The sequence below is a fragment of the Grampus griseus genome (assembly GCF_964374135.1).
Source record: "Grampus griseus genome assembly, chromosome: 2".
Classification (NCBI taxonomy): Eukaryota; Metazoa; Chordata; class Mammalia; order Artiodactyla; family Delphinidae; genus Grampus; species Grampus griseus.
In genome coordinates this window covers 93625344-93688226 of record NC_139018.1, presented here as the reverse complement: position 1 = coordinate 93688226, position 62883 = coordinate 93625344, and the positions used below count along the sequence as shown (strand labels likewise).

The window sequence follows — 62883 nt, the reverse complement described above, 5'->3', positions numbered from 1 at the left end:
TCCAGACGTGCAGGCTCAGTAATTGTGGTTCACGGGCCCAGTTGCTCCACAGCATGTGGGATCTTCCCAGACCAGGGCTCGAACCAGTGTCCCCTGCACTGGCAGGCAGATTCTCAACCACTGCGCCACCAGGGAAGCCCTAGAGGACATTATATTAAGTGAAATAAGTCAAACTCAGAAAGACAAATGCTGCATGATTTCACTTATATGTGAATCCAATTAGTCAAACTCATAGAAGCAGAAAATAGAATGGTGGTTGCCAGGGACTGGGGGAAGGGGGAAATGGGGTGAAGTTGGTCAAAGGGTACAAAGTTTCAATTATGCAGGATGAATAAATTCTTGAGATTTAACATACAGCATGGTAATGACAGTTAACAACACTGTATTGAATACTTGAAATTTGCTAAAAGGGTAGATCTTAAATGAAGTTTTTTCATCACACACACACACACAAATGGTAACTATGTGGAAGTGATAGATATATTAATTAGCTTGTTGTAGTGATCATTTCACAATGTATATGTATCAAACCACTAAGTTGTACACCTTAAACATATACAATGCTTGTATGTCAATTACACCTCAAAAGAGCTGTTTAAGAAAAAATAAGATTGGGCTTCCTGGTAACACAGTGGTTAAGAATCCGCCTGCCAAGGCAGGGGATACGGGTTCGAGCCCTGGCCCGGGAAGATCCCACGTGCCCCGGAGTAACTAAGCCCGTGCGCCACAACTACTGAGCCTGCGCTCTAGAGCCCGCGAGCCACAACTACTGAAGCCAATGTGCCACAACTACTGAAGCCTGTGCGCCTAGAGCCCATGCTCCGCAACAAGAGAAGCCACCTCAGTGAGAAGCCTGTGCACCTCAATGAAGAGTAGCCCACGCTCACCACAACTAGAGAAAGCCCACACGCAGCAACGAAGACCCAATGCAGCCAAAAATAAAATAAAATAATAAAAAAGATTGTCTCCTATAAGTTGCGCTCAGAGATAGATTGCAACACATGTATCCAACCCCAACAACACAAAACGCTAAATGAAAACTCGTGGGATACTTTTTCCCACTCTTAGAGAAGAAGGAAGGAATGAGATCTGGCCTATAGCCTCCTCTATTGGAAACGCCTAGAAAGTCTGAGTTTCCTAGTAATAATGAGTTGATTTCTCTCTACCAGTAATTCCCAGCTCTGGCTGCACAGTAGAATCACCTAGGGAGCTTTTAAAATATCGACGACTGGCCCTACCCCAGACCAAATAAATCAGAATTTCTTGGGGATGAGGTTTGGGCATAGAATCTTTTTTGGTATCGTTTATTAGTGTGTGTGTGTGTGTGTGTGTGTGTGTGTGTGTGTATGTGTGTGTGTGTTTACAGCTTTATTGGGGTATATATGGCTACAGTAAACTGTACATATTGAAAGTGTGACAAGTTTTGATGTAAATATACATTTGTGAATCCGTCACCACAATCAAGATAACAAATATTTCTATCATCTTCCAAAATTTCTTTATGTACTCTCATATCCCATCCCTCCATCCATACCCTCCCCAGGGAACGATGAATCTGCTTTTGGTGACTATTTGTAAGATTATATTTTTCAAATATTTTCTTCATTTTTTCAATTGCGTTTTTTGTCTTCTAATTATTGAGATATGAGAGTTTCTTATATATCCTGGATACAAGTCTTTGTTGGATATGTTTTGCAAATATTTGCTCCCAGTCTGTGGCTAGCCTTTACTTCTCTTAACATTATCTTTCAAAGAAAAGAAAATTTTCATTTTGATGAAGTCCAGTTTATCAATTTTTATTCTTTTATAGTTTCTGGTTTTTGTGATTTATTTAAGAAATCTTTGCCTAACAAAAGGTAGCAGAGAAAAAGGAGAAAAAGATTTTCTCCTATGTTTTCTCTTTGAAATTTTTTGGTTTTAGCCTTTGCATTTAGGTCTGTGATCTATTTCAAGTTAAATTTAGAATATGTTATGAGGTGAGAACTGAGTTTCATTTTGGGGGAAGTTTTGTTTTGGGAGGCATGACCAAATAACCCAGTTATTTATTGAAAAGATTATCCTTACCCCATTGAATTGCCTTAGCATCTTTATCAATAATCAATTGGCTATATATGTGTAGGTCTAATTACAGACTCTCCATGCTCTTTCATTGATCTATATGTATATATGTGTGTGTGTATGTGTGTGTGTGTGTATATATATATATATATATATATATATACACACACACACACACATATATATATATCCACTACCCCACTCGATTACTGTCGAGCTTTAAAAAGTCTTGAAATCATGTATTTAAGTCCTCCATTTGGTTCTTTTTTTTTCCTCAAAATTATTTTGGCTACTCTAGCTCTTCTATATTTCCATATAAATTTGTAATTGGCATCCTAGTTTCAAAAACAACAACAAAAATCTGGCTGTGATTTTGATTGGAATTGCATTATTTCTAAAGATCAATTTAGAAAGAACTGACTTTTTTAAAAATAAATTTATTTATTTATTTTTGGCTGTGTTGGGTCTTCATTGCTGCGCACGGGCTTTCTCTAGTTGCGGCAAGTGGGGTCTACTCTTTGTTGTGTTACCCGGGCTTCTCATTGCAGTGGCTTCTCTTGTTGTGGAACACAGGCTCTAGGCGCGCGGGCTTCAGTAGTTGTGGCTCGCAGGTTTAGTTACTCCACAGCATGTGGTATCCTCCAGGACCAGAGCTCGAACCCGTGTCCCCTGCATTGGCAGGCAGATTCTCAACCACTGCGCCACCAGGGAAGTCCCAGAACTGACATCCTAACAGTATTTTGACTTTCCCAATCCATGAGCATAGTGTATCTCCCTATTTATTTAGGTCCCCCTTTAACACTTCACAGTAATTTTTTTAACATCTTTATTGGAGTATAATTGCTTTACAATGGTGTGTTAGTTTCTGCTTTATAACAAAGTGAATCAGCTATACATATACATATATCCCCATATCTCCTCTCTCGTGTTTCCCTCCCACCCTCCCTATCCCACCCCTCTAGGTGGTCACAAAGCACCAAGCTGATCTCCCTGTACTATGCGGCTGCTTCCCACTAGCTATCTATTTTACATTTGGAAGTATATATAAGTCCATGTCGCTCTCTCACTTCGTCCCAGCTTACCCTTCTCCCTCCCCATGTCCTCAAGTCCATTCTCTACATCTGTGTCTTTATTCCCGTCCTGCCCCTAGGTTCTTCATAACCTTTTTTTTTTTTTTTTTTAGATTCCATATATATGTGTTAGCATACGGTATTTGTCTTTCGCTTTCTGACTTACTTCACTCTGTATGACAGACTCTAGGTCCATCCACCTCACTACAAATAACTCAATTTCATTTCTTTTTATGGCTGAGTAAGATTCCCTTGTATATATGTGCCACATCTTCTTTATCCATTCATCTGTTGATGGATACTTAGGTTGCTTCCATGTCCTAGCTATTGTAAACAGAGCTGCAATGAACATAGGAAAAAATCTGTAAAAATACAAACACATGGAGGCTAAACAATACACTACTTAATAATCAAGAGATCACAGTAATGTTTTGTAGGTTTTGATGTTTCAGTCTTGCACATCTTTGCCAAATTTATCCCTAAGTATTTGATATTATTTGATGTTATAGTAAATGGTATTTTCAATTTCCAAATGTTTGTTTCTAGTGTAGAGAAATACAGTTGATTCTTTTATTATTGACCTTGTAGTAGTGTGGAGATGGTGAGGTACATTGATTAATTTACAAATGTTGAATAACCTTGCATGTTTTGGATGAATCTTAATTAGAACTGATATATCATTTTTTTATTTCGCTAGATTCAAAATATGAATTGGGAAGTATTACCCCCTCTTCAAGTTTTTGAAAATGTTTGTGTAGAATTGATATTATTTATTCCTCAAATGTTTGGTAAAATTCACTCTTGAAGCCACGTGAGCCTAGAGTTTTCTCTGTGGGAAGGTTTTTGATGACAAATTAATTTTTTTTTTTGCTGCACCATGCAGCTTATGGGAGTTTAGTTCCCTGACCAGGGATAGAACCCAGGCCCTCAGCAGTGAAAGCATGGAGTCCTAACCACTGGAACGCCAGGTAATTCCCCAAGTTCAAATTTTTAAATAGATAATCTATCACTAATATCTATTTCTTTTTAAGTAGTTTGTCTTTCAAGGACTTTCTCCATTTCACTTAGGTTGTCAAATTTATTGGCATAAAGTTGTTCATAATACTTACATGTTATCCTTTTAATGTCTTTAGGATGTTTAGTAATATTTTTTTTATTGTTCCTGATATTAGTAATTTGGATCTTCTCTTTTTCCTCTAATCAGTTTGACTAGAGTTTTCCCAACACTTATCAATTTTCTCAAAAAGCCAGTCTTCGGCTTCACCAATTCTCCTATTGTTTTTGTTTGTTTGTTTTCTATTTTGTTGATTTCTTCTCAGATATTTTAATTTCCTTTCTTCTGCTCACCTTTGGATTTAATTTGCTCTTCTTTTCTAGTTTCTTAGGATAGAAGCTTAGGTCATTGATTTTATTTATAAATAAATTTATTTATTTTTTAAACTTATTTATTTTTGGTTGTGTTGGGTCTTCATTGCTGCACGCAGGCTTTCTCTAGTTGTGGCGAGTGGGGGCTACTCTTTGTCATGGCGCGCGGGCTTCTCACTGCGGTGGCTTCTCTTGCTGCAGAGCACGGGCTCTAGGTGCGCGGGCTTCAGTAGTTGTGGCACATGGGCTCAGTAGTTGTGGCTCGCGGGCCCTAGAGCACAGGCTCAGTAGTTGTGGCACACGGGCTTAGTTGCTCTGCAGCATGTGGGATCTTCCCCAACCAGGGCTCAAACCCACGTCCCCTGAATTGGCAGATGAGTTCTTAACCACTGCGCCACCAGGGAAGTCCCAGTCATTGATTTTAAATGTTTATACCTTTCTATTGTAAGTGCTACAAATTTCTTTTAAGCACCCCACAACTTTTGACATGTCATGTTTGCATTTTCCTTCAATTCAAAATATTTTCTTAATTCCTGTGACTTCTTTGGTTCATGGGTAATTTAGAAAAGTGTGTTGGGTTTCTAATTATTTGAAGATCTTCAAGGTATCCTTCTGTTATTAATTGCTAATTGAATTATGTTGTGGGCAAAGAACATACTTGGTATGATTTGGAAACTTTAAATTTATTGAGACGTGTTTTATGGCCAAATGGTTTATTTTGGTCAAGGTCCCATGTACACTTGAAAATCATATGTATCATGCATAAGTTGGGTGGAGTGTTCTATAAATGCCAATTAGGTCAAATTGGTTGATAATGTTGATCAAGTCTTCTGTATTTACTGATTTTCTGCCTACTCATTCTTTCAATTATTGAAAGAGAAGAGTTGAAATCTTTAACTGTAATTGTGGATTTGTCTGTTTTTCCTTTCAGTTTGATTAGTGTTGGAGCAAATGGTTTGCTTTTTATTTTAACTTTGCATCTGATTCTAATATGCAGGCAGAATTAAGGAATGTTGCTCTGAAACCAATAGTTCTCAAACTTTAGCACGCATCAGAATTGCTTAGGGGGCTTATTAAAACACAAATTGCTTTTGTTTCTGATTCTATAGTCAGAAGAACCAGAGTTTCTGATTCTATAGGTCTGGAGGAATTTGCACTGCTCACAGTTCCCAGGTGGTGTCAATACTGCTGGTCCACGAGGCCACATTTTAAAAATCACTGATTAAGCCACTTTCTCAACCTCGGTTGCATATTATAATCACCTGAGGAGCCTTAAAAATTATGATACACAGGCTACATCCAGACCAATTAAATTTAGGATCTGCATGGGGAAAGGGGAGTAGTGGGACCCAGGCATCAGTATCCTTTAAGCTCTCCTATGTGACTCTAATAAATAATCAAGACTAAGAATCACTGCTCTATACTAAAGTAATGATCTAGATTGCGCAAGAAAGTCTTTGGGGCTCATTACTAACACTTCATCAATGTCCTCTGAGTAAAAAACACTGTGGAAGTACAGCAAACAACAGGTTTACTTACTGTTAGTGTACTAAGGTAGGAGACTGAGTTTTAGCTCCTCCTCTGCTGCTGTCATCTAACACATTTGTAAAATGAAGCCAATAGTTCTTGACCATTTCTTAGACTATAGAAAGGTTCTGACAACCAATAACATTCTATCTTTCATCATTGGGGAAAAAATTCCATTAACTAAATATATTTAGAAATTAAAACAATCTTTAATGATAGTTATTTTCCATAATTGGGTTTTTATACATAGCTTATTTAGAGAAGAAAAATATCGACTAAAAATTATGCAGGTAAATTTTATCCTACCTAATACTTCCAGGGAAATTCTTGTGTAATAGAGGTATACTCCAAATATCCTTTAACAGCCATTCCAACAGTAAAGTCATGAAATAAGAATCTTTTCAATATTCCATTAACCCTCCCATTTTCCTTCATCATGCACAGGGACTTTGACCAAGAAGAAAAAATTCTGGCAGAAGAATTATGACAAACAGTGCTGACACTGGACTACAGCAATAACACAGTCTTCTGTTTTTCCTCTCCTCTCCCTCTTTTTCTTTTTTAAAAAATTTTCAGAGTAATTATACCCAAATTACAAGTCATGTAATTTTTACAATACTCATCTGAGACAGGCAGAACAGGTATTACTCTCCATATTTTTCAGCTGAGAAAACTAAAGCAGGCAAAGAGAGACTGCACAAGGAACTAGCCTATAACACAGGTTCTTTGACTGCAGGTACAAAATTTTCTCCGACTGAGGGGAAGAAAAAATGGGCATAACTCTAGACAGGAAAACCAGAGATCTTCAGCTTCAGGAGCCACCTTGGAGATTCACTAGGCGAAGGACCATTATGGACAGAGGGAATATTTAGAGATGAAGTCATCTAATCACAGTCATTTTACAAAAGGGAAATCTGGCTTGCCCTAGGCAGCTAGAAAGTGTGAAAGGTCTCGGATTGACAGGCAGGAGACCTGAGTTCTGGTCTCATTGTGCCACTAAGTTTCAGACCAACCCACTTAGCCATCAACCTACAGACATTTGCAATTGGATGTCCCACAAACATTTCAAACTCAAGTCCAAAATTCTTTCCTCTTCCTCACCCATCCCCCACCTCCTCCATCTCCTGGGATGATCATCTCAATAAAGGGCCCAGGGCAGGATCCTGGGAATCATCCCTCTCCTTCATCTCTCATGTACCCTCAGTTATACCAAATTCTGCTATGAATTTTCAGATCCACCACCTCCTCCTCCTTTCCATTTCTTCTGCCACTGTCTCAGTTCAGGCCCTCACTATCCCTGCCTGGGTTAGGTTACTACTGTTGTCCAATAGGTCTCCTGGCTTCTACTCTTGCCCTGTTTCAATCCATCTGCCACCCCTCCTGCCATCACAGAGGGCTTTCTAAAACAAAAATTGTCTGTCACTGTGCTTTCCATCACCAACTAGACGAAGCCTAAAGTTCCAAGCAGGATACCCCTATCTATTTGTGATTTGGCCTCTGCCTTCTTCTCTCACTTCATCTATCATCACTCATAACTTCAGCCAAGCCCAAGTTTTGCAGTTCCTCCAATGTCACCTTTGGCTTTGACACTAATGGTTCATTCTTCCTGGAAGTCTCCCCCTTCTCCTACCCATTGCCTGGCTAAAATTAACTCAGCCTTCTAGACTCAGCTTAGGTTGAAATTTTTCCTGGCACCCCTTTAAAATGTCCCTTTGATACTCCCATAGCATCTTGTGCAAACAAAAGGGTCACTACTCACCCTGAACTGTTTGCTCACACATCTATGTCCTTCACTAAACCATGAGCTGTGGGATGGCAGGGACAGCATTCTATTCAGTGTTTGGTATTGAATATTCATCCAACAAATATTTGAGGACCAAATTTAAGCCAAATGTTGTAATGGATACAGCAGTGACCAAAGCAAAGATACACCTTTCTATCAAGTGGGAATCTACATCATAAATAAACGATGAGATAAATAAGTAAGAGTGAAAAGTGCTGTGCAGAGAATTAAATCATGTGATATGAAAGTGACTGGGTGGCTACTTTAGATTGGGTATGTCAATAAGTTCCCTCGGGACTTCCCTGGTGGCGCAGTGGTTGAGAATCCGCCTGCAAATGCAGGGGCCACGGGTTCAAGCCCTGGTCTGGGAAGATCCCACATGCTGTGGGGCAACTAAGCTTGTGTGCCACAACTACTGGGCCTGCGCTCTAGAGCCCGTGAGCCACAACTACTGAGTCTATGTGCCACAACTACTGAAGCTCGCGCACCTAGAGCCCGAGTTCTGCAACAAGAGAAGCCACCGCAATGAGAAGCCCACGCACCACAACAAAGAGTAACCCCTGCTCACTGCAACTAGAGAAAGCCCACACGCAGCAACGAAGACCCAATGCAGCCCAAAATTAATTAATTAATTAACTTAAAAAGTAAATAAATAAGTTCCCTCTGAGGAAGTGACATTTAAGCTGATAAGTGAATGCCAGCGTGCCAGGTATTCAGAGAGAGGAGCGTTCCAGCTGGGAGGACTACCAGTACAAAGGCCGGAAGAACCGAAGGCGGCCCATGTGGCTTGAAACGAGCGTGGGAAAACAGTGAAGATGGGGTCAGAGAAGCAGGCACGGACCATGTTATATAAACTTTGTCCTCCAGAGTAGAGTGTTCCGTTTTTTTAAAAAAAATAAATTTATTTATTTATGGCTGTGTTGGGTTTTTGTTGCAGTGGCAGGCTTCTCATTGCGGTGGCTTCTCTTGTTGCAGAGCACGGGCTCTAGGCGCCTGGGCTTCAGTAGCTCCATGGCTTGTGGGATCTTCTGGGACCAGGGCTCAAACGCCTGTCCCCTGCATTGGCAGGTGGATTCTTAACCACTGGGACACCAGGGAAGTCCCAGAGTAGAGCTTTGATTTTATTCTAAGTGTGGTTGGGAGTGACATGATCTGATTTACATTTTCAAAAAGATCTCTCCAGGACAGCTGTGTGGATAATGGGCTGTGGGGAGTGGAAACGGAAACCAGTTTGGAGGAGAGAAGCAACGGTGGTCTGGGGGTGGTCACTGCGGTTTAGGAGAAGGTGGGCGTTTTGGGGACATACATGTGAGAGAGCCTAGGACGGCTGATGAGCAGGTGAATTAAGACTCAGAGCATGTAGGTTTTTGGCTCGAGCACCTGGGTAGTTGGTGGGGAACTGAACAGGCGCTCCGCCGCTTCTAGGAAGAAGGAGGGCTTGAAAAAGTCCCTTCGCCTGCCCGGACCGGGGAACAGTTCAGGTCACGCAGCTGTAAAGAGACACGCCCAGACCCGCTGCCGGTGCTCGCCAGCGCCGGGAGCCTGAGAGAGCCCGGCGGGCGGCGCGCGCTGACCCAGCCTCCACTTGCCCCGTGGGGGTTTCCGCGGCCTCCGGGCGGGGCCGGAAGAGGAAGTCGGCGCTGCAGTGGCGGCTCCAGCAGCCGCGGCGGCCCCAACCCAACCCCGCTGCCCGCCCCTGTCCGGCCCAGCCACCGAAGCAGCGCCGCGAGGGGACCCCGGAACCCGCCCCGCCTCGCGCCGCCGGGCGCTCACCAGGCAGTCTGATGGGGCTGCAGCAACCGCTGACCCCCGCCGCCGCCGCCGCCGCCCTGCTGTGGGGCTTCCTGCTCCCTCTGGTAAGGGGGACGGGCGGGCGCTCGGGCCTCCCCGGGGCGGGGCCGGGCCCCCCACCTTCCGCCGCCGCTGCTGCCGCCGCCTCACCCCCACTGGCTCCCTGCCGGCCTGCCCTCTCCCGCGCCTACGCGGCCTGCTCTGGGTTTTTGCTTTCATACCCATCCCTGTCCCACTACTCCCTTTTGGTCCAGCCCCCATTCCCGTCCTTTGAAGTCCCGGTACCTACCCCCGAGAAAGCTACCTGCCGAGCCCCTAATACGACTCGGACTTTGGTGCTTCTCCTCTGTAGTTTCACTGTTCCAGGCGTTTTGAATTGACCTCTGAATTTTATTGTCCAGTCTTTCTTACCGCTGCTTAACCCGCACTACCCCCAACCCCGAAAGAAGGAAAAAACGTATACGCGATCCCTGGATGTTTAGCGGTTCAAGGACTGCGCTTTAGTTTAATTGCTCTCATACAGATTTTTTTCTTTCTCTAGTTTCTGTTTCGCCTTAGGGCTCATTTGATTCCATTTTGGGGCTTTCTGGTAACAGTAATAATTTAAAATAATTTCTTAAAGAACACACCAAAGTGTAATTCTTTTAGTGGGTTTTAGTGGGTTTCAATTCTCTGCCTAGTTTAAAGGGGAGGAGAGCCGGTTAAGTAACAGTAACAAATATGTGTACACAAGTTTGTTTTCGTAATTAGAGAAAAGTAATAATGTCTTAAAATTCAACACCAAGCAGAAGGTTCAGTGAATGGGTGATAAGGACGCCAGTGTTCAGTTTTTGTTTCTTGTAAATTTCACTTAGGGAGTTTCAGGTTGGAAACTTTTATGAGCTTTATACAGAATTGGTATGGTGTATGCCTGTCTAGTTCTTTCCATTAGAATGTGTAACTTCTCTGAAAGAGTATATTTTGCTTACTCTCCAGTTTAAATGATTACTACCAGTGAATATATTCAATATGAAAGTGTTTTTAACATTTATTGAGAAACCAAACTCAAAGCCTGAAGTGGTTAAGTGCCTTCCTTGTATTCATAACTTTGCTAGGCAGCATTAGGAAGAATGTATGTAAAAATTGCTTGAGGTGGGTCGGGGGGAGGAGTAGGATATAAAGAGAATAGCAAAGTGGCAGTGTTGGTCTGAATCTTTGAGGTGTTGTTTACCTTGTAATCAGACGTGTCCAGAAGATAATTCAGGTAGTATGTAAATACACATAAAACTATAACCTAGGTATGAAATTTTTTGAGTGTTTTTGCACTCATTTTCATTTGAACTTCTTAAGCTAATTGTAAGAATATATACATGTGTGTATAAATTCCCACCTGTCCTTTCTCAACACAAATTAATAATTAACCTAATAATACATCAATTGCTCAAAAACTCTTATTGAAATTCTTAATAAAAGCTCTGAAGCCTCTCACTAGAAAAATGGAAGCAAAATTTTCATGTAATTTCAAGTGCTTCACAAGTCTAAAGTTTGTCCGTGTTCTAAATTGTAGCTAGTCTGTCTCTCCCATATTCTAGATTTTATTCTTTTTATATTGCACATATATATTTTGTCATATTTCACCATGTTAATCTTGAGTTCTATATTCCCCGGTTGCGGGGTTGTTGTGAGGACTCAGTAGCATTCTTTCACTCCACAAATATTTAGTGTGGTATCTCTTATATGCCAGGAGCTGTGCTGGTAACTGTGAATACACTGACAAGATGTTTCGAAATTGGGAAGATCTTTTTCAGTGCTAACTAGTATTATTGATTTTCTATTTCTTAGTGATTCCATAGTGGATTTTTTTCTTCTACACTCTTTCTTCCTTTAAATTCATGAAAGGATCTCTTTCTCATTCCTTTCCTTTTCTGAGGAACTCAAATAAATCTGGTATCCTTTTTCTCAGCAGGAGCTCTCTCTTTCCTTCTGTTTACTAGATACCTAGTTCCTTTCCTCCACTATTTTAAGTTTTTTGTTATTTTAACCATTTTCTCCCTGAAGCCCTTGTTTACTCCTCTTCCCTACTCTTACAGCCCTAGGTGGCCTCTCTGAGTTCATTTGAATGAATGATGCCAGCTTAATCATTTCATTTCTTCTTTCTGGTCTCTGGAAGCTGGCCCTACTGAGCCTCTTTCCCCTTGGTCATGTTAGAAAAGGGTCATCATGGGCTTCCCTGGTGGCGCAGTGGTTAAGAATCCACCTGCCAATTTAGGGGACAAGGATTCGAGCCCTGGCCTGGGAAGATCCCACATGCCGCGGAGCAACTAAGCCTGTGCACCACAACTACTGAGCCTGCACTCTAGAGCCCGTGAGCCACAACTACTGAGCCCGCGTGCTGCAACTACTGAAGCCTGCGCACCTAGAGCCCATGCTCCACAACAAGAGAAACCACTGCAATGAGAAGCCCTCACACCTCATCGAAGAGTAGTCCCCCCTCACCGCAACTACAGAAAGCCCATGTGCATCAACGAAGACCCAACGCAGCCAAAAATTAAAAGAAAAAATAAGGGTCATCATCCTCATGTAGAAGCAGCATTTAATCTCCAGAAAGAGTCACATCCTTGTAGAAGAGGCAGAGTATTTAGCATTGGAAAGCCCCTTCAACATCATGTAGCCTACCCTACTCTGTTTGTCCTCATCACATCAGAGTGACCTTACCGTGTATCTTGAACACAAACTACAGCACATCTGGCTGTTTTAATAACTTCTAAACCCATTAAACATTTAAGTCTAGACATGAAAAGAGTGCCTGGCGGGTAATTAATTCTCTCTTGGCTTTGACATATTTCCATATCACACTTGTCCTTCCCTAGTCCAACTCCCACCGCTAGCCCCAACTGTTAGACCTTTATTTTAGTGTTATTCGGACCCAGTCACAGGGTTCTGTTTCAAAGACAATGAGTGAAATTTAGCCTGGATCTGTTTTCTAAAATTGCTTCAGAGTTCTCTGAAGAATCCTGAGTCTTTCTCATAATGTTTTTATAAAAGTTGTATTCATGTTTTCATTACTTCAAAGAATTTGAAGTGTCATATAGCCACATCTTGAGCTTATGAAAATGAAGTGGTAATCAGAATCCCCAACAGGAAAATCTCTTACTGAAATCTGCATTCCTTTGGTATACTACACCAACTCAAAGAGTCTTCTTTAATTCCTTCTCTTCTGTCCTCCTGCCTCAACCTCCTGCAGAAACTAGTAGTGTTCTGCTACCCAACCTATCAGAGACATGCTGAGCTACTGTACTATGGACTGAATCATGTCCTCCCAAAATCCATATCTTGAAGCACTAACCCCCAGTATTGATGGTATTTGGAGATGGGGCCTTTGGGAGATATTGATAATTAGGTTTAGATGAGGTCAGAGAGTAGGTCCCTTGTGATGGGATTGGTGCCCTTATGAGAAAAGACACCAGAGAGCTTGCTCTCCCTGCCCCCTCCCCCTCTCCCTATCGTATTTTTTTATGGCAGCCCAAGCTGACTAAGATTTTGGTACCAGGAGTGGGGTTCTGTGGTAACAAATACCTAAACATGTGGAAGCAACTTTGTAACTGGGTAATGGGTAGAGGCTAGAAATATGAACATTAAAGGTGATTCTGGTGAGAACGCAGATGGAAATGAGGAACAGTTTATTGGAAACTAGAGGAAAGGCAATTCTTGTCATAAAATGGTAAAGAACTTGGCTGAACTATGTTCTAGTGTTGTGTGGAAGGAAGAATTGTAAGCAGTGAAATATATTTAGCTGAGGAGATTTCTAAGCAAAGCATTGGAGGAGCAGCTTGGTTCTTTCTAACTGCTTTTAGTGAAATGCAAAGGGGACAGAGGAATTGAAGAAGGAATTGTTAAGCAAAAAGGAACCAGAATTTGAAGATTTGGAAAATTCTCAGCCTATCCATGTTGCAAAAAAAAAAAAAAAGAGAGAAAGTTTGTTCTGGAAAGAACACTAAGAGTGTGGCTGAACAATCACTTGATAAGTAGCTTATGGGATTCTATGAGCAAAAACACTGCCACTTTTAACTCCGGGGGAAGGAGACAGGATGAAATGAAGAAAGGCTGTTGGACCTTTTGGATCTGACAGGATGGGATGATAGAGCTATTAGGCTGTGAACGTGCATTATTCTTCAAGAAGAGGGAGAAATGACCCCCAAAGGTGATTCAGAGATCATCAGGGCCACAACTTCAGTTTCAACAAGCCTTTTGGCCTCTACCAGGAGCCTTGGGGGTGGTATCCCACAGAACCAAAGGCTACCCCACAGAGCCATGGGGGTGACACTTCCTCCCCAGTGGGCCTGGAAAGTGGGACATAGAGCCAAAAAGGATACTTCTTGAGCCTTAAGATCTATGTCTTACTAGGTTTTGGACTTCCTTGGGTCCCCTCATCCCTTTCTTCCTTCTGATTTCTTCTTTTGGAATGGGAATGTCTATCCTATACCTGTCCCACCATTATATTTTGGAAGCACATAACTTGTCTGGTTTTACAGGTTCACAGCTGGAGAGGAATCTTACCTCATGAAGAATCTTGCATCTCACCCATATCAGATTTAGACGACATTTAGATGAGCTTTTGGACTTTTTAGAGTTGATGCTGGAATGAATTAAGACTTTTAGGGCTGTGGGATGGAATGAATATAAATATTTTGCATGTGAGAAGGATATGAATTTTGGGAGCCAGGGGAGAAATGCTGTGAACTGAATTGTGTGCCTCTGAATTCTCATGTTGAAGCCCTAACTCCCAGTGTGATGGTATTTGGAGATTGACTGGGCCTTTGAGGATAATTAGGTTTAGATGAGGTTATCAGGGTGGGGCCCTTACAATGGGATTATTGCCTTGCTCTCTCTCCCTCTGCCCCCCACAACCATGTGAGGACACAGTGAAAAGGTGGCTCTCTACAAGCCAGGAAGAGAGCCCTTACCAGAACTGGACCATGCTGGCACCTTGAAACTTCTAGGCTCCAGGCTGTGAAAAATAAATTTCTGTTGTTTAAACCACCTAGTCTGTGGTACATGTCTAAGCCCAAGCTTAGACATGCTGGTTATGTCACATTCCTCCTTTAACTGTCAGATTCTTCACAATCAGAGCTGTCTCTGTGGATTCTGCATCCCATTGTCCAATTTTTAAGGCACTAATTGCTGTTTTATCTCCTTCTCAAAATACAACACCTAAACATACATCTCCTTAGAATCTCAAAATGATCCTGAGAGAAGTTTCAGGAAGATTACAATTTGTCCTAGACCAGATAGAAAGTCATGAAAAAGAGGACTAGAACCCAGAGTTTCTAAGACATTTGTTTATACATTTCCACTAAGTGGTTTTTTTTTTTGGATCAAAAATAGATCACAAGACTGATTGGAAAAATTTGTGAATTTATTTTCATGAAAAAAGGTTTAAAGATAGAAGTCATGTTTATTATATATTTAATAATTTGTCTTTGTTAAAAATTTACCTGAAATTGGTTCTTTTTACAGAAATCTAGACCATAAAGTCTCCAGGTATGGATTCTTACCCCAAGATACTAAATTTTTTTTCAAAAATTTCATTGCCTTTAGGCCAGAATTTGCCAAATGTTACCATGTCCTATGGTCTTAAATCAACTCTTATTTACCTGCCTGGCCTTTTACGCATTTGAGTTTATGAATTCTAGTGTAAATCGTAAATTCTATAATAGTTAAGTAGTAAGATTACTTAAGGAAACCCAGGGAGAGGGCTGGATCTAGGTAACGTAGAATATAGGCCCCATGAAGGAGAAGCTACCTGACTCATTCTCTGCTGTCTCCCTTAGCACCTCATAGTTTGCAGAGTACTGAATGAAGAATGGTTACCTTGTCTCTTCCCTCCACCCTAGTACATCTTAGCCTGTTACATGCCCCAGATTCTCCAAGTGTAAGGAATGATCCTGGGGATCTACTTTCCCCATGTCCCACAGACTCCTCTGATTCTCTATAAATCCCTGTTTGGTGCCCTAGCTCCCACTGAGCCACTAATTAAGTAATCAAGATTTCACTTCATCTCTGAGGGTCTGAGTCTAGTCAGTTTCAGTGCATGGTTTCCATAAACCTTGAATATTGGAAGTAGGAGTAGAAAGAACATAGATTGTCTTGATTGTCTAACTTATTAGTGAGGAAAGAGGCATAGAAAATATAATAGTGAATAGTGAATCTGGAAGTTATTTAGACCTGGCTTTGGAACATGTGTCATTCAGACATATAACCCCAATTCTGCCTTTCTTGTAGAGGCTGCTTTCAACTCTTAATGTATTGCTATTGACTTAAAACTCAATCTGTGTAAGGAGAAAGATGTTTGTAAAGAAAAGGATACCTCCTACATTGCTATGATATAAGGGTAATGGGTAGATGACTATTACTCTTTGGTGTCTAGCACTCAGTGATTACATTTTAACTTTTTACCTTCTGGTTTAGAAATAATTTTTTTTAAATTGCTAGTTCTCATTTTAAATAAATTCTGTTTATTAGCAAAACTTGCCCCAAACCCCCAGCCCTCATATTCGGTATCTAAAGATAGAGGAGTAGTTTAATTTGTAGATTTTATGAAGAAAGATTGTAAGGGGGGTTCATTGGAGAGAGAGTTCATCATATTCACACATTGTCCCTTGAAACCAAAGGATTAAGTATATCTAATGGATAACAATATGAATAATGTGAACCATGTTTAATTGACAGACTGTGGAGGTGGGTGGGGAAGCTGGGACCCAGTGATACAAATGCTGAAGAGTTTTGAGTGAACTTATGGGTGAAATGGGGGAACTGCTGGCCAATACATGAACGTTGGCTATACCAGCATACTGCAGGTACAGTGCGACTTTCACCTCTTAAGAAAATTCCTAGGAGAACCCGAGTAATGTCTGGAAATCTGATGAGTTTCACTGCTATTCATGATGAAGTCTATAACCATGTACTCTGCAGACCAACATCAAAGCATCACTTGGAAGCTTGTTAGAAATGTATAATCATGGGCTCCTCCTAAGACCTGCTGGATCAGAATCTGATTTTAACAGAACATTAAATTCAAGAAGCACTGATTTATAATAAAGGGTAAGAAATTGTTGCCCAGATTACTCACCATAATCTCTAATAAAAAAGAAGAACCATGCTTGACTAATCTTTTAAGGTTTTTAAAGGGAATTAAATATATACGTGGGTAAAAGTTAGCATTGTATTAGTCAGAGCTCCATCATGATGAGGTGAAAATGGGCCAAGATACAGAGTCCTGGCAGACCCAAAGTATGGCGTGGATTCAGGGTAGGGGGTAGTATATTAGATAAATTTTTAGCTAAAGAATTTTTATTTTCAAAAGGAATGTGTGAAGACTTAAATATGGAAAGTAGATCCAGTGCTGGTAGATACCTTTTGAAGGAGAAAGAAGAGTAGAAGGCAAACTAAACCTGTGAAACAAAGTCACAGAAGAATTGAACTGTGCTATTAGCTTGGACAGGAGTAGAAAGGCCTGTTTCCTAGGTTAATATTGGGCTGGTGAGTCAGCATCAGGAGGCCGTTTGAACAGAGGCCAGGAATACAAATGCCCATGCTTGGGACTACCAAGAGACTGGAGTATAAAGCATAGATATAGCCTCAAGAGACAGGGACGTGAAGGTCAGTGCAAGACTGACTCAGTGAAAGTACACTGACGAAATAAAGCTCTTTATATATGTCCTATTGTTTAAGCTCTGATTGGTTTGGGAAAATGAGGAAATGGGAAACCTGCAAGGATGTGAGTATAGTGTACTCCATTACAGTTGAGGTGTTTTTAGACTTTGAGTAATCATTTGGCACTTATCATACCAAAAATTATTTAGGAGAAAAATGATCAAAAGAATAGGCAACTCTGACATTAAGATAGACTTAAACATTGATTTAAAAAGAAGATGACATGGAATAAGACTGAAGTCAAGTGATCTGGGTAAAGTAAATTTGGAAATGTTCACAAACAAAAGGCATCCGATGAATTTTTATGTGAGGTATATTTGAATCGGAAAAACAGGAAGTACTACTTCACACTGTGGGCTAGTAAACTTGCTTCCCTTGCGTGTGAGGATCAAGCAAGATGTGGAATATAAAGATTTGATGGCCATGAAGAGCACTTGATTCCACCGCCAGTGGTTGTAGGAACTGCCATTAAGAGGCAGGATTTGGGGTGAGCAGTAAGGAGCACTTGTCATAGGGAAAGGAATTCCATGAAACTCTAGAGTCCTAGAAGTGGGGGTACTTGGAAGAGGGTAAGGAAAGGAGTTAGAGTTTGGGATGTTTAGGGTGTGGGAGGAACTAATTGGGTATTAGAGGAATTTGAGTGGTGGTAGGAGACCCATGCCCAGAATCACAGCAGAGAGGGAGTTGACAGCTAATGCAGAGATATATATGACCAATATTAAAACTGGAGGGTGATGATTGGGTACTAAGGGGTGCTGGCAGATCTAGCTGCATAAGGGAACTTGAAGTGATAGCAGAGCTGAAAGACTGCTGGTCTGGGTTTTAGAGAGCTCAATTCTAATCTGGCCCCTGAGACTTCATTTTGATCATTTTGGACCTGTTTGAGCTGTGAAATGAAGGGACTAGATATCCCTAAATCCCTTCAAGCTCTTGATACTAAGCTTTTTACTAAGAGAATATTTTCATTATTGGTTGAAAATATAAACAGATATTTTTTAAGGGTTGAGTAAAGTCATAGAAGAACAGACCACAGTTGATTACAAAGGAAAATTCAAATGTCTTGAAGCATGTTTCTAACTTGAAAAATATAAAGGAAGGTATCCTGTCCATCCACCGTAGGGCCTTTGTCAGATGATCTAATACTAGCGCGGGTAGACCACAGGTCTTTCCTGATTTGGTACTTGTAATGTTTAAAGGGACACTTGAGCTTCAGGCCTCTGTGCTTCCCAACCTAACTGGCCCACAGTGATGTGGTTTCTACTACAGTTGGCCCTTGAACAACATGGGTTTAAACTGCGCGGGTCCACTTATACTTGGATTTTTTCAATACATATACGTTGTTTATGATCTACAATTTGTTGAATTTGTGTGGAATCAAATCTGTGGGATTTGAGCATACCTGGATTTTGTTATCTGTCCTGGAACCAGTCTCCCTCAGATACCGAGGGATGACTGTGCTCTTGTTCCCATATAGCTTTTGCTGCTCAAGGTTGGGCCCACAGAGCAGCAGCATCAGGATCACCTGGGAGCTTGTTAGACATGCAGAATCCCACATTCCACCCAGGCCAACTGAATCAGAATCTCCATTTTAATATGATCACTAAGTGATTTGTATGCACGTTAAATCTTGAGAAGCACTGCTCCTATAGCTATGGTACTCAAACCTTAACAAGCATCAAAATCTCCATAAGGCCTTGTTAAAAATAAACTTCTCAGAGTTTCTGATTCAGTAGGTCTGGAATAGGGTCCAAAAATTTGCATTTCCAACACCCTAAGAACTACTAAAGCTTTTACTAGAGACTGACTTAAATCATATTCTGTTTGTCATTATCTTTTTCAGGTTTCTTTTTAATCTTCCCAGTAAGACTATAATTTCTTGTTTAGTGTTTCTTGGTGGGGGCAGATTTATTGAGATATAGTTCATATACCATAAAATTCACCCATTTAAAGTGTACAATTCAGTGGCTTTTAGTATATTTACAGATATGTACAACCATTACTATAGTCAATTTTAAAACATCTACATCACCTCAAAAAGAAACCAAATAGGTAGAGCACAGAGGATTTTTAGGGCAATAAAACTACTTCATATTCCATATGATACTGTAATGGTGTATACATGTCATTACATATTTGTCAAAACCTATAGAATGTAAAACACCAGGAGAGACCCTAAATGTAAAATGTGGACTTTGGGTGGTAATGAATTGTCAGTGTAGTTTCATAGATGGTAACAAACGTTAATAATGGAGGTTGGAGGGAGGCTATGCGTGTGTGTGGTAAGGGGATATGTAGGAACACTGTACTTCATGCTCAATTTTGCTGTGACCCTAAAGGTGATCTAAAACATAAGGTCTATTTTAAAAAAAGAAAGAAAGAAACCTCATATTCTGTAGCTAGCACCCCCATCCCCACATCCTACCAAACCCTAAGCAACCACTAATCATCTTGTATTTCTTCTGCATTGTGCAAGTACTTGGCAAGGTGCTAGATGTATTATTAATAATAATAGTTACCATTTATTAAGAGCTTAATATGTGTAAACATTTGCATCATCTGACTTAATCATCATGACAGCTCTGTGAGGTCTGGACATTTTTTGTCATCTCAAAGCTGAGGAGGGAATCCCCTGGAGGTCCAGTGGTTAGGACTCCGTGCTTTTACTGCCAGGGCCCAGGTTTAATCCCTGGTCGGGGAACTAAGATCCCGCAAGCCTCGAGGCGGGACCAAAAGCAAAAAACAAAAAAACCAAGATGTTGACGCTTAAACAGTTTAAATGACTTGTAACATAGCCAATAAATGGTGAAATTGCCATTCTGTCCCAGGTCTCTAACTCCAGAACATACGATATCTATTGTTGATAAACTGAATTTTCAAAACTATATCATCTCTATGAGAAATTTTACTAAGATGTTAAAATGTAGTGGAAATGCTTAAGTTATTTGGGTATATTAGCTTGCTCATGAAATTTGCTGCATGTTGCACATCCAATATGAACTATTCTACAATTATGTATGGTTATACTTTCCTCTCTCATACTAATCTTCTACTAAAATTTGTTTTGCCTTAGTAATTCCCATATCAATGAATTTTGCTTATATCAATGATAAATTTTCTACCACTGTAGAAAAGACTGTAATCTGTCTATAGCAATAAATGTTACTCATAGTTGGATACCTTTGTACTTCCTTGTACTTTTAAGCTTTTTAAAAAATCCCTTAGCTTTTGTAATTATAAAAGTAACACTGACTATTATACAGTTGTGTAAGAGGAGGTAGTGTATATGTATCAATATGGAAAATCTAACATATAAAATTTAAATTTTACGGCTTAAAGACTTAAATATAAGACATGACACCATAACACTCTTAGAAGAGAACATAGGCAAAACATTCTCTTACATAAATCATACCAGTGTTTTCTTTGGTCAGTCTCCCAGGGCAATAGAAATAAAAGCAAAAATAAACAAATGAGACCTAATCAAACTTACAAGCTTTTGTACAGCAAAGGAAATCATAAACAAAATGAAAAGACAAACCTACAGACTGGGAGAAAGTATTTGCAAATGAGGCAACCCACAAGGGCTTGATTTCCAAAATATTCAAACAGCTCATACAAGTCAACAACAAAATAACAACCCAATTGAAAAATGGGCAAATGAGCTAAATAGACATTTCTCCAAAAAGACATACAGGGCTTCCCTGGTGGCATGGTGGTTGAGAGTCCGCCTGCCGATGCAGGGGACACGGGTTCGTGCCCCAGTCTGGGAAGATCCCACATGCCGCGGAGCGGCTGGGCCCGTGAGCCATGGCCGCTAAGCCTGCGCATCTGGAGCCTGTGCTCTGCAACAGGAGAGGCCACAACAGTGAGAGGCCCGCATACCACAAAACAAAAAACAAAAAACTATAATGAGGTACCACCTCACACCAGTCAGAATGGCCAGCATTGAAAAGTCTACAAATAGCAAATACTGGAGAGGGTATGGAGAAAAGGAAACCCTCCTACACTGTTGGTGGGAATGTAAATTGATGCAGCCACTATGGAAAACAGTATGGAGGTTCCTCAAAAAGCTAAAAATAGAGTTGCCATATGATCCTGCAATCCCATTCCTGGGCGTATATCCAGAGAAAACTATAATTCAAGAAGATACATGCACCCCAGTGTTCATAGCAGCACTATTTACAGTAGCAGAGACATAGAAGCAGCCTAAATGTCCGTCGACAGATGAATGGATAAAGAAGATGTGGTGCACATATACTATGGAATACTACTCAGCCATAAAAAAGAATGCAATAATGCCACTTGAAGCAACATGGACGGACCTAGAGATTATCATACTAAGTGAAGTAAGTCAGAAAGAGACAAATACCATATGACATCACTTACATGTGGAATCTAAAATATGACACGAACTTATCTATGAAACAGAAACAGACTCACAGACATAGAGAACAGACTTGTGGTTGCCAAGGAGGAGGGGCGTGGGGGAGGGAAGGATTGGGAGTTTGGGATTAGCAGGTGCAAACTATTATATATAGGATGGACTACAAGGTCCTATTGTATAGCACAGGGAACTATATTCAATATCCTGTAATAAACCATAATGGAAAAGAATATATATATGACAGAATCACTTTGCTATACAGTAGAGACTAACATTGTAAATCGGTTATACTTCAAAGAAATAAACTTTAAAAAGTAAAATTTTAGAAAAGCTACACAGTAGTATATATAGTATGATCCCATATGTGTAAAACAGACAACAATGTATATGTTTGAGATCTATCTATCTATCTATCGGGTTGGCCAAAAGGTTCATTCGGTTTTTCCATAAGATGGCTCTGGTAGGGCTTAGTTGTCTTTAACTTCATTCGAAGCAATTTTGTTAGATTGTAATGTGACAGCTGTCATATCAGCGTGCATTAAAAAAAATCAAAATTGGTGAATTTTTGTATAGCCATTATTAAATTGAAGATGGGAGAAAAAAGCAACGTTTTCAGCATATTATGCTTCATTATTTCAAGACAGGTAAAAATGCAACTGAAACGCAAAAAGAGAGTTGTGTAGTGTATGGAGTAGGTTCTGTGACTGATCGAACGTGTCAAAAGTGGTTTGCAAAGTTTCATGCTGGAGATTTCTCACTGGACGATGATCCATGGTCAGGTAGACCAGTTGAAGTCGATAGTGATCAAACCGAGACATTAATTGAGAACAATCAACTTTATACCGTGCAGGAGATAGCTGACATACTCAAAATATCCAAGTCAAACGTTGAAAATCATTTGCAATAACTTGGTTATGTTAATCACTTTGAAGTTTGGGTTCCACATAAGTTAAGTGAGAAAAACCTCCTTGACCATATTTCCTCACGCGATTCTCTACTGAAACGTAACGAAGTTTCTGTTTTTAAAACAAATTGTAATGGGTGATGAAAAGTGTGAAATGCTGTACAATAATGTGATATAGATGAGATTGTGGGGCAAGTGAAATGAACCACCACCAACCACACCAAAGGCCGGTCTTAACCAAAGAAGGTGATGTTGTGTATATGGTGGGATTGGAAGGGAGTCCTCTATGATGAGCTCCTTCCAGAAAACCAAATGATTAATCCCAAAAAGTACGTCTCCCAAGTAGACCAACTGAAAGCAGCACTTGATGAAAAGTGTCCAGAATCAGTCAAGAGAAGATGCATAATCTTCCATCAGGATAACGCAAGACCTCATGTTTCTTTGATGACCAGGCAAAAATTGTACAGCTTGGCTGGGAAGTTCTGATTCATCCGCCATATTCACCAGACATTGCACCTTTGGATTTCCATTTATTTTGGTCTTTACAAAATTCTCTTAATGGAAATCATTTCCTTTCCCTGGAAGACTGTAAAAGGCACCTGGAACAGTTCTTTGCTCAAAAATATAAAAAGTTTTGGGAAGAGGGAATTATGAAGTTGCCTGAAAAATGGCAGAAGGTAGTGGAACAAAAGGGTGGGTACGTTGTTCAATAAAGTTCTTGGTGAAAATGAAAAATGTGTCTTTTATTTTTACTTAAAAACCGAAGGAACTTTTTGGCCAACCTAATATCTATCTATCTTAAATATTCATAGATAGTATCTGGAAAGACATAAGAGAAGCCCCTAAGGGGTGACTGTGAGAACCAGGATGAGAGGAGAGGGACTTCATACCTTTTTGTTTTGTTTGATTGTTTCTTTCCTTTTTAAATTTTCTAATTCCAGTCTTTTTACACCCTCATCTTTGCTTTTGTTTTCCTCTCCTTTTTTTTTAATAGCCTGATCTCTCTCCACATCATTCTTTAAGTTCACATTACAGTACAAATACATATAGGGAGCTTTGAGGGGGGGTCATTTTTATAAAACTAGAAAACACTATAAATATCTTTCTGGAACTTGCTTTTCTCACTATGGACATCTATTTCTACAGGTAGATCTAGTTATTTCTTTTTTTAAATTTTTTAATAAATTTATTTATTCATTTATTTATTTTTGGCTGTGTTGGGTCTTTATTGCTGCTCACTGGCTTTCTCTAGTTGTGGCGAGTGGGGCTACTTTTTGTTGTGGTGTGTGGGCTTCTCATTGCGGTGGCTTCTCTTTGCTGTGGAGCACGGATTCTAGGCGCTCAGGCTTCAGTAGTTGTGGCATGCGGGCTCTAGAGCTCAGGCTCAGTAGTTGTGGCGCACGGGCTTAGTTGCTCCACGGCATGTGGGATATTTCCAGACCAGGGCTCGGACCTGTGCCCCCTGCATTGGCAGGCAGACTCTTAACCACTGCACCACCTGGGAAGTCCTCTAGTTCTTTCTTTTTAATAGCTGTGTACTATGCATACCATAATGTAATGGATTCTTATCTGTGGAAGATGTTTTTTGTTTTTGCTATAACATATTGCAGTGAATATCCTTGTACATCTATCTTTGTATAACCTTTGTGCATTATGTAATACATCTGTAGGATATGAATCAGAGAATTATAAGTATTAAAAAAGTTTGATTGATATTGCCAATTGTCTATTGTAAAGGTTATACCACTTCAGCAGTGTGCATTGTTAAAACCCAAATCCTAATTTAAATACAGTTCTCTCTAAAAGGAGCTTAGTAGAATTACTGGTTCCAATCTATGGCAGATAAAGGATAAAGTCAGCCTAAAACAAGGAAGTCCTCAAAGACTAATGGGGTCTTGCCAAAAGGATACAAAGAGCAAGGTGGAAGAGGCTCTACTGGCCAAATTTGGGGTAATTTGAACATCAAATGAATAATTGTAATTGCATTACATTGAATTTTAAAAAGTCAATTAATCTCTAGTGATAGTAAACAAAAGGTGGTAGAGAGAGAGAGTAAAGCTCTTTTTTTTTAGAAAAGAAGAGTACAAGGGCTTCTGTGGTGGTGCAGTGGTTAAGAATCCGCCTGCCAATGCAGGGGACACGGGTTCGAGCCCTGGTCTGGGAGGATCCCACATGCCACGGAGCAACTAAGCCCGTGCTCCACAACTACTGAGCCTGTACTCTAGGGCCCGTGTGCCACAACTGCTGAGCCTGCGAGCCACAACTACTGAGGCCATGTGCCACAACTACTGAGCCTGTGCTCTAGAGCCCGTGTGCCACAACTCCTGAAGCCTGCGTGCCTAGAGCCCGTGCTCCGCAACAAGAGAAGCCGCTGCAATGAGAAGCCCGCGCACTGCAACGAAGAGTAGCCCCCGCTTGCTGCAACTAGAGAAAGCCCGCACGCAGCAATGAAGACCCAACGCAGCCAAAAATAAATAAATAAAATAAATTTATAAAAAAAAAAAGAAGAGTACAAGCTAATAAATATAGAGGATTGACATTCACCATTTCACAACCCCCAGCATAATATGTAAAATTAAATTCAGGCATGGAGGCTAAAACACTAGGTGATAAGTTGCTGAACTGTTCACATTGTGCTAGAGATTACTTACTAATCACAAGGGGAAAAAATATTTAACTTTACACTGGAGAAACCCTGCAGTTACTATGTTAACCAAATAATCAAACTCAACATTGCTAATAGCGGGACATCCTGATATCATGCACCATTTTGTTGGGTGCAATAAGAAGTACCCAATTCACTTACATAGTATTCTTTAAAAAATGTTTAATGTCATAAGGGTCTAATCAACCCTTATGATTATCTGTAAAATTACCAGCAATAGTTAGAACTGTAGATGATGTTAGTGTGACCTTACGTACGTTGTTAGTAACTACTCTGAGTCTCAGAGCCATCATTTATAAAACAGTGACAATGAATCAAATAAATGTATGACAATAACATAAATATACTTTGTTGAATTTGTGTAGTTTGTTTACACCTAAAAATAGTTTGTGTACAGTAAGAATTTAACATATCAGTTTACCTCTCCTGTCAGAATCCATTCATAGCCACCAAGTATATAGCTGAATGAAAACTACATTTCTTTTTTCCAGAAGTAGATTCCTTATGTAATTACTTTATGTAATCTGATGGCATGTTTCAAGAATTCCCTATACTTGTTTAGATCCATAAGCTAATAAAGTCCCAAGTATGCTAGAAAGTTTTCTAATCTCGAATGTTCAAGGGAGATTTCAGGTAGGAGAGCATGGATTAGAGCATTTCTGTACTTCTTAGACATGTAAATTGACTTCTATGTAATAAACAATTTTATAGATCAAAAATGATCAAATATCAGCAGTTTCCTGTAGCTTGACCTAATGCATGCTTTAGTGGCAGAGGCTTAGTAGTACAACATATTTATCTGCCAAACAATCATTTTTCTCCCTTATGTTGTAGAGTAAGATTTTCTCAAAGGAGGAGAGAGGAAGGATCTGAACTGATCCAAGTTTGAAGGGAATTGGGATGTGGAGTGGTATTCTAGTTATCTTAGGCTGTTTCTTCATGTCATAGGCTTCACTCCCACCCCCCACCCCCATGTACAATGGATGTTCTTTTTAGTCACTTCTTACCTCTTGTCTCTCTTTTCTAGGTAGTGAGAAATGAGGTAAAAGGAACGAACATGTTTCTATATCTTCTTTTTCCACTCTAAACTCTAGACTGGTCTTTTGGAATAGGCAGTTGCAGGGTCTTGAAAACTTGAGATTTCCAGTTGCTCTGGTTCTCTTCCAAAGATAGCACTTAGAAATAATGATACCTTTTTTTTTTTTACCCCAGTTACTCGTAGAATATGGAAGGTAATATAGGTTGAGGGACTTCAAGTTCATTTTCTTTTATAGAATATGAACATTGGAATAATAACTCATAAGAGATTGGGAAATAAAGTTTCAGACTATAAAGGGAGTATTGAACTTATAAAATCATAACAAGATTCCTCCCTGGGATATGGCCCTTATAACAAGGGCCTGTAAGAAAGTGACTTATCTTCCTTAAAGAATGTGTTCTGGGCAACCATGTACAGTTTTACCACTTCCTCAAACAAGAAGAAATCAATTTATTGGAGGACCTTCCCCCTTAAGGAAATGTGGTCAAACCTGTATATAAATAGCTTTATTAAAATCCTTAGTTCTCGGCAAGCCGAATTATTGCCACTGTGAAAATTATTGTTTGTGTCCTAGACAGCTGCTCAGGAAGCAATCCTGCATGCATCTGGAAATGGCATGCCTTCACCATCTAAGGACTACTGCATGCTATATAACCCTCATTGGACAGCTCTTCCAAGTACCCTAGAAAATGCAGTAAGTAAATCACAGCTTCTATTTATTTATAAACATAAAAATATTGAATGGTAAGAATGAGTGATTATTATGTTTTAGAATGTAAACTAGTTATATTATGATTAATAAATATTTATTGCTTTTGCTTAAGTATTTCTCTCTGTGAGAAAAACAAGTTAGAGAATTTAAAAATACTTGCCTCAAAATAAATAAATAAATAAATAAAAATAAAAATACTTGCCTCAAAGCCTGATTGTCATCAAATATTTCTAATTTAAAAGAACCTTGGGACTTCCCTGGTGGCACAGTGGTTAAGAATCCAGCTGCCAATGCAGGGGACACGGGTTCGAGCCCTGGTCTGGGAAGATCCCGCATGCCACGGAGCACCTAAGCCTGGGCTCCACAACTACTGAGCCTGCACTCTAGAGCCCGTGAGCCATGCGAGCCACAACTACTGAGCCCACGTGCCACAACTACTGAAGCCCGCGTGACTAGAGCCCGTGCTCCGCAACAAGAGAAGCCACCATAATGAGAAGCCCACATACCGCAATGAAGAGTAGCCCCCGCTCACCACAACTAGAGAAAGCCCGTGTGCAGCAACGAAGACCCAACACAGCCAAAAATAAATAAATAAATAAAATTAAAAAAAAAAAAAAGAACCTTGTATTAAACCAATGTTGACACTTTGTCATTGAATGCATTTAGGGTGAAATATGATATTTATAATATTAAAGACATTTCTTCTTTCCAGACTTCCATTAGTTTGATGAATCTGACTACCACACCACTGTGCAACCTTTCTGATATTCCTCCTGATGGAATAAAGAACAAAGCAGTTGTGGTACAGTGGGGAACCTGCCATTTTCTTGAAAAAGCCAGAATTGCACAAACAGGAGGTGCTGAAGCATTGTTGGTTGCCAATAACAGTGTCCTCGTAAGTTATAAAACTATAATAACTTCTTTTGAGTTCATGATATCAAATTTCACAGGAATTGAACTATCTTCTTTGTGTGTGGTTTAGGGGCTGAGTTTTGAATAATCTGATGGTAGGATTCTTTTTAAATAAACATTCTGGTTATGATAGGTGTTTAATTGGAAAATTTTGTTTCTTTTCCATTCCTAAAGTAGACAAGACTATGTTAGGAATGTGTGTGTGTGTGTGTATGTGTGTGTAAAATATCAGTTTAAGTTTATGCTAAAAGGATTCCAGTTTGAGAACTCTTACTATAACATTAAGAACACATGAAACTTCGTTTTATTACTTTAAAAAGATGTAATGTTTGTACTTAATGAATAACTTGTATTTTATTCTGTAAATACACTAGTAGTTCATAAGTCTTCACAATATGTTTTTTTCTTTTAGTTTCCTCCCTCAGGGAACAAATCTGAATTTCATGATGTGAAAATACTGATTGCATTTATAAACCACAAAGACTTTAAAGATACAAAGCAGGTAAATTAGTAATTATATATTAGATAAAGTTTATAAATAGTACAGCTTTTTACTTTTAACCATGATATTTAATTTAAATTATTATATATGTTCCATTTGCTAACAGGAAGTTATAAAGGCCTATCAAGTTTTTATTTGGAAAGTATGCACCCCCCCATTGAGCACAAGGTGTTTCAGAGTCCTGACTTTAGAAGGGATATTTCTTTACTTTGACCTCTTTAAAAATCTTTGTGTTGTATCATTTAACTTTAAATCCTTGAACAAAATGTGATGTGTGGAACATTGCACTTTCAAGATTTAATAAACCAAAGCATAGCCTCATAATTTTGACAAGAGACTATATATCATGTTGTCAAAACAGTTCTATTATTCTTGGCTATCTTATGTATAGTGTCCATTCCAGAATGAAATTGGAATATTGCTGCCATATGCTATAGTAAAAAGAAAACTAATTCCAGTGTATTAACTGTTATTTTGCCTTTCAGACTCTCGGAGATAACATTACTGTGAAAATGTATTCTCCATCGTGGCCTAACTTTGACTATACTATGGTGGTTATTTTTGTAATTGCTGTGTTCACTGTGGCATTAGGAGGATACTGGAGTGGGCTAATTGAATTGTAAGCTTAATTAAACTTCATTATTTTTAAGATAAATGGTTAAAAATTGTTTGTTAATCATTTTATCGTGTAACAACACATAAAGTTCTGCTTGTTCTTAGAATATAGTGCTGACCATTAGATTGCCAGGTTTGTCCTCATACAGGTCTTTAACTTTTCACTGAGAAGAAGGGAGTCATAGGTTCCTCTTGTTCTTCTGCTGGGAAGGAAACATTGAAATTTCACCAGAGACTCTTAAATTAAAATGTTTAATTACCTCTCCCAGAAAAGGTGGAGATAGTTAACATTCTAATGTGCCTATTTAGATTGGAAGAAAATAAACAAGAGAAGGTGGGAAGTTTTTCAGCTCCTCCTGAGTTGAGTCATTACAGTGTGACCTCACCATTCTATTTAATGCTTTAGTAATTCTAAGGATATTAATTAAACATGTCCATATTTTAATTTAAATATAGAAATGCCAAATGTATGTGAAATTTAGATTTCTCTATTTAATAACAACCTAGGCCCAGTCTTCTTACAGTTACGTACCTTTGGCTATAGACTAAAGCAAGCAATGTAGTTTGTTTATTTTTTTAAAGATTTATTTATTATTTATTTATGTATTTAATTTATTTATGGCTGCATCAGGTCTTAGTTGTGACACGCAGGATCTTCGTTGAGCCATGCGGGATCTTTTGTTGGGGCACAGGCTTCTCTCTAGTTGTGGCGCACAGGCTCCAGAGCACGTGGGCTCTGTAGTTTGCGGCATGCGGGCTCTAGTTGTGGTGCGTGAGCTCAGTAGTTGTGGCACACATGCTTAGTTGCCCCGCGGCATTTGGGATCTTAGTTCCCTGACCAGGGATCGAACCCACATTCCCTGCACTGTAAGGCAGATTCTTTACCACTGGACCACCAGGAAAGTCCCAGCAATGTAGTTTAGAAGGATCAGTTCATATTTATAACTCTGAGTAAAAAATTGTGCTCAGAGCATATTATTTTATGCATAAAGGACGATATATTCACTTGTGAATTGATCTATAGATTCCATTAAAAAGGGCTTACTTGACGCTAGCCGAAGCTAATAAGCTTATTTGTAATTTCTTAAAGTACTAAAATTTGATTGACTTTCATCAAGAGAGAAGTCTAGGGTTTAACAGGTGTAGATTCCTAGAGTATTGAGCTTAAAATATTTTACATATTTGGAAAACACATTTCAGCATGTATTAGTCACATGATTTCACATGAGTAAGCATTATTTTTCTTCATTATTAATCTTTATAAAGCATAGTATGTAAGATCTCCGAAATCATTTTCTAGATTATATGGTGAAACTTTATAAATAATTTCCCAAAAGCTGCTGATTCATTGAAAATGTTTTTCCATTTAACATGTATCTTACTATACTTACATTATAATGTAAATTGTTTCTTCTCTAGAGTAGTGCTTCTCAAATTGTAATGTGCATACAAACTGTCTTGAGAGCTCATTAAAATTTTTAAAAATTCAGATTTAGTAGGCTTGGGATGCGTGCTGAGACTCTGCATTTTTGACAGACTGGCCCGTGGACCACACTTTGAGTTAGCAAGGCAAGCTTCATATACATGTCAGGGCAGGCTCCTCCTCAAGAAAATTGGAGGTGGGAGAGCAGCACGTATAAGTTCTTTTATTCATAAAACATGATGGGCAAAAGCAAAGAATGTGTTGCCTTCAGTAGCCGGGTTGGGAGAGGAGATGTCCTTTCCCTGCAGGATTATGGATTTTGAAATTGAGGAGGCTGATTCTAAGAGCAGGATAAAGATAGAAAGAACTAAGTGTGTGTGGTGGTGGGGGTGGGGGTGACAGTATAGAGAAAGAGAGTATGAATCAGTAATAAAATGGAGAAAGTTTCATAAAAAGTAGAATTATTGAGGACATAAGGACTGTTCGCAACAACATGGCTGGATTTTGATGGCATTATGCTTAGTGAAATAAGTCAAACAAAGAAATACCAAATGATCTCATTTATGTGTGGAATCTTAAAAAAAAAAAAAAAAGAACTCATAGAGCAGAGAACAGATGGGTGGTTACCACAGGTGGGAGGTGGGGAGGGGGCAAAATGGGTGAAGGTACAAACTTCCAGTTATAAAATAAATAAGTCCTGGGGATGTAATGTACAGCATGTGACCATAGTTAATAATACTGTACTGCATATTTGAAAGTTACTAAGAAAGTAGTTCTTAAAAGTTCTCATCACAATAAAATAAATGTTTTAACTGTGTGGTGATGGATGTGAACTAGACTTATTGTGGTGATCATTTTGCAATATATACAAATATCAAATTGTGTCATACATCTGAAACTAATATGATATGTCAATTATATCTTAATTTAAAAAATAACACAAGAACTGTTATTTAGCAAGTAAAGAGAGTTAGACTGAAAGAAAAGGGAAAAGAGAATAAGGCTTAGGGAATGGAAAATTTATCAGAACAGGATCTCATAACCCAGAATTACCCTGCGAAATGAAAGAGGTACTTTTTGCAAAAGGGAAAAATGCCTTGATTCCGTATAAAGACTTTTCTATAGAGAGTTAAAGTCTATTATAATGAGTCCTTCTTATAACTGGTTCTCATCATAAACTCAAGATGGCAGGAAAGAAAGCTTAGCTTTTCATTGCATGTGGCTCTTGAGCTGATTTAAGAGTACGATTTTTTAAAAAGATGAATTATATTATTTTAACATGATTTAAATCTAGCGTATGTTTTCCTTCAAGAAATTGCCTGGTGCTTTTTAGTACACTGAATATGAATATATGACTCTTTGATTATTATGGCTTATATATGTTCTGTGATAGAAATGTCTTTAAATGAATCTGTTTGCAATGATAGATACCAAAGGTTGGCATGTTTTCCCACTCAGGTACTACTTTCATTGAAACTTTTGTTAATACCCTGTCATCCAGCTCTACAGTTTCAGGGAGGTACTGTGTGTCTCTCCCCAGACCCTCTCCCAGCTCTTTTCCCAGGCAGCCTCCCTAGAGTCACAGATGCCTAGAATAGTAACCATCCCAATCCACAGTTTTCTAATAAGAAAGTGGCATGTTGGTAGATAAGCAGTTTGGCAAATGTACAGTTTCATAGAAATAAATCTTTTTTTAACCTAAAGTTTGTATTGAGCCCAGACCTGATGAAAAGAGTCAGGATATACGAAAAGGGAACAGAATTTAGTAGACCAGAGTTGAAGGAACTGGAGCTGGAAAAGTATGTAGTGGGTTCCATATAACTGGGAAGAGACAATTAGGTGACAGAACAGAGACTCACTGCTCAACAAAAGAAGCTTGTGACCCTTTCCTCTTCAACTCCTGTGTCTGCCTTTTATTAGCTGTGTGACCCAGCAATGTTGTTGGGAGAATTAGAAACTATTTTGCTATCTTATATCAAGGTAGGACAAAGCTATGTCTTGAACTCCTTTTGAATCCTTCATAGTATGTCAGTGAGCCCTGAACAGACATATAGAAAATACTGAGTTGACTAAGAGAAGAATTTAGTGTTTTACATTGAAGAGAAGCTAATTTTAAAAGTACTTTCCTATCTGCAAATTGGTAATATTAAGTGTGTAAAAAGAATTGGTTATCATTTGAAACTTATTACGCCAATGTAGTTTCCAAATTAGATAATATACACATTAATTTGTTTATGTAATAAATGTCATCTGTTTCAACAATTTTGCCTCCAGAAAAAAATGCTATTTCAAAAGTTAGTGGTTAATAACAGATCAACTCTTGATGGTAGAATTATAGGGAGTTTTTACTTTCTAGATTAAATATTTCTTTTTGGTGTGTAATTTTTAAGTATATTACTTTGTAATCAGAAACAAATCTAAGTTGGTGTTAGAGATAGATTTTTAAAATAGCTATACTTGGCAGAGATTTGCTGAAGTTCCTGTGTATGTTTATGCAGGGAAAGCATGAAGGCAGTGACAAACACTGAAGATAGAGAAATGAGGAAAAAGAAGGAAGAATATTTTACTTTTAGTCCTCTAACAGTTGTAATATTTGTGGTCATCTGCTGTGTTATGATGGTCTTACTTTATTTCTTCTACAAATGGTTGGGTAAGAAATCATATTTTATATTTGCTACTTTTAGCATACATCTTTTTATTTACTTTGCCAGATTTATCTTTTCCTTTAAGGCATTCTACCTGGAAAACTTAAGTGAATAGTTAAAGAGTGATATGAACTTTTTAAACTGTCAGAAGTGTTAGGCCCCTATTACTCTGGGATTAAAACAAATATATTCCAATTAAAAAAATACTGTGTCCGGTGTGGGGGTGGTGGTGGGATGAACTGGGAGGTTGGGATTGACATGTATGCACTACTATGTATGAAATAGATGACTAATAAGAACCTGCTGTATAGCACAGGGAACTCTACTTCACTTTGCTGTGCAGTAGAAACTAACACAACATTTTAAAACAACTATACCCCAATAAAAAAATTTTTAAAAAAGAAAAGAAAAACAATTTAAAAATAGTAAAAATTAAAAAATAGTGTGTCCTACAGATGTAGAGAACAAACGTGTGGACACCAAGGTGGGAAGGGAGGATGGGGTGAATTTGGAGGTTGGGATTGACATATATGCACTAATATGTATAAAATAGATGACTGATAAGAACCTGCTGTATAGCACAGGGAACTCTACCTCACTTTGCTGTACAGTAGAAACTAACACAACATTTTAAAACAACTATACCCCAATAAAAAAATTTTATAAAAAGAAAAGAAATTTTTAAATAATAAAAATTTAAAAATCGTGTGTCCTACAGATGTAGAGAACAAACGTATGGACACCAAGGTGGGAAGGGAGGATGAGATGAATTGGGAGATTGGGATTGACATATATACACTAATATGTATAAAATAGATAACTAATGAGAACCTACTGTATAGCACAGGGAACTCTACTAATGCTCTGTGGTGACCTAGATAGGAAAGAAATCCAAAAAGGAGGGGATGTATGTATACGTATAGCCGATTCACTTCGCTATACAGCAGAAGCTAGCACAACATTGTAAAGCAACTATACCCCAATTTAAAAAAAAAAAAAAAAGGAAAAAAATATACAGTGTCTTGAAATAAGAACACTTCTTCATGGATGACTTGAAAGAATTGCTATGGCCCTTAAGTTTCCCTCTCTGCAGTTAAAGCATAATAGGCCAGTATCTAAGCAGCAGACTAAGGATTTCTTGGTGGCTATATATAGTTATATGAAATAGAAGATTATTCAAATTATGGATTTATTGCTTCTGCTTACCCCCAAAGTGTTGTTTGTTCTTTTTGTCATTTTGCAAACCAAGATGTTGTATTGCTCCAATTTTGTTTTACTTATATAAACATTTCAGATCATACTACATCTAAAAACACACAGGTACTTGCCTGTGGTCTAGAGAATAAATTATACTTTTTCCTTTAAGAAGGTAGGATAATGGCTTGCCCATCCCCTGGCCTGTCTTCTTAGTGGTCTGATAGGATGGAAATTTGCTGTTTGTGGCCAACATATAGCAAAAAGAGGAGGGAGCCCAGGGAAAGAGAGAGTGTGCCTGATGAGAATTAAAAACCTTTGTAAAAACCACCACAGGCTATAATGCTTATTTAGAGAATATTAGTATAAGTTTCTGGATTAGAAAAATGAGGCCCCAAGGTTAGTTTCAGCTTATTGTTCAATTTCTCCTGTCCTATGGCAGCAGCTTTAAAACTATACTTAAGATATATATTTCCAATTAGAAAAAATTTTCTTTGAATATCACTCATATTTCAATATGTTGCTGGGAGAGTGGATACCAGGGTGATATTTGTATTAGGTCATCATTGCACAGCTAATTTTTCTGATTTAATTCTCAGCTTTCAACTGTTTGTGTCTGACCCTCAGTTGATATATATAGAGGTCTTTGACAGAAAAAAGAGATTTTTCTACCTTACCCTAAAGCATGTTTTCATTTTTGGTAAGGAATTTCCTTAAACTCATCCGTATTTAAAAAGTTAACCCTGCTTATAACTAATTTTCAATGTAGGAGGAAAATCAATTAACCTCATGGTTATCCTAGGACATGGGATTTAATTATGACTCTGACAACGGTGTGTGATATTGCAAGATTTAATATACTTTCAAATGGTTCGTTATGGCTAAAATTGCTGCCATTTCTTAATATGTTCAATGTACGAAATTGCAGGTTCTCCTTACCATTTTATGTTGTCATACACAAGAAAGTAACTAAAGATAGTTATATTAACCAAATTCTTTCTCATGTCAAATCATTTTCTTCGGTATAGTATGACATTGAATGAGACACCTTAAAACTCTCTTAGGGCCTCCAGAGCATGATTTCCACCAGAGTTTTAAATCTTGGGTTGGAGACCTTTGGTGGATGACTAACAAAACTCAACTTGGCAATCTTTGACTGTCAATCTTACTACTCAGATTACCATATGTATCCAATAATAACAATAACGAATAATAAGGGAATGAAAAAATAATTTGTCCAAGGTCACCAATTAGAAAGTGTCTATCCCTTATTTACTGTCTCTAGTTTACTCTCTTTTCTCACATACAAAACAGAGTTATAGTTTTCTGAAATCTAGTGGAATTTGCAAAATTCAGTTAAAATTTGTATTTCCATTGTGAAATTTTGAGAAAGTTCAGAAAACAAACACTTTTAGAGTACAATAATTTCTCCCCCTTTTTAACAATAGCGAGATCAAATGTTTTTAATTTTAAATAATTCTCAAATAAGTATAGCTAATATAGAAAAACATTTGTGAATTTTAACTACCTTAGTATCGTATCTAGACAAAGAGGTTTGTTTAAGTGGATTTAGTTTTACACATATAAAGTTGTTAGAGATAAATTCCACTGTAGGAAAATATAGACATCATGATTAACGTCTAAGGTAGGTGTCAGTTCTCATCCTTAAGCTGCAATTTAAAAAGCATTTATAATGTTTTATTAATTGCTCCATTCGTTACATTTAAATTAAATACAAATGTCTACAACTCACTTTATAGACATCTTTAGCAAGCATGTGAGTTTGAATCATTGAATGATAGAAAATGCAGAGCCACTGACATAAATAGTAGCAATATTTTCTTAAATCAGTCTCCGAAGGCAAAAGAAATAAAAGCAAAAATAAACAAATGGGACCTAATTAAATTTATAAGCTTTTGCACAGCAAAGGAAACCATAAACAAAATGAAAAGACAGCCTATGGACTGGGAGAAAATATTTGCAAAAGATGCAACCAACAAGAGGTTAATATCCAAAACACACAAACAACTCATACAACTCAATATCAAAAAAACAAACAACCTAATCCAAAACTGGGCAGAAGACCTAAATAGACATTTCTCCAAAGAAGACATTCAGATGGTCAATAGGCACTTGAGAAGATGCTCAACATCGCTAATTATTAGAAAACTGCAAATCAAAACTACAATGAGGTTTCATCTCACACCTCTCAGAATGACCATCTTCAAAAAGTCTACAGATAAATGTTGGAGAGGATGTGGAGAAAAGGAAACCCTCCTACACTGTTGGTGGGAATGTAAATTGGTGCAGCCACTATGAAAACAGTATGGAGGTTCCTTAAAAACTAAAATTAGAGCTACCATATGATCCAGCAATTCCACTTCTGGGTATTTATTCTAAGAAAAAAACTTAATTAGAAAAGATATATGCACCCCTATGTTCATTGCAGCATTATTTACAATAGCCAAATTATAAAAGCAACCTAAGTGCCCATCTATAGATGAATAGATAAAGAAGATGTGGTGTGTATATATATATATATATATATATATATATACACACACACACACACACACGCACGCACACACACAGTGTAATATTATGCAGCCATTAAAAAGAATGAAATAATGCCATTTGCAGTAACATGGATGGACCTAGAGATTGTCATGCTAAATGAAGTAAGTCAGACAGAAAGACTAATACTATATGATATCACATATGTGGAATCTAAAACATAATACAAATCACCTTATTTACAAATCAGAAACAGGCTCACAGACATAGAAAAGAAACTTATGGTTACTAAAGGGGAAAGGGAAGGGGGAGGGATAAATTAAGAGTATGGGATTAACAGATACACACCACTATATATTAAAAAAATAAACAAGGATTTACTGTATAGCATAGGGGACTATATTTAATATCTTGTAATAACCTATAATGGAAAAGAATCTGAAGCTGTACACCTGAAACTAATACAATATTGTAAATCAACTATAGTTCAATTAAAAAAAATAGTAAATTTTTTCAAAAAGAAAGAAAATGTGGAGCCAGCTTCAGCCCCTAAAGAAATCCTACCAGTGTGTAATGGAACTAAAACAACACATAAAATACCCACCCTTAAAGCTCAAGATCTAAATATTTTCAGTTTAGTAACCAATTCAGATTATGGTATGGTCTCTGCATTGAAAGTATTATGATCCAGTAAAAAAGCTAAAGAATTAATATTGATTGTATAAATATTTTCTTATCATGTTTCTTTCTGTTCTCATGTAATTTAGTGTCTTTTTTTTTCTAGTTTATGTTATGATAGCAATTTTCTGCATAGCATCAGCGATGAGTCTGTACAACTGTCTTGCTGCACTAATTCAGAAGATACCATGTGGACAATGCATGTATGTATCTCTTATGAGGAAGCCTATAATGTTGGTTTTTGTAATTTAAAATAATACAAGGAAAAACAGGAGCGTTATTTTAAACCTGTGCAGTCCAATATGCATGTCGCTATTTTAATTTAAAATAATAAAATTAAAAATTCAGTTGCCCAGTCTCATTATCCGCATTTCAAGTGCTGAATAACCACATGTTGCTAGTGGCTACAGTATTGGACAGCACAGATATAAAGCATTTTCATCATCACAGTTCTACTGAACTGATAAATATTTTATTATGTATCATTTGTTATACTTAAAATCAAGACTTTTAAATTGATATTTCAGAAGTTTTCTTGTCACTGTGGCTAACATTGATTTGTTACATTAACTGAACATTGTGTTTCATCTGCAGGGTGAATTAACCTATTTCACTCTCTCTTTTAGGATTATGTGTCGTGGCAAAAGCATTGAAGTGAGACTTATTTTTCTCTCTGGACTGTGCATAGCAATAGCTGTTGTTTGGGCTGTATTTCGAAATGAAGATAGGTATGAATACTCATTGTATTTACTTTTAGATTAGTCTAAGGATGGATTACTTTATATCTTGCCTTGATAATTGTTCATTATGATTATTATGGATTTTTTTGGCTTTTATCCCAGAACATCATAGTCTTGAAACATGCTAAATAAATTCTTAAATAAGCAGATCTTGTGCTAATGGATTTGAGGTTGTCTAGAGAAGGAAATAATGAATTAGAATTTAAACATCTAAGCTGAAATACGCTTCAAAAATATACTTAATTATGGTATAGCCGCACAGTGGAGTGCAATGCAGCTGTAAAGAATGAAGATCTCTCTGAATTAATATGCAGTGATTTCCAGGATATATTTTTAAGTGAAAAAAGCAAAATATGAAAGAATATCTAGAGTATGTTACCTTTCATATGAGAAAGGAAATATCAGAAAATATATAGGTATCTGTCCATTTGCAGGAAGAATAAAAAATTTAACAGTTTATTAATAAAATTATTAATACCCCAAAGGATTTAACAGCCTAAAGTTTGGGAGCAAAGCTCATACAATTTTAGGCAGCTTCAGGTATGATAATTGATAATTATTCATGTCAGTTTCTGGTAGAGTATGTTGTATAGCTCTCATTTCCTTTATGTTTTAGCTATCTGGATGTATATTAACATCAATGTCCTTTGTTATGAGCTACCTTTCTTAAAAGAGACATGTATAAAATCAAAGATTAAAGATAAATATGCACTTACATGATATACATTCTTCTGAGGTAGCCTTTCAACTTTTTCTTAGTGTAGTAGTAGTATTCATTATTCTACTAAGGCAGTAAATTACTAAATATGGAGAATATAAGAGGTTTTTCTGTTGTTATAATTGCTGCTTAATAATTGAATACTCATATCATAGTAATTGAACAGTATTACTTTAGTGATCTGTTTCTTTTGAAATGTTCCATTTAAAAATAACTGAGTAAAACAATAGAGTAATTTCTTTTGATTTTAGGTGGGCTTGGATTTTACAGGATATTTTAGGGATTGCTTTCTGTCTGAATTTAATTAAAACACTGAAGTTACCCAACTTCAAGGTAAAGTATACTACTTTGCTAGCTAAAATAATTTTTTCTTTTTAAAACAACTTTATTAAGGTATAATTTACAGAGAATTAAATCACCCATTTCAAGTGTACAGATTGTTGAAATTTTACAAATATGTAACTTTGTAACCACCATCCCAATCAGAGAATATTTCTTATCTTTTCAAAAGCTCTGTCATGCCCTTTAGCAGTCAATCCTAATCCCCAACCCCAAGCAACCACTAATTTGCTAGCTAAAATATTTTTAATCATTCATATAATATGCCAAATTCATATAATCTGTGCAAGACTAGATATCAGGGAAGAACATTTCTTTGATTCAGTGATTTTTTTGTGTGTGGGCTCCTTAGTTGCGGCAGGCAGCTCCTTAGTTGCAGCTCACGGGCTCCTTAGTTGCAGCTTGCCTGCTCCTTGGTTGCGGCATGCAAACTATTAGTTGCAGCATGCATGTGGGATCTAGTTCCCTGACCAGGGGTTGAAGCCAGGCCCCCTGCATTGGGAGCGCGGAGTCTTAACCACTGGACCACCAGGGAAGTCCTTCAGTGATTTTTTTTTTAAAAGAATGACTTAGGGCTTCCCTGGTGGTGCCATGGTTGGGAGTCCGCCTGTTGATGCAGGGGACGCGGGTTTGTGCCCCGGTCTGGGAGGATCCCGCGTGCCGCGCAGCAGCTGGGCCCGTGGGCCATGGCCGCTGAGCCTGTGCGTCCGGAGCCTGTGCTCTGCAACGGGAGAGGCCACAGCAGTGAGAGACCCAAGTACCGCAAAAAAAAAAAAAAAAAAAAAAAAAGAATGACTTAAAGCAGATAAAAGTTTGAATGTGATTTGTAGAATAAAACTACAAATAGTAATAACATTAAATGCCTTTAAAAAGTGTTCAAATGTATGTTACATGTTTATTTGTATTTGTAAAATAATATCTCTTAATTTAGATATGGGAAGTTTGACCTTTAAATTTGTTTCTTTCTTCAACAGTCATGTGTGATACTTCTAAGCCTTCTCCTCCTCTATGATGTATTTTTTGTTTTCATAACACCATTCATCACAAAGGTATGATATTTTTGAAATCCATGAGAAACATGCTAAAAGATGAGAATCTTAAACATGCTCTTAGAGTATTGATTTTGCAGATGTTTACCACTGACTGAATTTTAATTCTCTTAAGAGAATTATCATTGAAATTGGCCTTTTAGTAGAGGATAGTTTTAAGCCTTTAAGCCATTCTGCTAAATAAAAATACCTGTCCTGATTGATGTAAACATGAGAATATAAATTTTCCTACCCATTTTAAAGTAACTTTTCTTATTATTGTAAAACTATAAATATGTGCTATAGAGAATATAGACAGCAAAAAGAATAAAAAAAGTGTCACTGCTACTTTCATTTCTGTAACCCTAGTGTGAGACTAAGAAAGAGCACCACACTGAAAGTCTGAAGACCTCAAGTGTAGGTCTGTAACTTTATAACCCTGGGCTGCTAGTCACTTAGCCCTCAGTTTCCTAATCAGTTAGGTGAGGGAGTATTGCTAGCATTCCATCCTCTCTTTCCATCAGTAGGATTCTTTTGGTTGCCACTGCCAGAACCCAACCTAACCTTTCTATATGAAAGAGGTCCCATCTACCCAGGACATGTGCAAAGGCCAGGTTGGGCCTGGCCTCAGGAGAAACTAGACTCAGGGGCACATGCTCTTCCTTTCTGCTTCTGTCCATATGTTCATTGTCTCAGACTGGCTTTTTCCATGAGTTTAGAATTATAGCACTCAAATATCTGTTGAATGTTGACTGATCAAAAATCTGGAATCACTTGTCACGTTTTAAATCTTAATAAATTCTGCTATGAATGAATTTGAAAGTAATTATTGTAACACAAATAATAGTCCCTTCACTTATAAGTTATATTTGTTCTCATATTTGTATTTTTACTTTTCTCATGTGTTTTGACCCTCATAAGTGATCAATAAATATCCTTGGAATAAATGAAAGTAAATTAAAAAAAAATAGTTCATCTATTCCCAGCTTTACCATTAGCTCCTCAATAAAATCCTCGTGCTGTTCTTAGAATAAGGGAGAGGTGTTGGATGAGTGTGGTAGTCCTTCGTTGCCCAGTTTTTCTACCTTGTGCCTATTCCTGTCTCATGAACATATTTTTAATTATTGCTTAATTCTTCCACTTTCCCCACTTTGAGTCTTGCTTTGTAACTTTATATCATTTGTTTATCCTTTGTCACTCTCATATATTTAGTGATTGATATTATAATCACTGCGTTTTTCCCTAGTAGTTCTTTATTCTTTAGCCCCTACTATCTGTGAAATCTCTGCATTTCTGATATTTGCTATAATGGCATAAGACAAACATGTGCTCCATTGGGGAGCTAAAATTGCAACTAGGTAACAAATTTAGTTAACTGTCCCAAAACATTAGCACCTTTCCATGCTTTAATGATGAGCCATCTGGCTCACTGACTTCATTTGCAATAGTAACCTAAAAAAGCATAGCACTAGTATTATGGATTATAACAAAATTGTTAATTTACTAAAGCATATTTTAAAGTTCTATCGAAAGCTGTTCTAGCTTGTGTCAATTTATTTGGTTAAAAAAATGTTTCTATAAGTCACTCCATCAGAGATCTCATAATGAAAGTAAAGCACTCTCTCTACAAAGGCATTTCCATAAGTCAACACGTAGTTATACCATATGATACATATATTGCACAGTGGGCATAGCTATAAACTATAACTAAACTCTCTATTTATTTATTTTTGGCTGCATTGGGTCTTCATTGCTGTGCACGAGCTTTCTGTAGATGCGGCGAGTGGGGGCTACTGTTCATTGCGGTGCGCATGCTTCTTGTTGCGGTATCTTCTCTTGTTGCGGTATCTTCTCTTGTTGCGTTATCTTCTCTTGTTGCAGAGCACGGGCTCTAGAGTGTGCGGGCTTCAGTAGATGCGGCACATGGGCTCAGTAGTTGCAGCACGTGGGCTAAGTAGTTGTGGCACGCGGGCTGTAGAGCGCAGGCTCAGTAGTTGTGGCACACAGGCTTAGTTGCTCCACGGCATGTGGGATCTTCCCGGACCAGGGCTCGAACCCGTGTCCCCTGCATTGGCAGCAGATTCTTAACCACTGCGTCACCAGAGAAGCCCCTAATTAAACTCTTTAAAAAATAATTTTTCCATTCTGTTTTAACACTAGTATCACTTTATAAATGCCAAACTTGTCTGCCAGCAAACTATGTCCATTCGCTACACATAAAAAGTTTTAGTATATTAAAGGTATATGGTAATAATAAAGATGTCTTTGAGTCTTCTTTCTTCTGTGCTTAGGGAATTTTTCATCTTCTTTTTTTCCTTCTTTGTTCCCAGTGACTAGGAATGTGATTTCTAGTAATCTGATCCACTAGAAAAGATTGAAGTGCTCTTTAGTGTTCACTGTTGTAGATTTACCTTAACACCTTCTTCTCGGTCTGGTTTGTTTGTTAGGCAACTCAAAATGAAAATTAGATACGTAATTTCTGATTTTTGTGGTTTTCACTGAAAATTTCAAGGATTAAATATTAGACATTCTAAACATGTTCTTGACCCTGGTATTAGTAGACTGTTAATGAGTTGGCAGGACAGGTAGCCATAGGAGTACCAGTAATAAGAGCCTGTCTTCATTTTTTTTTTTCATCCACCACCATACTAGGTATAGTATCTTGCAAATAGTAGTTACTCAGGTAGATATCTAGGAATGTATAAGAGGATGTTAATAATGGTCTTCAGTTAAATGTTTTAAATAGCAATTCAAAAATGAACCAACGTGAACTCTATCTGGAAATTGAATCATATCATGGGAGTTTGCTGTAAAGAACTGTACTTAATATTAGTTTATTTTCATAAATTCCTGTGATTTAACCCTTCTGTAACCCGAAGATTAACATGAGGAAAAGATTTCTGTAACTAAGGATTTTAGCCTTCTTTCTACTCAGCTCAGGTGTCAGTGAGTCTTAAAAATATTTTTAAGTCTTCTTAAAAATACTCAAGTAATTTCTCCTATGCACCGCACCCACATGGCAAATAGTATAGCTAATCAATCAAATTTTCCTAAAATTCAGCATTTATTTATCTTCCGACTGCCTATTTGGGGCATGTATTTATCATAATGTGAAGTGTAAGATGGGTGCTCATGCAGTCTTAGCTACATCTAAATGTTTTCCTTCTCCCCAGTAGATTTGGCTGTCAGGAAATAACTTTTTAATAAACACAGCCCACATAAAAAGACCTTAGGCATACACAAAGAAAAACTTCAGCTAAGGTTAATATTTTGATTGGTGCATAAAAAGCAGGCAGGGCTGAAATTGGACAGGAGTCAGGATAGAGAAATGTTCTCAAGTTCTTTAGGGCTGGGTCTTTTCAAGTTTGGCTTCATTGTTATTGTGGTGAGTAGTCGGAAGGTCAAATGTGAATAAAGTTACCAATATTTATTACAAATCTAAATATAAAAAATTTCAATATTTCTTGTGTCTCTGTTCATTGTTATTGCTAAGAATGACTAAGGACACATAGTATATGACAAATGTAATTAAAAGCACTTAAAATTTATAGCCCATTAGAAATGCTAGATATTAGTTGTCAGCATAAATCAGTGCTCAAACTCAATTGGATAATCTTTGTGTGGTTTATCTGTAAGTTTCTGATAATTGTTGAGCTCTGATAAAGTGGAACAGCATGCTAGATGAAATTTGTTTTAGATGACTCCAAGTTTTGCTATCTACAGAGACCGTTTTAGGAAAAAATCAGTCTACAACCCATTTTTCATCAGCTTACAGTAGGCCATGAGCCATGGGGTCAAATCTGTCTTGAACACTGGCAGATTGTTCCCTTTAAGTGATTGAACAATTTCTTTCACCTTTCTTCTCAATTTTAGAATGGTGAGAGTATCATGATTGAACTTGCAGCTGGACCTTTTGGAAATAATGAAAAGGTAGGGATGGCAATTAAATACAAATGGCTGCCAGTGTATGTGTGTGTGTCCAGTTAATAATTTTGCCTTCTTGTGTAATTCATTGGTCACGTAGTGCATGTTAAGGTATTGTAAAACTTTATTTCTCACAAAATATAGCCCTTTTATTAGTTATTCTAAATTATTAAATACCTATTGACTTGGGTTTCATCCTAGAATGATGGAAACTTGGTGGAAGCCACTGCTCAACCCTCAGCTCCCCATGAGAAAGTAAGGATTGTATTTCAGATATGTTCATTGGACTTTAAATCATACCCTCTGAGACAAGACTCTTCTTTGGGGAAAAAAAATCCAGATTGCCACAAAAAAAAAAAAAAAAGTTTCAAGGCCTGAGTCCTATTTTTGGTTAAAAGGAAAGAGAAAAAGGTTAGATATGCGGATACTGGATTAATACTGTTAACCCTACATGTGTGTTGGGTTTTATTTTTCCAAAACTACATATCTATTTCTTTCAAGCTTTCTATAAATTCAGAGTATATATATGCCTAATTTATGTTCTCTGATTCTAAGCTTTCCTAAAATGTTAATTCTCAAATGTTAAAACAATTATTCTAATATCATTCCTTCCATTTCTAAAGATATGGGTAAAGATTCCTAAGAGGTTTATTGGTGGCCTCTTTTTTTTTTTTTTTTGTAATTACAGTTACCAGTAGTCATCAGAGTACCAAAGCTGGCCTATTTCTCAGTAATGAGTGTGTGCCTCATGCCAGTTTCAATATTGGGTTTTGGAGACATTATTGTACCAGGTAAGCGGTTGTTTGTAACAATTTGAGTGGAAATATACTGATGGTTTAACATTGTCATATGTATAGTATCAAATGTCAAATGTTAAAAGTTACCTACTCTGTATTAAGTATTTCTGGCTATAGCTAGAGCTGGGATCAGCCACAGAGACAGAGGTGGAGAAAAAGTGTTTTGGGGGGTAGAAGATAAAGCCCAAATAGTAACAACCAAAGTATATTTTCCATGGCTCAAAAAGTGTCTTAGAAGAAGTAACTAGTATCAGTTTGACCTTCTTTCCCAAGAAAGTATATAACAAATCCCCCTTTAAAAGTTGAATTTAATATTACCAAATGTATCATAATAAAATAATAGTTATATTCTAGGAAAAGTGGTTTAGGAATACTAAGCAAGGTCATGACCAAGTGGAAAACATAGTAGAACAACAATAGCTTGTAGGGCACTATAATGCAAAAAAAATACAGCATGTGGTGGAAATTGATCACCTTCTCCTAGCATGTCTTCTCTGACAGTTATTGCAGTTCTGCATTATTTTCCTCACTGGGCTACCTGTAGAATAAAGTTAATCCCAGCCCAGGAATAATATAGTGTAGAAATAATTAATAATGTTTCTCAATCAGCTGAGAGTTTTTCCTTCCTCACTTTTCTTATAGTCTCCTTATGTACTAACTGCCTGTGGCTGGGTAAAGAGTACTGGCTCTTCTGAAAAAGCCCTTTCATTGACATAGTAAAGCTGGATAGAGAAATAAGCAAAAAGTGTTGCCGTGTGAGCTGGATCGCAAAGACCAGTGTAGCAGCTCTCTTAGCTCAGTGAGTCTCCATTCACATAATTGATTAAGTAGGGAAAGCATTCTGTTGAGTAAACTTAAGGTTTCTTGAATATCTTTAAACTTATCCCCAACTTTACCAGTCCCACACCATGTGCTATAAAAAGCATATAGCATAGAATTGGTGAAAATAGTGTGATCGTATGTAAATACTGCATTCTTGAAGTAAATGACAAAGGTCACTAACAAATATTTCCCCAAAAAGCAGAGTGTTTTATAATATGTGACTTAATTCTAAAAGCTAAATTCTAATTTGGGGGGATGGATATCACTGTTTTTAATGTGTGGTAATGTTGATTAAACAGCAAATATAGTAAAAAATAACAAGGAACTACCAAGAATCGTATTTGATTAATTATGTAAGGACCAAAACTAATTAACTGAAACAACTAATAAAGATAGTAAAATTATTTTCTGATATTTTTAAGCAGTTGAATGTCATTCTTACTGTTTCATAGTAGTGTTTAGCAAATAAATACAGTCTGAGATTTCTTCTTTGGAGAGGTTCAACACATTTCTTAAATAGGTAATAAATTTTTTTTTCCTGTACACTTGCATGCTTACAAATTAAACCTTATATTTCATTGCCATTTGAACTCTCTGTATTAAAATTCCAAATTATTTTATTCTCCTTGGAAAAGAGATTTCTTTGATCACAATTTGAAATTGTCTTCCTTGATGCTCTTTCAATACATTTTTTTTGATGATACATTTAAAAATTTTTGTCAACACTAGAGACCAAATAGACTACAGACATATACAGAATATTCCATCCAGCAACAGCAGAATACACATGTTTCCGAAGCACACAGGGAACGTTTCCTAGGATAGATCATATGTTAGGCCACAGAACAAATCTTAGCAAATTTAAGAAGATTGAAATCATACCAAGTATATTTTCTGACCACAGTGGAATGAAACTAGAAATCAGTAACAGGAGGATAACTGGAAAATTCACAAACACATGGATATTAACACACACTCCTGAACAACCAGTGGATCAAAGAAAATATTAAAAGAGAAGTAAAAATGTGTTGTGAGACAAATGAAAAGAGAAGCACAACATTTCAAAACTTATGGGATGCAGCAAAAGCAGTTCTAAGAAGTTTACACTGATAAGCATATACATCAAGAAAATAGAAAGATCTCAAATAAACAACCTTTCTTTACACCTACAAGAACTAGAAAAAGAAGAACAAACTAAGCCCAAAGTTAGCAGAATGAAGGAAATAATAAAGATTAGGGCAAAAATAAATAGAGAACAGGAAAATAATAGGAAAGATTAACAAAACCAAGAGTTGAATCTTTAAAAAGATAAACAACATTGACAAAACTCTAGCTAGACTAACCAAGAAAAAAAGAGAGAGGGTCCAAGTCAGTAAAGTTATAAATGAAAGAGGAGACATTACAAGTGATACCACAGAAATATTAGAAAAATTTCTCCATGAGATGGAATATTAAGCAGCTAATAAAAATCATATCTTTAAAGACTGTTTGATGGCTTAGGAAAATGTTTAATATATGGTATTAAGTTTAAAAAAATCAGCATGTAAAATTTTGTCCAGAATTTGAGGTAGTTTAATGTTCTAATGATGCAAAAATGAAGGTTAGATACAATACAACATGTTCTGTTGCCATAGTTAACAGTTGAATTTGTATTACTGTTGTTGTTTTAAGAAAATAATGTAGAGTGTTTTTTTAGGCCTGTTGATTGCATACTGTAGAAGATTTGATGTTCAGGCTGGTTCTTCTATATACTATGTTTCCTCCACAGTTGGTAAGTTTTTGTTTTTTCTTTTTATTATATTGAATTGTACTGTCTGTAGGAAAAGGTCTAAAAATAAGGAGTCCTGGATTCTAGTTCTTCACCATGAATGAATCAGACATATTTTTTCCATCAAAAAGATAATTATACTTTACTACCTATATCACAAGGTTTTGGAGGTTTAAAAAGGAAATTATATGTGAAAGAAAAACTTTAGGTTCTACGCATAAAATTCTTATTAAAGCACATGGCACATAAGTAGTCAATAAATTCTATAATACTAGATTTTTAAAAAATACAGTATAGGGACTTCCCTGGTGGTCCCTATACTGTTAAAGAATCCACCTTCCAATGCAGGGGACATGGGCTCGATCCCTGGTCAGGGAACTAAGATCCCACATGCTGTGGGGCAACTAAGCCCACATGCCACAACAACATGCCACAACTACTGAGCCCACTCACCTCAGAGAGCCTGCTTACAGCAAACTACAGAGCCCACACGCCACAACTACAGAGCCCATGCACCCTGGAGCATGTGTGCCACAACTAGAGAGAGAGAACCCATACGCCACAGCTAGAGAGAAACCCGTGTGCTACAACGAAAGGTCCTGTGTGCCTCAATGAAGATCCCACGTGCCGCAACTGAGATCTGATGCAGCCAAAAATTAAGTAAATAAATAAATAATAAATCTTTAAAAATATGGTACAATAATTACGTATTAATATAAATAAATTTATGGCACAATAACATTTCACCTGGGACAGCAGCAGTAGTTGTCACTCATCCTTTTATTTCTGTTATCGAAAACAGACAGGAACAGGCTGTAAGCCAAAAAATACTTTTCTGCTTCTGAACATATCAAATAGATATCTCAAAGTCTGCACACCAAAGTTCTTTATTCTTAGGTAAATGGCCTGCACCAGAGCCATTTAGATACTGTTCTAGCAAGGTTTTCAATTCCACAGTGGAATTAAATCTAGTAAATTAAAAGTGTACATTAGTGGTAGAAAAGGGTGTTGCTAGAAATAGTTACCCTGACAGTAAGAAAGAACAGCTAAGTAAGTGAAAGGATGAAAAAGGGGAAATTATAAAGGAATAAGAAAAGCAGTCTGAGGCCATTAAGTATAGTACTCCCAAAAGGTATTAACATATTAGAGTCCAGCACCAATCAGTGTGATAGAATAAAAGAACTCAATGAAAAGACAGATAATAGGACTGTCAACTCTGCTGTGTAACTTTGGGCAACTCACTTAACTTCACTGGTCCTCCATTGTCTCATCTATAAAGCAAGAATGTGGACTGCATTGTCCATAAAGGCCCTTCTAGCTCCAATATTCTGAGGTCCTGTGTTCATAATGAGACCCTCAATCATTAATAAAAGATCAAATGACGTTTGGTGTGCACTTGTTGAAGAAGACCAGGAAGTATATAATCAATATTAGGAAGATTTTTAAAAGCAAACTTTAGTACCTAGAGGCACAGATTTTAGTTACCTAAAATGTGGAACAATTCAACATCCTTAATAGTGGCAGATAATTGAGGCTTCCTTGAATTATTATCTTTATCAATGATTAACGATTAGGGTAATTATAATGAAAACACTAACCAGTTTCCAAATTTTTCAAAAGCTCTGTAGAATGTCTCTCCTAACTACTATCTAGGAAAATAATTAAATTATGAAAAGAAGTCATAGGGCAAAAACGTCCTTAGAAGTATTGGAAAACCAGTACTTTAGTGACAGAATTAAAATCCACCTTTGATAGCATATAGAAATTGCTGATACTTGATATTATTCTTGCAGCCTATGCCGTCGGTATGATACTTACATTTGTTGTTCTGGTGCTGATGAAAAAGGGGCAACCTGCTCTCCTCTATTTAGTACCTTGCACACTTATTACTGCCTCAGTTGTTGCTTGGAGACGTAAGGAAATGAAAAAGTTCTGGAAAGGTAGCGGCTATCAGGTATGTGCTTTTATCTTGGTTACCAAGTTATTTTATGACACTGCCTAACTTTGGATGGGAACTGCTTGTATATATCAAAGCTTTTACATGCCAAAAAGTTGCCTTGAATTTGTCAGGATGTCCTAATTTTTTTCCACTACTACCCCCTTACTATTCACCTGCTGCATCATCAGTTCTCATCCCCACTGCAATCTGATGCCAAAATTCTGGTGACTCAAGATAAAACTACCAAGAAGCATGGGAGGGCATCAGGGAAAATCAAAACGGCATTTCAACATGAGTTTTCAAAATCCACACAAAAGTCGCCTTCGTGAAAGATAAAACCCTTGTTTAAGTAATAAATTTTGATACTGACATTAGCTATTTATAGTAAGAGTCCTGAGATTTTGCAGATAAAAAGTACTCTCTCCGGCATCTAAATGGGCCTAATGAAATGAAAGAGGGCACTCATTTCAGATTTTTTTTTTTTTTTTCCCGGTATGCGGGCCTCTCACTGCTGCGGCCTCTCCCGTTGCAGAGCACAGGCTCCAGACGCACAGGCCCAGTGGCCATGGCCCACGGGCCCAGCCGCTCTGCGGCATGTGGGATCCTCCCGAACCCATGTCCCCTGCATCGGCAGGCGGACCCCCAACCACTGCGCCACCAGGGAAGCCCCTCAGATTTAAATTGATCAAGATTAACCTTTCTGTAAAATTCCTAGAACAGAGAATATCAGATACCAGAATCTATCATGTTTGAGTTATTTCTTCATTGAAGTTAAACCCCTTTCTTCTTTTCCTAAATGTTCTTGGTATTCCTGTAAAGTTTGTTTGTTTGCTTCGAAATTAAAGAGGATTGGGAAACCCTTGCCTGTTGAGGTCATGGTCGTGGCATTGATCCCTTCATGAGGCAGTTAGCTCTTCTTTGCCCTATTACAACAAACTACCCTCTGTCATCCACCCTCATGCATGCATGTCAGTGATCACATGAACAAAAATAGAGATACTTTGGGTAGATGGCTGCAATTCTGTTAGTAGATATACAGTTCAAAGTTCATATCCACCTTGTGGTTGGTTTTTTTTTTTTTTTTTTGCGGTACTCAGGCCTCTCACTGTTGTGGCCTCTCCCGTTGCGGAGCACAGGCTCCGGACGCGCAGGCTCAGTGGCCATGGCTCACGGGCCCAGCCACTCCACGGCATGTGGGATCTTCCTGGACCGGGGCACGAACCCGTGTCCCCTGCGTCGGCAGGCGGAATCTCAACCACTGCGCCACCAGGGAAGCCCTGTAGTGTCATCTTTATTTAACAAGAGGTGATTAGCACATTAAGTTAGACTACTATAATTGAAAAAAGCACCAGCTTAGAATTCTTTGGGTTAAGTCTTATAATTTCTTTGAGATTAGGATAAATACCTGCCTTTCCTACCTCACAATGCCATTGTCTCAACTTGTATTTATACACATAGAATTAGTTTATGGCCACAAGGTCCTTGACTAAACTAGTAAGACAGCTTGTAACTTCCATAAAGAGGACACCCACATGGAATGTTTTATAGATTTTGAAAAGTAAAAGTATGTCCTACAACACATACTCTAATACTTGTTTTGTTTTTAATATTTATTTATTTATTTGGTTGGTTGCTTGAGGTCTTAGTTGTGGCAGGCAGGTTCCTTAGTTGCAGCAGGTGGGCTCCTTAGTTGTGACTCATGGGCTCCTTAATTGTGGCATGCAAACTCTTAGTTGTGTCATGCATGTGGGATCTAGTTACCTGACCAGGGATCGAACCTGTGCCCTCTGCGTTGGGAGCACGGAGTCTTAACCACTGTGCCACCCGGGAAGTCCCTAATACTAGTTTTTGAAAGTCACATCCCAAGAAGTGCTCTTTGTCATCATGTTTTAAAAATAGTTTTCTATTTCTTCACTTAGCAAATGTTTATTGAGCAGTTCTATTGAGCCAAGTACTGTTGTATGTGCTGTTGATAAAAGATGAACAAGTTAGAAGCAGGCCTACTCTCATGGCCTCTTGAAAGTTAGAGTCTAGTGGAGGATACAAATAGAGTCACTAACAATAAAGTGTGATGAATGTTAGTTATGGCAGGTGCCATGAAAACTAGAAGTGGGACACCCAGTGCTTATGGTTTTGAGACAGTCAAAGGTGATTTGAGGAAGGGAAGCTTCTTAAAGAATGTTAAGTTTATGGGACTTCCCTGTTGGTGCAGTGGTTAAGAATCCGCCTGCCAATGCAGGGGACAAGGGTTCAAGCCCTGGTCTGGGAAGATGCCACATGCCACAGAGCGACTAAGCCTGTGCGCCACGACTACTGAGCCTGCGCTCTAGAGCCCGCAAGCCACAACTACTGAGTCCATGTGCTGCAACTACTGAATCCCCCATGCCTGTGCTCTGCAACAAGAGAAGCCACCACAATGAGAAGCCTGCTCACTGCCACAAAGAGTAGCCCCCGCTGGCCACAACTAGAGAAAGCTCGTGCACAGCAACAAAGACCCAACACAGCCAAAAAGAAAAAAAAAGAATGTTAAGTTTATGTTGAGACTTTTAAGACTGAGCCATGTTTTCCATATTGAGAGACCCATAACTTCAAAGGCTTGGAGGGGGCTTCCCTGGTGGCACAGTGGTTGAGAGCCTGCCTGTCAGTGCGGGGGGACACGGGTTTGTGCCCCGGTCCGGGAAGATCCCACATGCCTCGGAGTGGCTAGGCCCGTGAGCCATGGCCACTGAGCCTGTGCATCCGGGGCCTGTGCTCCTTAATGGGAGAGGCCACAGCAGTGAGAGGCCCGTGTAGTGCAAAAAAAAAAAAAAAAAAAGGCTTGGAGGGAAGAGCATTGACAGATTTAGGAACGAAATGAAGTTTAGGATGGCTATCCTATTGAGTAAGAATAGGGGAGCAGTAGGAGATGAAAACTGGAGAAGGAAGCAAGGGAAAGAATCTGTAGGGTCTTGTAAGCCACGTTCAAGGGCTTGGACTCTATCCTAAGAATATTGGAGACCATTTTAAGAGTTTTAAGAAATCTAGAAAATGGATTGGAGGAGGGAGCAAAACTTGAGGTAGCTATTACAATTAGAAGCAGTGGTAGCCAGAGTTAGAAAGGTAGTGAGATTGAGAGAAGAGAACAAGGTCAAGAGAAATTTAGAGGCATAATTAATGTGATCTGGTGATAGATTCAGTGTAGGGAGAGGAAGTGGAGTCCAAGATTTTTGACTTGGGTAGCTGAGTGGGTGGATGGTGACACCACTCACTGAGATTAAGAAGGGCAACAGATTTGAGAGATAAGATGATGATTCAATGTTGGACATTTCAGAATACCTATGGGACTACCAGGAAAAGAGAAGTAAGCAGTTGAATAAACATCTCCTGATATGCAGGAGACAGGCCTAGCTAGAGACAGAAATTTGGGAGTGTCACTAGCATACTCCGTGAGTGAGAATGTAGAGGGAGAAGAAAAGGCTCAGGACAGAACTGTGGCCAAGAGGTTTCTCCTGTTAGGGGCACTTATCTTATTAACTGATTATGAGGCAAATCAGGACAAAGAGGATGAGCAACATGGGGAAACTTTGTTTAGGGTTAAAGTTTAAATTTGGGACAGTTAATGAGAGCACATGGTACTATCTTACAGAATTAAGTATGTTTGTTGTTATTTTCATCACCAGCATTTTATTTTTACTTGTAAAATTTTCCTTCCCCTTTAATGCAGCTTTAAGGGTCGGGTGGTTTATTATAGCACCTTTCTCTCTCCATGCTTTTTATTGAGGAGAATGGGGATGGTAGGTAAGAATGGACTTCAACCAAGGGATGCATTTATATTCCCTATGAATAAGTGCTCTGCCCTGGATCATTCAAGTTTCATTCTTAACAATTGTGACCTTGAAAGAAATGATGATTCTGATTCACAACAGCTACATATAAAGTTAAAGATCATTGCAGCTGGACACAAAGCCATAGTAAATAGTTACAGAAGGATGGTCTCCAGGGCCTTCACTCTAAGACAGAGACAGTAAATAAGACAGTTGATTGTAGGAAAATCCATCTTAAAGTGTCAAAAAATAAGACAATTTTGGTAATACACTTCTCACTTTTGTAGTGTGGTATCATAATTTTATTACATAAGACATTCAGAATATAAAATACCACATAGTAATAAAAAGCATGGAGTCTGGTGCCAGACTGCCTAAGTTTGAATTCTGATTTTGTTAATTATTAGCCATGTGACCTTAGGCAAGTTACTTAGCTTCTTGGTGCCTCAGTTTCCTCCAATGTAAGATGGGATAATAATCAACCTGCTTCAGAATGTTGCTGTAATAGACGCAAATTGCTTAGTACAGTACCTGGTACGTTGTTAGCACTATAAATGTATTTGCTATTATTATTTGTAGGAATTGAGTTTTCTTGTTTTGGTTTATTTGTTGGTTTGGTGGTTATTTTTCAATTCATTAACTGATTTCTACTTTCCTGGTTTGGATATTAAAACTTTGGGTCTTTGTTAAATCTGTTTCCTTTTAACTTATTTGTAAAAGGCCATCAGAAGCCTCAGAGAAAAGATTTTGTTAAACATGGTCATTTTCCCACAGAAAATATTAAGCATGGACATTTCCTGAAATTTTAGGCAAGCTAGTTGCAGAATATTATAAACTGCTGCCAGGAGAGAGTCTATTTTTCAAAAAAACTAGCCTTTTTAAAAGTTATAGAATGTAATGCCTTCTGTTAATGTGAAAAAGAAAATCTCTCATTCCTTTTGTCCAACCTTTAAAGTCCAACTTAATTTAGCTCAAATGTTGTCATTTGTGGAAGACAGTATATTATAGCTTTGGCATCAGTTCTGGCAAATTATTTAATCTCTGAAGACTCCTCGTTCATAAAATGAGGTTGGACTTACAGGGAGGTAGGAGAATCTAATCTATAGAGGTAGGTTAGCCCAAAGCTTAGTGAGGCAAGTGGATGTTGAAATCACATAAGGCTAGCAGAGGCTTTGGAAGTAGAACAGGGAACCTCAACAAGCCAGGGAAAATAAAGGGAGACTAGGTATGGCCTTAGTGTAGGAGAGCCCTGAGAATCAGCCCTGAAGACAACCCTCAGGCCATTACTGGTTCATCTCTTTGGCTAACAGTATAATAATCCTTTCCCTCTTCTCCCCCTACCTCCAGTATCTCTTTCCAGAATATCCCTTATATAACTCCCAACTCAAAATCTACCTTCTCCAAGCAGATATCCAAGAGTTCTCCAATTGAAATCAGGTTCACCTTTCCCCATATTTTCTTTAGACTTTGACTTTAAATACTTATTGACACCTGCCTTGTAGTGTAGATATTTGTGTATGCTTCCCTCACTTAAGTTATTAGCTCCTAGGTGTTAGGAACCCACAGTGCTGATAACAGTGTTTTTATACACTGTAAATTCTCAGTCTATGTTATTGAAATTCTTCATGCAAAGCAATTATAATGTTCAGTCCTTAAGGCACTGACCTTTAATCACTTCTGTGTATGTGTGTAAACTTCTGGGTTGTGTTTAAGCAACCTTCATAAAATTACCAAAAATGTTAATAAGGTATTGTAAAAGTGTGGCACTTTTGAAACATTAAACTAGACATATCTCTACAGTCTTTATATATAACCATTTTATGCAAGTACCAAAAGTTTTTGCTACTGTTTCGAAAAAAAAATCAAATGTAAAGCAAATAATATAAATTAAAATCAGAATCTAACAGCACATTTGTTTATGCTGTTATCATTTGATTCATTCTAATTCCTGATATTAGCATTGAGTGTAAGAGTAGCAGAAAGCAGGACTTTTCCACTGGAGATTTTTAAAAGTCATGGGTAGCCCTGATAGCCTTTTTATACTGTTTTCAAAGGGCAAATTATACCTTGTTTTTTGCTGAAACTTAGATACTTCATAGAGATACTTTAGTATTTTACTTGGAGTCATTCAGCCCTTCCATGAATTTCTCTAATCAAAAAAGTAAAGTTTCCTATAGGATTTCATTAAATGATACTAGTTTGGAAATCTTAATTGTATATTCTTTTCTGTACCTCAAAGCTACTTACACTATATTTTTTATGAACTATTTTTCTGGAGTGCTTTAAGAGCTACAATATTCAGTTTTCCTTATTTTATAATGAGTGTAGAGAAAGTTAAGGTGTTTTTTCTCTAAGGAGAAAAATTAAGCGGTAACATAATTACTTTGGCATATAGAACAATTAATAGAAATCATCCTTTGGGGAGAATTTTTTTTGTTTCTAATCCTAAATCAGTGGAGTTAGATTTATGCAGCAACCTCCAATGGGCTGTTTTACTCTGGGTGGGAAGTAAGTTTTCAGTTTGTGAAGATCCAGTAAACAGTGGGTTTGTCTCTGTTAAATGTCACTAGTGCTTCTAATTATTTTTAGAAGTCACAAGCTGTAACTGACAAGTCAGAATACAGAAATACTTAGAACAACTTTGCTGTACTATCAACAACTCTCCAGTTCCTGCACTTTAATGAGCATTTTATTAGGCTGTTTCTGGAGATTGGTTCAGAGCTATCAGTAATGCCAGGTTAGTCGACCCAGTTTCAGAGAACATCTTTTCTAAATTGACCTTGCCTATTTACAAATATTAAGAAAAAAATTTACATGAATTTTCTGGTTAATTTTATTATCTATGTTAATTTTTGTTGTGTTTTTAAAATCCTGTTTCAAGTTTGCTCTTTATTTCTCTGTGTTGTTTTTTTTTGAAAAGTCAGTAAAGAAAAGTAAATACAGAGTAGAGATGTCACTTCTCAATAGGTTGATTTTGCAAGTTTTTTTCTTTTTAACTAATATATTTCTATATTTAGAGATTAGATTACAGTGCCAATGAGGTACCAGAGGATTAGGAAAGAAGAGGCACATTATAACTTAGAGTTATGTAGGCTATTATTTCATTAGGTTATAGTTACCAGGATCAGCAGGTCTTGGGGAAGAAAGAGGGTTTTTCCCCAACATCCATTCTGCAGTTCTCTGTCCCCACAGCTCCGGCCTCTTACACTGGAGTGTCTATAGAAAAAGAGGGAGGCTAAATATATCTTATGTGCTTCTTCTTTCCCTCTCTCGTTTAAATTGTGACTAAAATCAGCTCTTCAACAACTTCGTCTTTTTGTTACCTATCTTGATTTGGCTTTTATGCGCCACCCCCCCCCCCCCACTGACCTGCTGCAGAAGCGCTATGAATATGCAACTACATTAATCTAGGGGATATCTTTGGCAAATAGAGGACCTCGAAACTGATTGTTTAGGGGCTTGAAATGACTCAGAGTATCAGCAGGTTTGGGTTTTATAAGGTGTCTCCGTCACTTGAGACAGTTGTCAGCTGAAAGCCTCAGCTCATGTTTGTATTCTTTGTCTGGCACGTCCAGAGACCCCATTTGAAAATTATTGCTCTCTCTGCTTCCTCTTCCAAAAAACACTAAAGCTTTTAGAATCAGTTTATAAAAATGGGAACATTTATCTTGCTTGTCTTCTACTTCTTAGTAAAGGAGAAGGGAAAAACTACATCACAATACGTAAATTTAATCACCAATCTAAAAATCTTTGCCAATCTTCAGAAAGACATTAAGTACTTTTTCTTTTCCTATTTTTTTTATAGGTCACACTTTATTTTTTTAAATTAATTAATTTTTGGCTGCATTGGGTCGTTGCTGCACGTGGGCTTTCTCTAGTTGCGGCGAGCAGGGGCTACTCTTCGTTGTGGTGTGCGGGCTTCTCATTGCAGTGGCTTCTCTTTGTTGCGGAGCACGGTCTCTTGGTGCACAGGCTTCAGTAGTTACAGCTCGTGGGCTCAGTAGTTGTGGTACGTGGGCTCAGTAGTTGTGGCTCATGGGCTCTAGAGTGCAGGCTCAGTAGTTGTGGTGCACGGGCTTAGTTGCTCTGTGGCACGTGGGATCTTCCTGGACCAGGGCTCGAACCTGTGTCCCCTGCATTGGTAGGTGGATTCTTAACCACTGCATCACCAGGGAAGTCCCTTTTTTCCTATTTTTAATTAGTTTTATCTGAAGAACAGGGTAAAAACACTGAAAACATTTAAGTGTTTCTTCCTTCATTCCCAAACATGTAAAGATTTTTATGAGAATATGGGAGGAACTGAAGTGATCATTTGAGAGAAGTTCAACTGGTAATTCCCCTAAAATAGTCTATGGCAAGTATATTCTTGTTTTTGTTTTCAGATATCATTTGACTTTAATTTCTTTGCCCTTAGTAGAAATTTTTGTCATACAGTCTTTTTAATATTTCATGTATCATTTTTAAATGATCCTAAGGTCAATTCAAGGTGTCAACCAGGTTATACTGTCCCTGAACCAGCTAGTATTCTCACAGTGATTTGTGGTGCCATTTTTAGTTTTTCCACTTGTAGGAGTGGACACTGCTTGGAATAGTGTCCTGGAATAAGCATCAGGAATATCTTGTGATGGATATTCCCACTGCCATGCAGGGCAGTATTCATATTGGGAGATGGAAATAGTGGAAGATCCAGAGAAAGCACTTATCAGATTGGCCCTAGTCTAATGATTAAGCTTCCTGAAAGAGTAATGACTCTGAGCATGTCCTTCCTTAGGAGTGTGGATGTTGAAACAGTACATTGCTCCAAAAGGAGTGCTCAGTTCCATGGAGCACTCTGTGTCTCTTAAAAACTGGGACTCCTTTTGCCAAATTAGTGAATGCTAGGGGCAAGTTGAAAATTTACATTTCCTAACATCTTTTATTTATGCCTAGATGATGGACCATCTGGACTATGCAACAAATGAAGAAAACCCTGTGACTGCTGGTGAACAGATTGTCCAATAATAATATTATGTGGACTTGCAATAATGTGTCAATTGACTTTCTACAAATAGAGTTGGCCATTTTAAATTGGCTTTTGAATTGACAATCTGAAAGAAACTTCAATGCTGTGCTTGCAAATATGTATTTTTAAGAGCTGGTACTGACGACTACATGATAAGTAATTAAAATACATTTGCTTTTAACTACATTAAAGTTGTGCCTTCACATTAAATAAAAGCATATGGTCTGTGTAATTTTTAAGATGTAATATATACAGTATATTTTTCTAAAAAAAAAGTCTTCACCCACCCCTGTACTTTTCTTACTGAAATCTCTTTCTTTCAACTCTAATGATAGTTAAAAGTATTTGTCAAAGTGAATTTCTGAGCAGATTTTACTGTAAAGAATTATGCAAATTTTATGCTGTATAGAAACAACTGTTTAAGACCATGTAAGAAGGCAGTTCAGCAATGGAATTTTAGACCTTTTATCACTGCAGAGGTTAGAAATACATAATTTGGGAATATATATGAATGTGTATTTTTGTAGCGTAAGTTTAAAAAAATCCCAATCCTTTTTTAAACTTGAGAACCTAAATTACTTCAGACTACATATGTATTATATTAGAATATTTTTCCAGATATAGAGAAACATAATATATAGAACTAGTCATTAAAAGGAAACAAAAACTGAAATCCACAGTTTTCAGTTCTGCTGTTTCCTTGAAGATGTAGCTTAAATTTCTAAACTAACATTTAATTCCACTATGGTATTTCTGATCTCTGAAGTTTGGTTCTGCTAATGTTAAGACTTAATATTTTGTAAAAATTATTTTTCTTATTAAATTATGTATTAATACATATGACTCATTGTTTGAGTGTTAACATCCCTAATAATCCCCTCCCCTACCTTTTTTCCCCTGATCCCTACTCCTTTCTCATAGGAAACCACTGTTAACTTTTTAAAATTTGGATGGAGAGTGGTTTACTAATATACAAAGTGTGCTTCAGAGAAAAGAATTGGAGACAGAAGACAGGAGACTGGGTGTTAGTCTCAATTTAATTACAAGAGTTTGAGTAAATTTTATTAGCACAATAAAACTGTATCTCAGCTTTCTCATCTGCAAAATGAGTATGTTAGACCAACTAATCACTTTGGTATCTTCCAACTTGAAAAAATCTTTCTCATTCTTTGCTAAATCTCAGATGTGGACTTGAACATTATCCTGGGAGTCATAGGTCACATTATCTTTCCATTTTCTTTTATTTTCTCTAAGAAATTCCCAAATGAAAAGTGATTGCAAAGACAGCAGGATTTTGTATTTCTCTGTGAATAATGTACAAGATATGTGAACAAATCCATGATTTTTCATCCTAAGGCCAGTTTAACTGATTAAAAGATAAAGCTAATGCCTTTAAAAATGGATCAGACCTTTGATGTTTGAACTAAATTTAGTATTTGAGGGAATTAGATGCTTTTGATTAATTGTTAATTGTTAAGTTACGTAATTTATAGATGTAGAAGCTCCCTTGACAGTCAGCCCTTCTTTCTACTTAATACACTTATGGGTCATTTGGTTTATGGCAAATGACAAGTATCTGACAAGTAAGAGTTCATGTTAATTTTGCCTCTATAATATAAAGTTTGAATTTTTTCCAGAGAATTTAATTTATTTGGCAGACTCTGATAGAGAGAACAGATTAAGTGCCATGTTAAAGCTCCAACTATATTTTCATTTATAATATCAATAAAATGTTTGCCAAAATACAGCTTTTTTAAGTAAAATTATCTGCACTCTTATCCTAGCTTTAGAATATTCAAAAGCCTCAACCACATTTTATGAAGAATGTTAAGAGAAAATTTTACATCTAGAAGTCTGGAATCTTAATTCTTTGATGCAAATTCTACTTTATCCAACCATTAGTTATCAAGAAGGTATAACCTTGTTCTAGTTTGCTATTTAAATCTTACAGATTAAATAGAAATAACATAAAAAGTGAACTTTCTTAAGTTTCTCCATCTTCAATATCAACTTTATATTGTACTTAGTCCTTCTAGCAACTGAACTGAAAATATTTATAGAAATTACAATAAAGTGCAGAAATATTGGGGGAATCAAAATATAAGCAAAAGATAGCGGAGATGGAAATTTGGCTTTAGAAGACTGTATCATTTCTTCCTCTCTTGCCCTCCCACCACCAATAACTTTAAGGGGAAGAGAAGTTTGGTTTTTTCCTAAACATGTCTTTAAAACAATAAGAAATATTGTAGGAGATTACTTACTGCAAAAAAAAAAAAAGTCTGAGAAATTCCCTATGAACATTTTTGTAGTTTATCAAACAAATTATTAAATACCTCAAATTGTAAAGTCAATGATTTTTACTTCAGTTTAGTTCAGCAAAGATAAATATGAGGTTTGTGGGAAAGGACTTTGATATTTTACGATGTTATGTTTCCTTCTAGCTTGTAGATTTTTTTTTAGATTAGCAATACCTTATTAGTAGACTCAGCAATTTATTTCTCTTTTGAAGGAAGAAAATTTTAACCCATCTGCTGTTGGCATTCATTGATTTTAGTTACATGTTCATAGAGATTTTGATGAAATGGTACATTTAGAGTAAATACAAATGAGCTTTCCAGTTTTCCTTTGTTTTTTTAATTTCTGCCTTAGATATAAGCAGAAACTAATTTATTTAAGTTTGGTCTCTAAAATGTCAACTTGATTTCAGCTAATGAGACTTCACAAACAGGAATTGCTTTTCAGACTAGTGGATTGTACTAGTTTGAAAGGCTTTATATTTTCCCATTAACAAGGAAAAAAGTTGTTATGCCAAACAACCCGTTTTACAGTTTAAAAAATTTATTTTCAGTGCTCTATTTACCTCAGAGGTAATTCTAAAGGAGGTAGGGGAGGGTAATGAAAATAAAATCAAAATACTGAGTAAAAATCAGTTTATGCTTCCTGGAAGAAAAATACTCTATAAATTCAAGAGATCTGAATCAAATGACTTAACCTTTTGGAATTTGAAAGAAATTATGTAGTACTCACAATTTGGGTTACTGAATTTTCAGAGTAAACAAAATGATTTATAAGAGTAATATACAGGCCATATTACAGTGAAAATCATATATGTAAATTTTCTTGTTTAATGTTTCCATAAGGACAGCTTTTTGTATCTAAGAAAATGTTCATTGGGGAAAATTTTTTTAACTAAATTTTTTAGAATAGTCCTACATTATTTGCAATTAAGGGGCAACTAGAAGAAAAAAATGTGGAATATTTAATGTCATTATTTGTTTCTTTGATTAGGCATAAAAAGTAAACAACTTATTTTGCTTTGGAATATGGATTTTTTTTTCAGTATCTAAAGTTTACCTGGTCAGCCTTGAGATTTCCCAATGAGACAAGTCAACGTAAATTACGTGGGTTTTGCTTGTTTTATACCTTCTGTTGTCTTTTGATCATATGAGAACCTTTTTTAAAGTACATGACTGAATTTTTACTTCTTAGATGGAGGTTTGAGTGTGAAATTCTTTTCTTTTAACACTTTGATATGTTAGTGTAAATTAGTACTTTAATAGCACTACTAGGCTTTATTTTTTTATGGAACATGATTTAAAATTTTTTGAAGTGTTAATCTGGCAGTGCTTTAAAACTCTTCATTATGTGCCAATACTGACAAGAAAAACAGTTTTTTTAATGTATTGAATTCACTATGGTATTCAATAAATTCTATTTTAAAATAAAATTTGAGTTTGTTTTATTTTGAATGGTGAAAAATAATTGAAAATGAACTAAAAGCTACTAGATCATGTTCACATAAGGTGAAAATGATAATAATCACTTATGAAATTGTGTGGTTATTTTAAATCTGACAAATTATCCATAAAACCTAGATTCCATAAGTGTCATTTACTGGAAATTTATATTGACACATAATAGCTCTTAATAAATATTTATTGAATTGATATATCTATAGACTTTTTTTTACCAAGAAACTATCCTACCTGTTGTAATGAACATCCCTGACATTTGCAGCTTTGCTTATGTTCTCACAAATTACTAAGATCCCTGCTGCCATTGTATGGGGTATTTTTTTTTTTTAAACTTAGATGTGGATGGCCCAGATATGTATCTGTAGTGGTTTTGTCTCGACCATATGTTGAGGAGTCCTGTTCAGAGGAAGCTTGTTTCATCCCACAGGCCCATATACCTGAAAAGATGCATAAGAAACTGGAAAGAGAGGCTCTCTTTAAGAAGAGAGGGGATAAGATGGGTTGAGCACAGGAGTGAGAGGGAGACTTAGTACCTTTTACATTTTCTATCATATACTTCTATTAAGATTCAAAATACAAATCATAAAAATCTGTTGAATTATTTTCCTCTTAATAGGTATTCATACTAATAGATGGTTAACTAATAAATTACTCATTTTTCTTAAGATAGTAAGCCTTGGAAACAGTCTAATATGTATAGTGGGAGAAGAGGGAGAAATAACCAGTTGTCATGTTTTTTGTCTTGAAATTTATGTTCTGTACAAATTTATTAGCT

General features: G+C 37.3%; 1 protein-coding gene across 2 annotated transcripts; it reads left to right on the top strand.

Annotated features, from left to right (window-relative positions):
- The first annotated feature begins 9480 nt into the window (after window positions 1–9480).
- SPPL2A (signal peptide peptidase like 2A) lies at window positions 9481–62068 on the top strand. Of its 2 annotated transcripts, XM_082648221.1 has the most exons (16): window positions 9481–9659; window positions 26853–26972; window positions 27703–27885; window positions 28315–28404; window positions 28890–29023; window positions 32941–33092; window positions 37580–37676; window positions 38100–38201; window positions 39183–39264; window positions 40245–40319; window positions 44172–44228; window positions 44424–44477; window positions 44911–45013; window positions 47538–47612; window positions 49403–49563; window positions 58281–62068. In XM_082648221.1, the coding sequence occupies exons 1-16, from the start codon at window positions 9588–9590 to the stop codon at window positions 58350–58352; spliced, it is 1629 nt and encodes a 542-aa protein (XP_082504347.1). In that variant the 5' UTR covers window positions 9481–9587; the 3' UTR covers window positions 58353–62068. The 2 variants fall into 2 exon arrangements, with proteins under 2 accessions (XP_082504347.1, XP_082504348.1); XM_082648222.1 differs by lacking the exon at window positions 44424–44477.
- The last annotated feature ends 815 nt before the right edge of the window (window positions 62069–62883 follow it).

Coding starts and splice junctions, on each gene's coding strand:
- SPPL2A (XM_082648221.1), top strand. CDS start 9,588: ATGGGGCTGCAGCAACCGCTGACCCCCGCCGCCGCCGCCGCCGCCCTG. Junction 33,093..37,579: donor TTTCTTCTACAAATGGTTGG/GTAAGAAATCAT, acceptor TTTTTTTTCTAG/TTTATGTTATGATAGCAATT. Junction 37,677..38,099: donor ATACCATGTGGACAATGCAT/GTATGTATCTCT, acceptor TCTCTCTTTTAG/GATTATGTGTCGTGGCAAAA.